At 43.2% G+C, this 72,089-nt stretch overlaps 2 protein-coding genes across 2 annotated transcripts; both read left to right on the top strand.

Moving 5' to 3' along the window:
- The first annotated feature begins 30,880 nt into the window (after positions 1-30,880).
- On the top strand, positions 30,881-40,382 carry LOC138364280 (ipis-1-like). The gene is made up of 6 exons (XM_069323830.1): positions 30,881-31,022; positions 33,885-34,220; positions 36,668-36,806; positions 37,628-37,871; positions 39,369-39,604; positions 39,910-40,382. The coding sequence occupies exons 2-6, from the start codon at positions 33,889-33,891 to the stop codon at positions 40,252-40,254; spliced, it is 1,296 nt and encodes a 431-aa protein (XP_069179931.1). The 5' UTR covers positions 30,881-31,022; positions 33,885-33,888; the 3' UTR covers positions 40,255-40,382.
- A 17,436-nt stretch (positions 40,383-57,818) lies between these two features.
- On the top strand, positions 57,819-66,673 carry LOC138364279 (leukocyte elastase inhibitor-like). The gene is made up of 6 exons (XM_069323829.1): positions 57,819-57,977; positions 60,345-60,680; positions 62,658-62,796; positions 63,618-63,861; positions 65,357-65,592; positions 65,898-66,673. The coding sequence occupies exons 2-6, from the start codon at positions 60,349-60,351 to the stop codon at positions 66,240-66,242; spliced, it is 1,296 nt and encodes a 431-aa protein (XP_069179930.1). The 5' UTR covers positions 57,819-57,977; positions 60,345-60,348; the 3' UTR covers positions 66,243-66,673.
- The last annotated feature ends 5,416 nt before the right edge of the window (positions 66,674-72,089 follow it).

Raw genomic sequence — 72,089 nt, 5'->3', positions numbered from 1 at the left:
GGAGAGGAGTCCTTCGTGTTAGATATATATGCATTCTCTGCTTGAAACTTGAAGTAAATATGTGTTTGATGATAGTAGAATTAGTTTTATAATAGCAAGATATTATACCAGTAGTTATTAAGTAAATAAACACTGGTGAACATGAAATATGAGAGAAGGTGATGAGCCCTGCCTGATGGGATCATTTACTATCACCCAATGCACCTGTTCACCTAGTAGTAAGGGTGTACCTTAGCTATACATACCCATTTCTAATATATTTAGTTTGGTTTTATTTTGAAATTAAATCTGGGTGAGACATAAAATAAAAATATGCTGCACAAATGATGTTAGGTAAGGAAAAGGGTAAAAATGTCACAAACTTTATTCATTGAATACTTAAAGCTATAATTATGACTATATAGATTATTAAAAAAGAGAGAGGGAAGTAGGGGTGCAAGACCTCTTCCTGCTATACAATTTGGGTGTGGAACAAGTAATTATCAAAAGAAGGCACCATGCCGGGAAGGCTATGTAGCAGCAAGACAGTGAGGTGAGGCAGCTACTTATTTGAGAAATGCTTATTTTATTTACCTTATAAGCTGAGGCAACTTATTTTATTTGAGGAATACTCAGCTGATTCTTCTACATTTAGCATGGAACAAATTTGTGTCCAAGACCTCTTCCTGTTACTCAATTTGGCTGTGTGTAACCAAACTAGAAGTGCTCTACAAATCAAGGGACCCAGAATGTGGAATGACCTCCCGAATCATGTCAAAGGCTGTACCTCTCTCAACCAGTTAAAGAGTTAAACCAAGTACTGCCTAATTAACTCCATGTAACCTAACTTACCTCCTAAATGTCAACCCATGTCTTGCTATTTTTTAAACAACGCTGTTCAACATGTGCAATTGCTGATTTATGCTATGTTAACCCCCCTTTTGTATTTTTTATTCCTTCTTTCAACACAATTTATACCTAATCCCGATTACTATTAAGTTTTAGTCTGTGTTTTTTTCCCCCCACACCTTGCCCAAAATGCTATGAGTATTAGTGGCTTTAGGTATTGTATGTACTAGCTCTGCCTATAAATCCAACATTATGTTTGTAAATCAACTGTATGTACTTTTCCTGAATAAAATGTATTTATTATTTATTTTTTAATCAGTAAGTATTAAAAGAAGGCACCAAGCTGGGAAGGCTATGTAGCACCATTGTGTGTAACAATAAACCAAATTTTTTTTAACAAATAATGCACCTGTATGGGAAAACAAATCCTGTCAGCTGTAAAAATATTGATGCAGTTATTTAAATGAAAAATATAATGAAAGAAATATTACTGGTTTATTTTTATCCAATCTTTATGTACTGTACAGTATATCCAAGGAAGTGAAAAGTTGAGACATAATGCACAATTTAATGAATGATTAGCATGGATTAGCAGTTCAAAAGAAATATGACTTGTATTACATATCAACATGAGATCTTAATGATCCATGGTCAACATGATTTAATAAGGATAATACAGTACTGTATTTGTAATAATACAAACTATAATTTAAAATCTTTATTACTGAATTTTTTTATTAAGAAGATTAGGTATACACAGCAATGTGCTGCTACCCTATTCTATATGGAATATTACACAGTGTAGATAAAAAACTAGCTATAAGTTTATCTAATACTCCCATCTCACAGGAGGGTTAGACATACTGTACATGGAATCAATTTAGAAAATACCAGCCTCAATACAAAAAACAAATTAACTCTGACTAAACAACTCTAAGCAATTTTCACAAGAGGTAAGCACTGAATCATGGAAACATTATAATTACTCTTACCAGTTTCTACAAAACTCCTCTCAAACAATGTATTTTTAAACATGTTTAGGTATACACAGCAATGTGCTGCTTCCCTATTCTGTATAAAGGACCACACAGTGTAGATCAAAAACCAGCTACAAGCTCACCCAACATCCTCACCTCACAGGATGGCCAGTCATACATGGAATTAGGAGAGAACAAAATACTTAATGCTGATCTATTAGCCTTCACTGGCAAAATCTGGGTGCAGCACAAGAATATCTTCCAATATTCCTGAGTGTATGAAGTAATTACAGAGCTCAAAATACCTCATACCATTTGGTATGAAGTCACTGATAACAGGACAATCACAGATATAGTGTTGTAGAGTATGTTCTCTCAAGTTGGACTGAAAACAGATGTTTTTTTTCCACCAAGAGGGCTATAAACCCATGGAACCGCCTACCCGCTGAAGCCGTAAATGCCAAATTCCAGCTAAAAAATATCATTAAGACAATTGGCGGGCCCTTTAACAAGCCGCCGGCTTTCTGTCCTCTTCGAGGTCACTAGATAGTTAGTGGCCCTTGGGTAAATTTAGTAAATATATACAATAATTGTCAGCGCATCTTCCGAGCAACAAGGACAGCTACACAGTATCTCTTAGAATTACGTAGGTAGACAACAAATGTAACATATTTGTTTACTACAATGTCGGTGCTGCCTGTAGAAGTTGAAAAAACATTGTTTTACTTCGAAACATACTAATTTTATAAGAAAATTCGACGTAAATAGGAGGCAGTAGAGCTCCGATAAGCCAGCGCTAAATCTTCAATATGAAGAATGTTGCTGCTCTCTGATTGGCCAAACGAAACACAGTAGTGACCTCTATCGGCACGCAGGTGAACCAACAATTTTCTTCCTAAGTATACCTTATTGAATCGCACCTAAGCATCTTCTTAGGGCGCACTTAGGAACCTTCGTAGCAAACCCACTTACGAAGAAATACACAGAGCTTCCTGAATCTAGGTCCAGAGGCGCAGGGAGCAAATTCGGCTCCTATCATTTCTCTTGGACGAAGTGTAATGGAGATCATATTAGTTCTGTACCATCATCAACACGCTGTCAACAGTAATCAAGGGAAGTGTTCTACCGAAACCCGTTTATCTAATCATTTTTGGCCATTAATGTTAGGTAGACATTGGGCAAACCGGTTAGAATGCGAACTCACCTCATAAAAAAGGTAATTAAGCCTTGGTCCTTATCTGAATCATTATACAGTGTTTTCTCTGATATACCTGTCATATATTAGGATTCTGGCTTTACAGCTAGCGCCCTTTGACAGGAACAAGAAGAGAAAGCAAGCTTGGTACATCAGTTACTGGGTGATGGAAGCAGCCTCAAACAATGATAATTTGGTGTCTACATCCTAGTTATATCTAGTGGACTAAGCCTGCTGTATAATAAGATAAGGAACCTCCTCAATGTATACTTATACATGTAGTTTAATACTGTAGTTTGATTGGCTGCATATATATAAATTCAATATAAACCCCCCCCTAATGTGTATGGATCGATTTGTGAGATTACTGCAGAAATACAGTCCACTGAACATCATACCAATTGCTATCGAAATATATAAATTAACGTAAATATAAATTCTATATTAATTCATATAAATTAAATACAAATCTCACAGGTCGGTGCCCACAATATACATCTCAGTTGAAAGGGATGGTATACTCATCACTGTTGAGATGGTATATGCATCACCGGTGAGAGGGATGGTATAAACATCATCGTTGAGAGGGATGGTATACTCATCACCGTTGAGAGATGGTATACTCATCACCGTTGAGAAGAATAGTATACACATCACAGTTGAGAGGGATAGTGTACTAATCACCGTTTAGAGAAATGATATGCACATCACCGTTGTGAGGGATGGTACACTCATCACCATTGAGAAGGATTGCATATGCATCATCATTGAGAGGGATGGTATACTCATCACCATTGAGATGGATGGTATACTCATCACCGTTAAAAGGAATAGAATATGCATCACCGTTAAGATGGATAGTATACTCATCACTGTTGTGAGGGAGGGAATACTTATCACCGTGGAGAGGGATGATAAACTCATCCCCGTTGAGAGGGATGGTATATGCATCACTGTTGAAAGTGATGGTATATCCATCACCGTTGAGAGGGATTGGATACTCATCACCTTTGAGAGGAATGGTATGTGCATTACTGTTGCGAGGGATGGTATACTCATCACTGTTGAGAGGGATGGTATATCCATCACCGTTGAGAGTGATGGTATACTCATAACCGTTGAGAGGGATTTTATATGCATCATAATTGAGAGGGATGGTATACTCATCACTGTTGAGAGGGATGGTATGCTCATCACTGTTGAGAGGGATGGTATATGCATCATAATTGAGAGGGATGGTATACTCATCACTGTTGAGAGGGATGGCATATCCATCACCGTTGAGAGGGATAGCATACGGTTATGTAAATGGTGGGCTTGCTATGGGGAACTGGTACTATTAAGGGGTAAGGGTAGTTTGAATACAGAGTTATCAAATGAGGGAGAACTAAAAGGCCCGGCCCCCAAAATAAACTATCCACAGTAATAATAACTTGCTACTAGACCATGTCAGACTATAGGTTGATCAATGCACTCCCACACAGGAAGAAGGGATACTCTGTTCTAATTTACTTATTTATTAACCCCTTAACAACCCCCCATATACACTCACACCAATAACAATAATAATAATAACTTTACCACACTATCTTACGTTAAAAGCCTTGGTCCACTTAAACAGGATACAAGGTTTACACTGTGAACAAGCTAGGGTAAAGTACTACTGGATAAGCACTGAAGCTGGATGCAGCTTAGAGTAGTGAGACCATGTGGTACCCTAATACAAAACACAACACTTAGGGGTACCCAAAACACTGGCAAATACTACCCCCAGGTCTCACCAATCGTTACTACCAGAGTAGGCACACTTAAACACACAGTACTTAACTTAATGGTACAGGAACTTAAAGTAAGGGAAATAAGAGAAGGGAGAAGAGGAGAAATGCAGCCACAGAGTAGGTCTCGTCCCCACGAACGCCAGCTAGACAAGAAGGCTCCCAGCGACCAGCTCAGGCCTCCCGCATTGTGGTAGTGCCGGGAGGAGCCTAATTGATCGTGCAGCTAAGCACATTAAAAATCTTCCCCTATGCAACATATTGTTACTTTACGAATGATTATAAAATATTAGTAAACATAGTTGGTGCCTATGTTATTATTTAATAATCAACCCCAAGCTCAGTCTTTAAATGCTCTTTGAGAAACAAGAATAGTCTTACGTCTGGCAGGGAAGATACAAACCATTTCAGCTCGTGATGCGTCCAACAATACTATAAGAAAGTTTAAAAGCTCAATTTTGACCTCTGGTTTCCACTGAGGAACCCAAGGTCGTAACACATACTCATCACCGTTGAGAGGGATTATATATGCATCAATGTTGAGAGGGATGGTATACTCATCACTGTTGAGAGGGATGGTATACTCATCACTTTTGAGAGGGATGGTATATCCATCACCGTTGAGAGGGATTGTATACTCATCACTGTTGAGAGGGATGGTATATGCATCATTGTTGAGAGGGATGGTATGCTCATCACTGTTGAGAGGGATGGTATATGCAGCATAATTGAGAGGGACGGTATACTCATCACGGTTGAGAGGGATGGTATATCCATCACCTTTGAGAGGGAATGTATACTCATCACCGTTGAGAGGGATGGTATATGCATCACTGTTGAGAAGGATGGAATACTCATCACCTAGGAGAGGGATTGTATTCTCATCACAGTTGAGAGGGATGGTATATGCATCACTGTTGAGAGGGATGGTATACTCATCACTGTTGAGAGGGATGGTATATGCATCACTGTTGAGAGGGATGGTATACTCATCACTGTTGAGAGGGATGATATATCCATCACCGTTGAGAGGGATGGTATACTCATCACCGTTGAGAGGGATGATATATGCATCAATGTTTAGAGGGATGGTATAATCATCACTGATGAGAGGGATGGTATACTCATCACTGCTGAGAGGGATAGTATATACCATCACCGTTGAGAGGCATAGTATACTCATCACTGTTGAGAGGGATGATATATACACCAATGTTGAGAGGGATGGTATACTCATCACTGTTGAGAGGGATGGTATACTCATTACTGTTCAGAGGGATAGTATACTCATCAGCGTGAGAGGGATGGTACACACATCCCCGTTGAGAGGGATTGTATACTCATCACCGTTGAGAGGGATGGTATACACACCACCGTTGAGAGGGATGGTATACTCATCACCATTGAGAGGGATGGTATATGCATCACTGTTGAGAGGGATAGTATACTCATCACTGTTGAGAGGGATGGTATATCCATCACCGTTGAGAGGGATGGCGTACTCATCACCGTTGAGAGGGATGGTATACTCATCACCGTTGAGAGGGTGGAATATGCATCACAGTTGAGAGGGATGGTAAACACATCACCGTTGAGTTGGATGGTACACTCATCACCGTTGAGAGGGGATAGTATATGCATCACCGTTAAGATGGATGGTATACTCATCATTGTTGAGAGGGATGGTATTGTAACACTGTAAAAGTGTTTGGGTTAGTTTATTTAAAATATATATAGAGTACACGAGTCACAGACAAGGATCTGAGAGGCGCCAGTTGTCTGCCTGAGATCTCACACCTCTAACCGTTAATGACCCCAAGTGACCTGAGGTCAGATCATGATAATTTCACCTTGCTTCCGCTAAGCGTATAATTGGAGCCGGGTAGCCTTCAAACATGCCGACGTTTAAGGAGTGGCTTGGTAGTGCCGGAGGCTATCTACTTGTGGGCGGAGTTAGCTACTAGGTTCCCCAATATAAACTCGGAGAGCTATCCACCAGAGAGCATTAAGAGACAGAACAGCAGACGAGAGCAGAGACGACGTCCCTACCAGGGAGGCTGTCGGCCGGCAGGGGCGAGACAGTCTCTGTCAACTACAGACCCCCCCCCCCCTCTCTATTCAACTTAGACTCAGTCCTCGGTGAGTGAACATTAAGGTGACTTGGTCGTGTTTACATATGTTGTGTGATGATCAGGGGCAGTCAAGTTGTAGGGTTCTCGAATTCTTGGATGATGACTCACTTTGCATATTAAACTGGAACATTTTAATTGAATTGCTAAATTATGATACTTCATGGGAAATATAATTATGAATTTATTATTTAAATTGTGTTTAACTTTGTTCCCTAGAGCTTAGAGTTGAGGTGAGAAAGCCTCGGGGATTATTGGTTCCCTGATTTTAAGGAGTACATGGTACAGAGGGAACATACTAATAATGAACTCATGATAACATCTTTTGAGAATTTTGTGATACAGGCAAGTTCCATTCCTTGTCTTGTATGTAATGATCATGAATGGATGGTGGCAGCATTTCGTCTTCTACTATCTACTCTTCTACTTCTACTATCTACTCTTCTACTTCTACCTATCTACACCTCTCCCTCCACCCCCTCTCTAAACTCTCACTTTCAGCTAATGACCCTCCTCGCTCCTCCCACCTCTCTACCTCTCACCCCAAACCCTTACTAATTACTTCACTATTCATTTCTTTCCTTTCGTTTTCTCGTATACGTTTGTGGCAATGATTCAGTATTCTAGAGTTCTCTCTAGAGTTTCGGGTAGCTGATCCAGTTACGGCGCCTTGTGGTCTTAGCACCTAGGTAGTCAAATACCTAGGTTACAAGGTGTTGAACGAGAGAGGTTGCCTTAGGAACTCTGGGAGTGCTCTAGAATAGTTAGCTAACTGGGGACGGGATAACGGACCAGAGAGAGCTGTTTCCCCCGGCCTCGTTAGTTAACTGGGGGATGGAATAATGGACAAGATAGAGCTATTTCCCCCACCTCCCGTTACAATGTTGGCAGCGGTGTTGAACAATGTTTAAGGTATTGGTGTTCTTTTAACATTGTTCAGTCCCACGTGTCTTTTTGCCGCTCAGGCGCTATCAGGGAGATCTTGACAGGTGTTTATTATTCGCGAGTTAGCGAACTTTTTTTCAGGTTAGGAGATAGTGATTCTCTGGTGTTGTGTTTAGGGATTTTGTGAGTTTTGTGTAGTTCAGGGAATGTTCACCAGAACTTGCGTGTGTAGTGATTTATGTTAGTAATAAGATTTGGCGATTTGGGAACTTAGCGGTGTTGGTAGTGCAGGTCAGCTGAGTGTGACAGGTGACCTCGCATGTCCCAGGAGGACACCCAGCCACCGCTGGTCTCCAGGTCAGTTGGGGAGTGGCAGGTGTAGTTCTTAAGTAGAATTTAGTGGTGGTTCTGCTCAGATTATTGCGATCGACTGTTTTACTCCATTTGAACGCAATAACCCGAGGTGTACTGGTCTTGTACAGCATGCTAGGGGGAGCCTTAGTATGTCAGTAGACTTCACGTTGGGGACGCTCGACGTTAGATAGTCTGGTCACAGGGGTGGCAACAGTTTGGGGTTGTTGACCGGCGGAGATGCTAGGGAGACACTCTGGGTCACGTAGGTGGCTGTAGGTTAAGGGTGGGAGTAACGTTTAATTATGTACTTAAGATTAGGAACGGTACAGTTAAGTTAGGCTAGTGTTTTGTCTATTAGTGTTGATTTTTTTTTTGTATGACAAGTTAAAAGTAGTGATGACCTTATTCTCTCTTCTCTAACTTTACTCTGTTACTGTTTTATGTTCCACCAAGTCAATATCATTCAGAGTTAATTGGATTATTAAAATTTAAGTGTAGTTGTTGCCAGGAGGAGAGCTTATAATTGGACTGTGTGAACCCTATACAAACTACAGGGTCACACAACAAGATGGAACACGGGTATTGTTGCCTTTCTGTTCACCCACAGGTGGGAGCCAGAAGAGAGGAGAGACGCACATACAAAAGAGGGAGACGGCTGCTGTGTACCACACTCACGGGCGTTAATCACCACCACCACGACCAGCCCACTACCTGGAGGTCACGGCTCCACCACCATCACCACCCCAGGGGACCCCAAGATGCAGCCCTCTCGGTCAGTCAACATTGGTCTACCCATTGGACCCCAAGACGGACGGACCCCAGCGGACCCCCAGTGGACCCCAGGTCGTTCTGCAGACGACCCCAGACGACCCAGCAAAAATGGAAGAGGAGCAACAACGACTCCAGTCTGTCCCACCAACATCGGTCTACCCAGGATGGACCCCAGGACGGACGGACCCCAATGGACCCCAGGTCGCTTGTCAAAGACCCATGGGAGGAGGAAGAGAGAAGAAAGAAGAGAGAAGAAAGAAGAGAGAAGAAGGAAGAGAGAAGAAAGAAGAAAGAAGAAGAAGAAGATAAGACAAGCTGAGTGAGACACGATGCCTCGTGTCCCTTGCTGGTATCAGCATCATTGCATGGAGCGTAATTGCAAGACAGGATCGTTTGCCTTAACTGGCCGCCCCTCCTACAAGCATGTTGCTCTGTTGAGTGATTCTTCCTGTGTCATGCGGACTTGATGTGGCTGTCAGAAGTAGCTCTCTGAAGGAGGCGTGCTGGAGCAACAGGGAGGAAGAAGAGTAGGATGGGATTTCTACTGTTGGCAACTATATGAAGGTCTCGAAACTTGTAGTCCCTATAGCTGTGAAGAACCCCAATATACGTCTCTCATGGTGACTGACGTAGGGCCAATTACAGATCAGCTGGGACAACCGAATTCCACGGTCCTGTGCGCAGTTCAAGTAGTAACGGCTTTCGGGTTGACCAAGGGTTGTTGTGCGTTAACGACGGAGAAGCGACGGAGGCAGTTGTGTTGAAGAAATGTGGTACAGGATTATCTACAAGACCAAGCAGTGACGTCGCCCAGCCAGAGACAATGGACGTCTGTCTATATATTTCATTTTTTAGAGTAGGATGATGTATATTTGTTTAGCTAGGATGTATTCTTTTCGTTAATAAAGTTGTCGCACACAGCTAGCTTGCTTTAGCAGTGTTGCAAAAACTTTATTTTCGGGGAGAAGGGGAGATGTAACACTGTAAAAGTGTTTGGGTTAGTTTATTTAAAATATATATAGAGTACACGAGTCACAGACAAGGATCTGAGAGGCGCCAGTTGTCTGCCTGAGATCTCACACCTCTAACCGTTAATGACCCCAAGTGACCTGAGGTCAGATCATGATAATTTCACCTTGCTTCCGCTAAGCGTATAATTGGAGCCGGGTAGCCTTCAAACATGCCGACGTTTAAGGAGTGGCTTGGTAGTGCCGGAGGCTATCTACTTGTGGGCGGAGTTAGCTACTAGGTTCCCCAATATAAACTCGGAGAGCTATCCACCAGAGAGCATTAAGAGACAGAACAGCAGACGAGAGCAGAGACGACGTCCCTACCAGGGAGGCTGTCGGCCGGCAGGGGCGAGACAGTCTCTGTCAACTACAGACCCCCCCCCCTCTCTATTCAACTTAGACTCAGTCCTCGGTGAGTGAACATTAAGGTGACTTGGTCGTGTTTACATATGTTGTGTGATGATCAGGGGCAGTCAAGTTGTAGGGTTCTCGAATTCTTGGATGATGACTCACTTTGCATATTAAACTGGAACATTTTAATTGAATTGCTAAATTATGATACTTCATGGGAAATATAATTATGAATTTATTATTTAAATTGTGTTTAACTTTGTTCCCTAGAGCTTAGAGTTGAGGTGAGAAAGCCTTGGGGATTATTGGTTCCCTGATTTTAAGGAGTACATGGTACAGAGGGAACATACTAATAATGAACTCATGATAACATCTTTTGAGAATTTTGTGATACAGGCAAGTTCCATTCCTTGTCTTGTATGTAATGATCATGAATGGATGGTGGCAGCATTTCGTCTTCTACTATCTACTCTTCTACTTCTACTATCTACTCTTCTACTTCTACCTATCTACACCTCTCCCTCCACCCCCTCTCTAAACTCTCACTTTCAGCTAATGACCCTCCTCGCTCCTCCCACCTCTCTACCTCTCACCCCAAACCCTCACTAATTACTTCACTATTCATTTCTTTCCTTTCGTTTTCTCGTATACGTTTGTGGCAATGATTCAGTATTCTAGAGTTCTCTCTAGAGTTTCGGGTAGCTGATCCAGTTACGGCGCCTTGTGGTCTTAGCACCTAGGTAGTCAAATACCTAGGTTACAAGGTGTTGAACGAGAGAGGTTGCCTTAGGAACTCTGGGAGTGCTCTAGAATAGTTAGCTAACTGGGGACGGGATAACGGACCAGAGAGAGCTGTTTCCCCCGGCCTCGTTAGTTAACTGGGGGATGGAATAATGGACAAGATAGAGCTATTTCCCCCACCTCCCGTTACAGTATACTCATCACTGATGAGAGGGAAGGTACATCCATCACCATTGAGAGGGAGGGTATACTCATTACCGTGGAGAGGGATGGTATATGCATCAAAGTTGAGAGCGATGGTATATCCATCACCGTTGAGAGGGATGGTATATCCATCACCGTTGAGAGGAATTATATATGCATCACTGTTGAGAGGAATGGGATACACATCACTGTTGAGAGGGATGGTATATCCATCACCGTTGAGAGGGATGGTATATGCATCACTGTTGAGAGGGATGGTATATCCATCACCGTTAAGAGGGATAGTATACTCATCACCGTTGAGACGAATGGTATATGCATCTCTGTTGTGAGGGATGGTATACTCATCACTGTTGAGAGGGATGGTATATCCATCACTGCTGAGAGGGATGGTATACTCATAACCGTTGAGAGGGATGGTATACTCATCACTGTTGAGAGGGATGGTATATGCATCACTGTTGAGAGGAGTGGTATGCTCATCACTGTTGAGAGGGATGGTATATGCATCATAATTGAGAGGGATGGTATTCTCATCACTGTTGAGAGGGATGGTATATCCATAACCGTTGAGAGGGATGTTATACTCATCACCGTTGAGAGGGATGGTATATGCAGCACTGTTGAGAGGGACGGTATACTCATCACCGTTGAGAGAGATGTTATACTCATCATCGTTGAGAGAGGTGGTACATGCATCACTGTTGAGAGAGATGGTATACTCATCACTGTTGAGAGGGATGATATATCCATCACCATTGTGAGGGATGGTATACTCATCACCGTTGAGAGGGATGATACATGCATCAATGTTTACAGGGATGGTATACTCATCACTGTTGAGAGGGATAGTACTCTCATCACTGTTGAGAGGGATGGTATATCCATCACCGTTGAGAGAGATTGTATACTCATCACCGTTGAGAGGGATGATATATATTCATCAATGTTGAGAGGGATGGTATACTCATCACTGATGAGAGGGATGGTATACTCATCACTGTTGAGAGGGATGGTATATCCATCGCCGTTGAGAGAGATGGTATACTCATTACCGTTGAGAGGGATGATATATGCATCAATATTGAGAGGGATGGTATACTCATCACTGATGAGAGGGATGGTATGCTCATCACTGTTGAGAGGGATGGTATATCCATCACCGTTGAGAGGGATTGAATACACATCACCGTTGAGAGGGATGGAATACTCATCACTGTTGAGAGGGATGGTATATCCATCACCGTTGAGAGGGATAGTATGCTCATCACTGTTGAGAGGGATGGTATACTCATCACCGATATGAGCGATGGTATATGTATCTCTGTTGAGAGGGATGGTATGCTCATCACTGTTGAGAGGAATGGTATATGCATCATAATTGAGAGGGATGGTATACTCATCACTGTTGAGAGGGATGGTATACTCATCACTGTTGAAAGGGATGGTATATGCATCACTGTTGAGAGGGATGGTATATGCATCACTGTTGAGAGGGATGGTATATCCATCACCGTTGAGAGGGATGGTATACTCATCACCGTTGAGAGGGATGATATATGCATCACTGTTGAGAGGGATGGTACATGCATCACTGTTGAGAGGAATGGGATACTCATCACTGTTGAGAGGGATGGTACATGCATCACTGTTGAGAGGAATGGGATACTCATCACTGTTGAGAGGGATGGTACATGCATCACTGTTGAGAGGAATGGGATACTCATCACTGTTGAGAGGGATGGTACATGCATCACTGTTGAGAGGAATGGGATACTCATCACTGTTGAGAGGGATGGTACATGCATCACTGTTGAGAGGAATGGGATACTCATCACTGTTGAGAGGGATGGTACATGCATCACTGTTGAGAGGAATGGGATACTCATCACTGTTGAGAGGGATGGTATATCCATCACCGTTCAGATGTATGGTGATCCTCCCCAAGATCGGATGCCCACCCAGGCTCCTCAGTATCATCAGATCTTTCCCTCAGAACATTAAGGGCCCTGTGGTCTTTAACGGCTTAACATCAGATGCCTTCGACGTCCGAAGTGGAGTTAAGCAGGGCTGCGTCCTGGCTCCAACACTTTTCGGGATTTTCTTCGCAGTTATGCTGCAGCTCGCCTTCGGATCTGCCACGGAAGGCATCTACCTCCGGACCAGGTCGGATGGAAAGCTCTTTTACCTCGCCAGGCTGGGAGCCAAGACCAAGGTTCGGCTGAGGTGTCTGTGCGACTTCTTTTTTTGCTGACGACGCAGCAGTCACCGCCCTCTCAACCGAAGACCTCCAACGGCCCATAACCCGCTTCAGCGAGGCCTGTCAGGCTTTCGGACTCACCGTCAGCCTTAAGAAAACACAGGACAAGGAGTGGACACCCCTCCTGACATCGGCATCTCCGATTACAAACTGGAAGTCGTTCATGACTTCGTGTACCTGGGCTCCACAATCTCTGACTCCCTCTTTCTTGATACGGAGCTAAACAAACATATCGGTAGGGCATCTACTACCATGTCCAGACTGACAAAGAGAGAGTGGGCCAACAATAATCTGACTAAATGTACAAAGATGCAGGTTAATAGAGCCTGTGTCCTGAGCACTCTCATATATGGCAGTGAGTCGTTGAAAACTCCACGCCCGTCAGGAAAGACAGCTGAATGCCTACCACATGCGCTGCCTCTGACACATTTTGGATATCACCTGGCAGGACAAGGTGACAAACAACAGCGTCCTGAGGAGAGCTAGAATCACCGGCATGTACACAAATGCTGAAGCAGAGACGAATGCGCTGCCCCGGGCACGTTGTGCGAATGAGCGACGGCAGGATCCCCAAGGATCTCTTGTATGGAGAGCTGACGCAGGGAAAGCGTTCAACAGGCAAACCCCAGCTACGGTACAAAGACGTATCCAAGAGGGACCTGAAAACCATGGACGTCGATCTTGCTATGTGGGAGACACTGGCTGCAGACCGTTAAGCCTAGGGGCAGTCTGTTCAAAGAGGTCTCTCCAAGTTCGAGGAGTCACTTGCCAAGAAATTGTAGGCAAAGAGGCAGAGAAGGATAGCCGGTAGCCAGGAAGACAGACCAGAATCAGACTTCATTTGTGCTCAGTGTATGGAGGATCGCTCTGGTTGTCAATCCTGGGTGCAGCGTCTGGTGTGACTGATGAGGCCAATCCGAGAGTGGCAGTCCATCAGTCACACCAGACCCTGCACCTGGATTGACAACCAGAGCGATCCTCCATAGTCTCCCAAGACTGAGTGATGACTACTACTATCAGAGGTATGGTATATGCATCACCGTTGAGAGTGATGGTATACTCATCACCATTGAGAGGGGTGGTATATGCATCACCGCTGAGAGAAATGGTATATGCATCACAGTAGAGAGGGATGGTATATGCATCACAGTTGAGAGGGGTGGTATATACATCACAGTTGAGAGGGGTGGTATATGCATCACAGTTGAGAGGGGTGGTATATGCATCACAGTTGATAGGGGTGGTATATGCATCACAGTTGAGAGGGGTGGTATATGCATCACAGTTGAGAGGGGTGGTATATGCATCACAGTTGAGAGGGATGGTATATGCATCACAGTTGAGAGGGGTGGTATATACATCACAGTTGAGAGGGGTGGTATATGCATCACAGTTGAGAGGGGTGGTATATGCATCACAGTTGAGAGGGATGGTATATGCATCTCAGTTGAGAGGGGTGGTATATGCATCACAGTTGAGAGGGATGGTATATGCATCACAGTTGAGAGGGGTGGTATATACGTCACAGTTGAGAGGGGTGGTATATACATCACAGTTGAGAGAGGTGGTATATGCATCACAGTTGAGAGGGATGGTATATGCATCACAGTTGAGAGGGATGGTATATGCATCACAGTTGATAGGGGTGGTATATGCATCACAGTTGAGAGGGGTGGTATATGCATCACAGTTGAGAGGGATGGTATATGCATCACAGTTGATAGGGGTGGTATATGCATCACAGTTGAGAGGGGTGGTATATGCATCACAGTTGAGAGGGGTGGTATATGCATCACAGTTGAGAGGGGTGGTATATACATCACAGTTGAGAGGGGTGGTATATACATCACAGTTGAGAGGGGTGGTATATGCATCACAGTTGAGAGGGGGTGGTATATGCATCACAGTTGAGAGGGGTGGTATATGCATCACAGTTGAGAGGGGTGGTATATACATCACAGTTGAGAGGGGTGGTATATACATCACAGTTGAGAGGGGTGGTATATGCATCACAGTTGAGAGGGATGGTATATGCATCACAGTTGAGAGGGGTGGTATATACATCACAGTTGAGAGGGGTGGTATATGCATCACAGTTGAGAGGGGGTGGTATATGCATCACAGTTGAGAGGGGTGGTATATGCATCACAGTTGAGAGGGGTGGTATATACATCACAGTTGAGAGGGGTGGTATATGCATCACAGTTGAGAGGGGGTGGTATATGCATCACAGTTGAGAGGGGGTGGTATATACATCACAGTTAAGAGGGGTGGTATATGCATCACAGTTGAGAGGGGGTGGTATATGCATCACAGTTGAGAGGGGTGGTATATGCATTACAGTTGAGAGGGGTGGTATATGCATCACAGTTGAGAGGGGTGGTATATGCATCACAGTTGAGAGGGGTGGTATATGCATTACAGTTGAGAGGGGTGGTATATGCATCACAGTTGAGAGGGGTGGTATATGCATTACAGTTGAGAGGGGTGGTATATGCATCACAGTTAAGAGGGGTGGTATATGCATCACAGTTGAGAGGGGTGGTATATGCATCACAGTTGAGAGGGGGTGGTATATGCATCACAGTTGAGAGGGGGTGGTATATGCATCACAGTTGAGAGGGGGTGGTATATGCATCACAGTTGAGAGGGGTGGTATATGCATCACAGTTGAGAGGGGTGGTATATGCATCACAGTTGAGAGGGGTGGTATATGCATCACAGTTGAGAGGGGTGGTATATGCATCACAGTTGAGAGGGGTCGTATATGCATCACAGTTGAGAGGGGTGGTATATGCATTACAGTTGAGAGGGGTGGTATATGCATCACAGTTGAGAGGGGTGGTATATGCATCACAGTTGAGAGGGGTGGTATATGCATCACAGTTGAGAGGGGGTGGTATATACATCACAGTTAAGAGGGGTGGTATATGCATCACAGTTGAGAGGGGTGGTATATGCATCACAGTTGAGAGGGGGTGGTATATACATCACAGTTAAGAGGGGTGGTATATGCATCACAGTTGAGAGGGGGTGGTATATACATCACAGTTAAGAGGGGTGGTATATGCATCACAGTTGAGAGGGGGTGGTATATACATCACAGTTAAGAGGGGTGGTATATGCATCACAGTTGAGAGGGGGTGGTATATACATCACAGTTAAGAGGGGTGGTATATGCATCACAGTTGAGAGGGGGTGGTATATACATCACAGTTAAGAGGGGTGGTATATGCATCACAGTTGAGAGGGGGTGGTATATGCATCACAGTTGAGAGGGGTGGTATATGCATCACAGTTGAGAGGGGTGGTATATGCATCACAGTTGAGAGGGGTGGTATATGCATCACAGTTGAGAGGGGTGGTATATGCATCACAGTTGAGAAGGGTGGTATATGCATCACAGTTGAGAGGGATGGTATATGCATCACAGTTGAGAGGGGTGGTATATGCATCACAGTTGAGAGGGGTGGTATATGCATCACAGTTGAGAGGGATGGTATATGCATCACAGTTGAGAGGGGGTGGTATATGCATCACAGTTGAGAGGGGTGGTATATGCATCACAGTTGAGAGGGGTGGTATATGCATCACAGTTGAGAGGGGTGGTATATGCATCACAGTTGAGAGGGGTGGTATATGCATCACAGTTGAGAAGGGTGGTATATGCATCACAGTTGAGAGGGATGGTATATGCATCACAGTTGAGAGGGGTGGTATATGCATCACAGTTGAGAGGGGTGGTATATGCATCACAGTTGAGAGGGATGGTATATGCATCACAGTTGAGAGGGGGTGGTATATGCATCACAGTTGAGAGGGGTGGTATATGCATCACAGTTAAGAGGGGTGGTATATGCATCACAGTTGAGAGGGGGTGGTATATGCATCACAGTTGAGAGGGGTGGTATATGCATCACAGTTGAGAGGGGTTGTATATGCATCACAGTTGAGAGGGGGTGGTATATGCATCACAGTTGAGAGGGGTGGTATATGCATCACAGTTGAGAGGGGGTGGTATATGCATCACAGTTGAGAGGGGGTGGTATATACATCACAGTTAAGAGGGGTGGTATATGCATCACAGTTGAGAGGGGTGGTATATGCATCACAGTTGAGAGGGGTGGGGGGAAAATGATCTGTGAGATTCATATTTATTGACTTTATATTAGCTAATATAGTAATATATATTTTACGTTAATTTATATTTTCGATAGCAAACTATGATGTTTAAAGTGGACTTTATGATATAAAAATTCCCACAAATAGTTTCCTTACACATTCTGGGAGGTTATGGATTATACATATAGTCTATCAATCGAAATTATTGATTGGTAGACATTCACTACAATATTACTAGGTGTTAAACTACAACTCCAATGTGTTAGTTAATACTAGGGAAGCCTTATCTGATAAGAAGGCTTCAGCATTAATGGTGTAGAGTAAGTGGGTAGCCTGCCAGTCACATGGTCTCCCTCTTTGAGTGGATCCACATTAATGACTTCACTTCTCAATTTATCTGCCAACGAGATTGCACAGTAATATTTGCTGCACATAAATAATTCTGTTACAGGTTTATTATAGTATTCTGAAATAAAGAGATGGGATTATTGCTCACCCTGTTTTGTGTCTCGCTAGCGTCCTAACTGGTTTGCCTTGGTTTGCCTAACATTACTGATCAGGAATGAATAATAAAAGGTTTCCGAATTAGGACACTTCCCTTGATAGTAGACGATGAATGTGTTGATAATTGGAGTACTTTACTTTCCATAACACTTGTATATGAAGTATAGAACACCTATTATATACATGCCTCACCTATGAAAGGTAAAAACATGCTTTTCTTAAACACCGCCATCTGTTGGATGTAAGAGCAACACACGCTGTAATCTCCGAAAGTCCTTCACCAATTGCTTTGAAATTTTGACACAACGTTCTATTCAAATACGTGTGTTTTTATATACCTACTATATACATGCAACACCTATGACAGGTAAAAACATGTTTAAAAAAAAAGCAGTGCCATATGTTGCACGTAAAACCAACACTTGCTATACTAAATATATCACGATTTCATTTCAATGTTTCCAATTGCATTGATAAATTGAATTTTCATAGATTTCGATTTATTTTAATTTTGACTGAATTGTTTTGTGAGACATTGTGTTGCAACTGAGCTGTGTTTTTCCATACCATTCATTTCGTGAGTATAGTTTATTTGATATTTTTTCATATTTTTCCTTTCGTTTTTTAAACTGTTCTGCTTATTTTTCAGTGATAGATCATTTGATGTTCCCATTTTTCTGATAGGAACATCAGATCAATTAGGAACGCATCGAAAGAGGGAGAGGGGAATGGTAGAGAGGACAGATGGGTGGGAGTGGGGGGTGATGAGGGAGAATGAGGGAACGGTTTAGTGGGGGATGGTCGGGACGAGGGGATGGGGGAGTGGAAAATGGTGGGCGAGACAGTGGAATGGGAAATGGAGGGGAGGGCGAGGGGATGGGGAGAGTGGAGTATGGTGGGAAGGACGAGAGAACGGGGGAGTGGGGAAGATGAGGGGACGGGGGAGTGGGGGATGGTGAGGAGGACAAAGGGACAAGGGTGGGGGGAATGCTGGGGGGAGTGGGGAATGGGTGGGAGGACTAGGGGATTGGAGAGGGAGGAATGGTAGGAAGGACGGAGCTGGGGGAGAACAGGGGAGGGGTTGCTGTGGCTCAGCAGAGCGCATGCAGTGCTAAGGCACAGCAATATTTACAACTTTTTATTCAATCGATCTTTAACAAATCAGGGATCATTGTTTACTCATCAGGACTTAGACTATACACATGAATGTTAATACTCTGTATCATTATATGTATCTGTTCTCAATAAATAAGTGTGTAAAGGGAAAAACACGATCATCATTATTACCAAGTTTTTTATTCAATCGATCTTTAAGAAATCAGGGAACATTGCATACACATTAGGACTTAGACTACACACATGAATGTTAATACTCATTATCATTATCAGGACTTAGACTAGGGCCACATTTGACTTGTGCCACATTTATGCCTGGCGCCAGCAACAGCCAAACATAGAAAACAAATACCTGCCTGCCGCACCAAGGATCAGCTGACAACATAAACACAACATCACGCCCCTACAGTGCGACACGTCTCCCTCCAACACACGCCTCTGTTTAGTCACAGCTCCTCTATCTACACCACAACACAACAAACACTTTGTTGTCCCGCCGCCACAGGACAAACACGAGAGCTGGAGGCATTACGACCACAGTGGAGCAAGGCTGTGTGGGATAATGAGGGTGTGGAGAGGTGCGCTTTGCTTTCATAGCCGTCAACCGCACCATCCGCTGGCAGACCTTTATCTCGCTTGAGTGGCTTGGCTTTAGTGGGTGGCTTATACTCAGTCAAAATGACAGGTGTGATAGGATGTCTGTTCTTAAATCGCTTTTTCCGTTTGGTGAACTGTCTTCCCAACTCCTTACCCGTTAAACCAAAGTACTTTTCCATCTTCAAATAATAATATAGCTCAGTTCAATGTCTTCTTAACTAACTTTATAAATCATTCAACTTTAAAAAATAGTCAAGTACGCCATCTTTACATCATTTCTAAACTAATGTTCTCCACATACAAATTCTCCGTCAGTCAGCCAGACTGTGTTGAACATGGTAAACATAACGTGATAACGTGTGTAGATTATAGTTTTAGTTTAAACGCACTTTTCATCATCCAGCATCTATGTTGAGAGACTCAATCAGTCAACTAGATTGGACTGAATAAGAGGGAGACATGTTCTCCACATACAAATTCTCACTCAGTCAGTCAGTCAGAGTGGGATGAACATGGTAATCATAACATGTGTGTATATTTTAGTTTAAAATCCATTCCATCGCCAGCCCTCTGTATGGAGAGACAGTCAGATGGAGGAGCATGGTATCTAGAGAAAAATAGTAATAGACAGACATGCAGTATTAATATCGCCCACCGCCACCCATCAAATAAATAAATATTAGTGTGTTTTTAGTTAAAATCTCAGATGAAGCGCGTGGAGATTGACTCAGCCGTTCACTGCCTTAACTGATCACTAACTGTAGGTGTTGAGCTAGGGGTTGTTAGAGTGATACCACCGCCTTCCCCGTGGAGGTTGAAATGAACAGCGCTATTAGCTATCCAAGCTTTTCATCAATATTTCCGTGCAGTTTAAACATTATACACGCTTATCATTTAAGTAAAGTCTCTAACACTCTAAATTTCAAGTTTCATTTCTCTAGTCTCTAACATTCTTAAACCCATATTGTTTGCTGACGATACTACCCTCATCTACTCAGACTCCAAACCACACACACTGAATAATGTTGTAAATAATGAACTAAAAAAAAGTCTACTTATGGATGTCAACCAACAAACTCACACTAAACATAGTAAAGACCTACTATATCTTATTTAGAAGTAAATCAACAAATGCAATTCACCTTTAGATAGACAATGTTAACATCAAGAAATTAATGTACTTGCAACTGAGTCAGGCAATAATACTACTCTGCCTACAGCTCAACCTAAGCTAATTAATAAGAAGTCTAGAGTCAATACTAGAGGTCTTTTCGATCAAAGATCACAGAAGACCTTCATCACACAACAATTAGTTGAGCAGGCGATGAGTCACAATAATGTGGCTAAAGTATGTTGACCAGACCACACACTAGAAGGTGAAGGGACGACGACGTTTCGGTCCGTCCTGGACCATTCTCAAGTCGATTGAGAATGACATATCGACATATCGACTTGAGAATGGTCCAGGACGGACCGAAACGTCGTCGTCTCTTCACCTTCTAGTATGTGGTCTGGTCAACAATTAGTTGAGCAGTTGAAGTTAAAACCTGCCAAACGTGTGAAACTAAACATCTCTGCTTTCTTAACAAATAGTGGACCTCGTGAATACCAGGTAGTCAAGTTACTGGTACGACTCGGATCTTCCACTAATTCAATACAAGCTGTAGTAGTGGACTAGCTTCCTTCAGACCTGCAGGTCACAGGGCTCGCCCACACTGTGAAATATCTCAGACGTAACGGCATGAGGCTAGCGGATTATAAAATAAATTCTGACCGCCTCACAGACGTTGGTATCCTTATAGGAGCCGACTATTATTACAGATTTATTACAGGATGCACCCGACAACTAGGAATGATTTTTTTTTTACATGCAAAGCATGCAATTTAAATAAAATAAAAACAAGAAAAGAACATAGAAAACATAACAGAACAAAACAATAAACCACCGGCCAGAAGGGCCGACAGCACAGTACAACAAATTACAAACACGGTAAAACCATTGAAAAACACAGCAGACACAAAATAGAAACAATGACAAATAATCAAGCACAGTAACATTTCAAAACAAAACATAATAAAAGAAAACAAACATCAAGAGGTATAACATGAAACATGACAAGAAAATTACAATACACATCAAACAAACAAAAATAACGAACAAGTACAACATGTAATGCAACAATAAAACACCAGTGCAAAGATACAGCACATAAACAAGACATGAATAAAAACACTCACACCAAACCTACCGCCTCGCAACAAACAAAGGGAGAGGCCAATATGTACAATAATACCAAACATGCAAGCCATGCAATCAAGAAAATAAAACAGAGTAACATACACTACAACAAACAAGCACCGGCCTGAAGGACCGAGAACAAAACACAACATAAAGGACATCATGAAATAGAACAAGAAAATCGCACAGCACACACAAGCCAAAAATAAAAGCAAAAATAAAAATAAAACAAAGATAACAATAAAAACACAAAACACAACACATTCTAGCAATGCAGAAGTAGAGCACACATGGCAAAGTAATAACACAAACACAAAAAGAGGAGTAAAAACGCCCCCACCAAAACACCGGCCTCGCAACAAATAAGGGAGAGGCACTGGCACAGAAAACAAGTCGGGCAAACAAAAGGCCAGAGGGTCACACAACACAACAGTAACATGAAATCAGCTGACATACTTGCCCGGGAACAAGACCTGGGGGAACCGCACATTGAACGCCTCCCAAAGCAGCCACCTCCCCCAAGAGGCTTGACCTCCCACCTCGGGCGCCATATCATCCGGAACCCTGGCAATAAACACCCGCAAACAGGGAACCCAAACGGTGTTACCCCGAAGGCGAGTAACCGCCACCCTACTCCATACACCGGGAACCTGCTCACCAGAAAAGTCCTCCGGCCATTCAGACAGCATGGCCTCGGCAACCACGACCTCCAGGTCCCCAAGTCGCCACCCCACAGGAGGGGGCCGGCCAGAGAGCACCACATGGCCACCAGCGGCCACGGGCACACCACCAGACGACAGCAGGAAACCAGGGCGGCGCTCATCCTTTCGTAAAGTCACTACCAGGGCCCCGCCCAGCACCAGCATCCACACCATCCCTGGCAGCGGAAGCCACCACACCCCACTGCGGAGATCCCCCTGGCGGTGTAGGAACAGAAGGCACACCTGAGACACGAGCATCAGCACCAGGAGGCACATGAACCTCTGCCACAACCACCCGTGGAGACAACGACGCATCCGGATCCACGCCGTCAACACCTGAAGATCCACAGTCACTGAAGTCCCCAACATCAGCCCAGGCAGTAGACGAACGCCTGGAACGTTTGGGCTCTGGCCGGATATCGTCAGAGCCGGAAGCGGATCCAGAAGCACGGGCACCACTAGCCGGACAAACCGACGCCTGACGCAGAACGGCAGCAGCCTCTACCACAGGTGGAACTGGACCATACACAGCAGGAAGCTCTGCAGCCATCCCAGCACCCAGCACAGTAGGGACCCGAGGTGAGGAGGCAGGGCCAGGTTCAGCAGCCGAAGACGAGGGAGCAGACGGCGACACCCCACAGGGAGTACCAGGAAGGCCCACGGGAACAGCAGGGCCAGACACAGGAGCAGGAGTAACATCCGACGGCACCGCAACATCCGGAGGAGGGCCGGCGACAACCGGGGGAACATCGGGTGACGCTGGGGGATCCTCAGCAGCGAACGGGACGCTCACCTTCTCACCCCCGGAGTTCGCCTCCAAAGGGAGCAGCGGGAAATCCTCTTCATGGAACAAATTCACGGGAGCGACCGGATCAGCAGTACACCTGGCAGCCTGATGCCCCAACAAGCCACACCGGAAACAAGTACGGGGCTGCCGGGCATAAAACACCTGCACAAGGTACCCTAACAGCCGGACAGATGACGGAATGTCCGACCTCAATCGCATCCTGAGGGTCCGAATGATGGACTTCACACCCGAATACGTTCCAGACGATAGCGAGTTCAACCGCACACTGACGACGGAGCCGTACCTCTGGAAGAAACGCCGGAGCCGTACCTCTGGAAGAAACGCCGGAGGAGAGTCTCGGGAAACTCCAATGAAGGTGCCATGGACACTTATATAGGTCACAGCACCACTACGGTCCGAAATGGTCACAGACCCGTTGCCGTCCAGCAGCTGCAACGTACGCCCCTCGTACCTCCGGAGAAAATCACGGTTCACTGCCTCACCCACAAACTTGATGATTATACGGCGAGCAGTGACCAGCTGAACACCGTAGACGTCCTGGACCGGGACCCTCAGCATGCCACTCAAGACCAAGTCCACAAGCGGGTAACCTGCACGGCCAGTAAACTGTTCTAAACCTATGGAGTTCACCCGCACAATAGCTGGAAGATGGCTGCCCATCGTAAACACGCCACGTCCACACCACCAGAAACAGCAGGGAGGGTAGAGACACCCACACCCCCCTGCCGGCGAAAACGGCAACTACCCCAAACTGCCGGAGCGGTCAAGCGACACGTCTACACCAAACGGCAGCTCAGGTGCAACTCGGAATGAATTTGTTGTCATCTGCTGTAGGCAAATTGCTGACAGGACCGGTACTTTTCCAACAAAAATCTGTGTCAATTACCAAACAATTCAATAGTGGCGTGACTAGGCTTGGAACAGTCACCCATACATTTCAGAGACATATCTGAAGATAATGAGTCTGATCCACATGTAGTAGTGTAAGAAGACACAAGTCGTGTCTGTTTTGCTTTTTTCAGCGGACACGACTTGTGTCGTGTGTTTTTCGTTACCCCGGTGAAGTAGTCAAGTCATTTTTCAGTGGACACGACTTGTGTCGTGTGTTTTTTCGTGACCCCGGTGACCCTTGCACAGACATCGCTAATGGTTAATGACGTCACCAGGTAGCCGCTCAATGACCCAGTGCCGGCGGGGAAGTGATTCAAATAGCTTCGGCTATCACTTCCTTATGTCCGGTCGTGATGGTCAAGCGGATTAAGGTGTCCTGTAGTTACCAGTTGTGTTGCTCCTGGGAGTATGGGTTCGAGTCACTTCTGGGGTGTGAGTTTTCAGTCGCATATAGTCCTGCGGACCATTCAGGCTTGTTTGCATATATATATATATATATATATTACAATGAATAAAAGCAAGCCTCTCATGTTTTGAAATAAGGCCTTCTGCAGTCACCTTCTTTTCTAACGTCATCATCCCTAATGCGGTGCGAGGCGCCAATGAGCTCAAAGCTTCTAGCCGACGTGCTAAATGCGGATCCTAGGAGGTTCACACATTAGTGCGAACTCTTAATCACTCCCAATACCTCAACTGTACTCTGTGCTTCATCAGAGTCGATATTCAGCTACATTGGCTGGTATTTTCGTTCATTGCTCATATTTTCTGTTATTCATTTCATAAACCCTATCAAACCATCCTAACCTAACTTATTATATAACAAACAAATACATTCTACAGATTGTATTACTGATTTTGCACGCTCACGGGTAACTTTTGCCGACTTTAGGCTTTGCTGTTGGGAGTCACGCCAGGCTTTTAGACATTATATTTATACACACCTGTAGGGAATTTAATTGCAAACACAATGATACCAAAACGAGCGACGTAGCACGAGAATTAAGGTGAAAAAAGCTGAAACAAGTATACACATTTAGGTGTCACTGCGTGCTCGGTACATGACCCCTAAGTTTACCGCGCGCCTGCCCGGTGACCGATAGTGTTAAATAAATAAAGGGCAAACTCCTCATGCAAGAATGCTGGCAGAAAAATATGGAATGGGATGATCTATTATCAATTGAGTTGCAAGATAAATGGCAAACACTCACAACGGATTTCAATCAATTAGGTGTTTTGAAATTTCCTCGTAATGCCTCAGGACAAAACTTACCCACAAATTTGCACGTCTTTTGCGATGCCTTTGGTAAAGCGTACGTCGCTGCAGCCTACTTAGTCAATAATGCACAATCATTTTTACTCACATCAAAAGCAAGAGTTGCTCCAATCAAGAAATCTTTACCCCAAATGGAGTTGACTGCATTGCTGGTGGGAGTACGATTGGCTAATTGCCTGACCAAGACACTCAATAATATTCACTTTGGTGAGATCGTAGTGTGATGAGACAATGAGGCAGTCTTGCAATGGGTAAGAAACAATAACAACAAAACTCCCTACGTCAGCAATTGAAATAAGTTTATTGAGGTAAAATACACACAAAGGGATGAGGTAGCTCAAGCTATTCTCACCCCGTTCAGTACATCGTGTTAATACATACATAGACACACAACGTCAGCAATCGTGATAGGGAAATACATGAATTATCTGCTAGATATAAACTTAGACATGTTCCTACCAAGGACAATCCAGCTGATAACCATTCAAGAGGTTTATCATTAAAACAGCTGATCAAGTCTCAGATGTGGTTTAATGGACCTTCATGGCTTGTTAGTGGTCAGTGGCCAAAACAAAAGCCACAAGTCATAGTGACCCATGACAGACCCAGAATCTCATCAGACCTTAGCTATTAACCCTCATAATTATTCCAAGTTGAGTAAGTTACTAAGAATAACAGCACATGTATTTGATTTTCTTGATAAGATAGGAATCAGACATAGATTTCCCAGTCCTATCCTCTTATTAGATCATACGTACACAACAAAAGACATATGGAAGTGAATATGAAAATCTTCCAGACAAATTAACTAAGTCTCTAGGCATCTGGTACGATGCCAATACCTACAATATATTGAGGTGTGGAGGATGTCTGCTTCGTGCAGAAATTAATTTGGATACAAAAAATCCAAGACTAATACCACGTCACCACATTATCACAAAACTTCTAGTTTTACACCACCATCAATATGGTACTTTACATAGTGGAGTGTTAGACACCCTCACCGACCTCAGACAGAAATATTGGCTTCCCCAAGGTCTTCAAACTGTCAAATCACTTATTAAATCTTGTGTAATCTGCAGGAGGTTCGACACTCGAGTGTGTCCTTACCCAGGATCTCCACTACTCCCTAAGGAGAGAGTAGTCCACTTTCGTCCCTTTGAGACCACTGGTGTCGATTACATAGCAGCCTTGCTTCTCACTGGCACTCCAGATAAGGTACCAGTGAGAGCATATATTTGCCTTTTCACGTGTGCAACCACACGAGGCGTTCACTTGGAAGTGACTTCTGACATGAGGGCAGAAGCCTTTATCCAAGAATTTCGTAGATTTGCTGCACGCATATCCTGCCCCAAGCTAATGATTTCCGACAATGGATCAAATTTTGTGGCTGGAGAAGCCTGCCTACGAGAGATATGGAATCACTAAGAACAAATAATTCATCATCCAATTTAAGGTAGTCATGATGATACCGTGTTGTGATGTCCAGTAACTAACCAGTTACAAGTCACAGTGACCCTGGACGTTCACCTCACTGTAGATTCGAAGTCTCCTTAATTTGAATGATTTAACCATTAATTTAATTTGAGTAGGCTACAGACTACACCATTATCACATCTAGAGAATATCTCTGAGTTTGCAAGACTTTGAGACTTAGTAACATAACCATTACACGTCATAGTGACACAAGTCCCTGAGTACATTGTAGGCTTTAGAAGTTATTAACTTTAGATGATTTAATAATTCAATGTTTCAACATTTAACATAAGTTCCCTAAGAAGACTTATTCTTATCTGTTTCTAACAGATTCGGGACATCCGTTATGCGAATACTAACGTACTAACATACAAACTTTAGAATAACTTCAGGGAAAGGAAAGGTACGTCAGTACTCAACATTGAACTGCGACCCGAGAATTCCCCCCCCCCCCGGAATTGTGTTGGAAATAAACCAACATTTAATTACCGTTGTATGCTAAGCATAGTATATACAAATCCTACTAATTTGTAGAATTAACATCAATTAATATTTTCCTATATGCGTGTCATTTACTAAATTCTTCCCACATAGAGGGACCGTATTGTGGCAGATAATACCCAGCAGAGGTATAAATATTGTCAACGTGCCAGAGAATTGAATAATATTATCGCCTGTTGTCAGTATTCTTTACAAGAATTAATACCTGACAATATAACAACTAGTGATCTAATAACAACAAGTTATCAACTAAAAGATCACTATATAACAGTTTATGTTTTCTTAAACTAATATAGAGGAAGCAGAAAATTCTCTCCATTTCTCGTTAAATAAGAACACTGTTCATATTAATTATTATTTAACGAGAATTTAAATAATGTATAACTCCCTATAATTGCAACCCTATTCTCATTAATTTTTAAGTAGAGCAATTGCAAGGAAAAGAATTTTCTGTTTCTACTGAAATATGTTTGTGCATGCGCGAGGAGAGGGGTTGTGGGAGGAGGAGGGAAACTTGGCCACGAGACACCGAGACGGCCATAAGTACAGAGAGTATTTGCAGGGATATTCCTGCGCGGGCCCTAAGCCTCTGGTTGGCCCACTAACTGTTGCTTGTTTCTGTTTAACTTGGGCGGAGTATGAGTAGTTATGACTCGTATGGTCGCTTCAGTAAGATGTTGCCATATGTTTTTAACAACTTCTTTTGCTCTGTTGAATCTAAGTTGAAATCTTAATAGGTTTGTAACTGTGAACTGTGTTAAATAATGGAGAGGTGACGCTTGCGCAAGCTACGCGATCGGCCATTGCTATTAATCGGGCCCGAAGTGCATAATTACTTCATCAGCTATCTAAGGATGGCATCGGCGGACAGCAATTACGTTAAGTGGTTTAGTTTTATTATTCTGAGCTCTCAACATGTAAACTTTAACCTTAGTTCGTCGTTACATCATGCTCCCTCCTCTAAACACAAGTATGTTCCCAGTGAACCAAATTTACCCGTTCTATTAACCCATAGTGACATAATCTATTGTGTGTAAATTTTTTTTACACCATATTGAGTTTCCAGTGTGTTGAAGCAGCCTGAGATGAGACAAATTCTCACGTACGCTAGCGGGTCACGTGTTCCCGCAGATTCTAGATGACGCCGTCGCCCAACCACGCTACCGTTCACTGTTACAGCTAAGCCGCTGATCTTTCGTTAATTTATTAATTAACTTCTCATAAATTGATGAGATTTAATAATATTTCGAATATATATTTCATTTAGGTGAGCTAGGATTTTAATCATATTTCGTATAGCCTCATGAACCTTTACATAAGAACAATTTTCTTGTCTAACATCTATTACTATATGATCTTATCATTAGCCACATTATTGAATACTTATACAAATTATATTTCTTAGTATATCTTATCAACCCTTTTCGAGGAAGAACCAGTCTCGATTAAGTGTACTAGGAGTAATTCTGCTTCTAGTGTTAACTCCAATTGTGAAGTTTGGTAATGCTCAACTTTTGAATAATAATTATTCTTACAGTTCATTAATGTCCAACAAGTAATTCAGGATTATTACATTATCTACAGAGACTGGTGTCTCAGTCCATTTTATTGCATTAGTTATCTGTTTCCCTTTTCAGTATAAATAGGGTAGTCCTTCCAGTAATTCGATTCAATCAATTAAATATCACTATATTAAAAGTTAGCTTTTCGTTACGACACACATCACCGTTGAGAAGGATGGTATATGCATCATTATTGAGAGGGATGGTATACTTATCACTGTTGGGAGGGATGGTATACTCATCACTGTAGGGAGGGATGGTATACTCATCACTGTTGAGAGGGATGGTATACTCATCATCTTTGAGATGGATGATATACTCATCATCGTTGAGGTGGATGGTATACTCATCACCGTTGAGAGGTATGCTATACTCATCACCGTTGAGAGGTATGGTATACTCATCACCGTTGAGAGGTATGGTATACTCGTCACCGTTGAGGGATGGTATACTCATCACCGTTGAGAGGGATGGTGGACCATAACTGACCGAGCTCATCAATTCCTCACCTGAACCATTACTCATGCTCGCCTCTCGTAATATTAATAAGGTGTTGCATTACCCTCGGGATATTTCTGATAATAAACTCTTAGGAAATTAGGAGTGAATTTGTAAACATCATATTACTGAAGCAAGTATGCCACTGTCACGCTACAGAGAGAGAGAGAGGGAGAGAGAGAGAGAGAGAGAGAGAGAGAGAGAGAGAGAGAGAGAGAGAGAGAGAGAGAGAGAGAGAGAGAGAGAGAGAGAGAGAGAGAGAGAGAGAGAGAGAGAGAGAGAGAAAGAGAGAGAGAGAGAGAGAGAGAGAGAGAGAGAGAGAGAGAGAGAGAGAGAGAGAGAGAGAGAGAGAGAGAGAGAGAGAGAGAGAGAGAGAGAGAGAGAGAGAGAGAGAGAGAGAGAGAGAGAGAGACAGACAGAGGGAATATGTTAAATTATTGTACCTGTTAAATAACCACTTTTCCTTTGAATATCTTATAAATTAATAAATCTTATGATTACTGTTATTATTATAGGCAGAAGGGCTTGTGTTGACGCAGCAACAAACCCAACGTTGCACACGAGGGGTGGCGGGGAGTCCACTGGGAGCGGCAAATCCGCTCTACATGGAAAGAGTTGCACAGTTGCATAACCGCGAGAGTGGGAAGTTGATCCGTCATGTTGAGTGACGTCACGCGCTCGCTCGCGCGCACTCTCCGGTTTTCCCACCGGCAGAAGTTTTTCCTAGAACGGGTTACATATTTCTCTCTGGTCATCGTTCACTCTCCGGAGTGTATCGTTCACTCTGCGTCCTCAGCATCTTCCCATAGACGCACTTGAGCGCGTTCACGGACACTGTTGGCTAAGACTCGTTTGACACGTGTGGCAGATAGACAGCATGTTGTCCCGATCAGAGCCCTGGCCCTCACCACTACAACCACACCACAACTATTACCAGACTACAACAGCGCTGTATGTGTGTGTGTCCCCTGCCAGAAGACACACACAACTGGAAGATGAAATGTATCATTCTGCGTCACTGGTCCAGAGCCGGGGCGCCACAGGATGCTAGAGTGAGGGAAAAAGGAACAGTGAGTGAAGGCGGACAGTCGGCAGGCGAGCGGGGCGGGTATATATGCTGGCCCTGAGTACCACCACACACAGTCACCAGCGTCCTCACCCACCACCGGTGCTTCTCCCGTCACTGTTGACCATCATACAGCTCCAGTGACACTGTCCTCGTCTCTTCCAGCAGCCATTAACCGGTTCCTCCAGGTTGGTTGGTCTTTGCTGTGTGGCTTTGATAAGGAAACAGTTCAAGGGGGCTGCATGGGTAACAGCTTCCCTGACTTTGCGCCCTGGAGAGACCGCCCCAGACCGACAACCAGAGCGCAACTCCATATTCTCTTGAGAGTGATGGATGACCGCTACTACTAGTTCAAGTGTGGTGTTGATTCACGGAGTGGTGGTGTCATCACCAAGTGAGCTCATCACCTGCTCATCACCAGCAGCATCATTTGTTGATTACTCCCGCCTTGACACCAGACACCTGTGGCCGGTCATGGCCTCATGTCACTTGTGTCATAAGTTCACAGCACTAAAGGATGTGTTGTGACACTCTCACCAGATGGTGTCCGGTGTCAACCTCACACTAGAATGTGTCATATTACCTCGCCTCACGCGACTTGTGTCATAAACTATCGACATTGGAGGACTGTGTCATAATCTCACGAAACTTGAGGTTGTGTGGTGTCAAACTCCCGACACAAGTCGTGACACTAGTGCTCTGTCATACGTTCGTCACATTAGAGTGTTGTGTCATAACCTCACGACACTGGAGGATGTTTAGTGGCAGTCTCACGATACTTGGGTGTTGTGTCATAACGTTAAGTGTTGTTGTGTCAAGTTTGATCACGACACTGAACAGCTGTGTCATAAGCTTATGCCCGCCTATCTATTGGCTGGATAAGGTGTTGTTGGTGTGTGTTGGTGTCATAAGCAACAACAACAACAACAGAAGTGCGTGGTGTCAGACGCTCATGACACTAGAGATTAATTGGCCGGTGAGCGTTAACAACTGTGATTTGTGGCTGACACAGAGGAAGCTTCAGGTAGTTTACTTCACTTATTAGGCAACCCATACCCACCCCGTGGGCGGTAGTTGGCACAATACCCACCCCGTGGGCGGTAGTAGGCACCATACCCACCCCATGGGCGGTAGTGGGCACCATACCCACCCTGTGGGCGGTAGTGGGCACCATACCCACCCTGTGGGCGGTAGTAGGCACCATACCCACCCCATGGGCGGTAGTGGGCACCATACCCACCCTGTGGGCGGTAGTTGGCACCATACCCACCCCGTGGGCGGTAGGTGGCACCATACCCACCCCCGAGGGCGGTAGTGGGCACCATACCCATCATGTGGGTGGTAGTGGACCCCATACCCACCCCGTGGGCGGTATTGGACACCCTACCCATCCTGTGGGCGGTAGTGCGCACCATACCCATCCTGTGGGCGGTAGTGCGCACCATACTCATCCTGTGGGTGGTAGTGGGCACCATACCCACCCCGTGGGCGGTAGTGGACCCCATACTCATCCTGTGGGCGTAGAGGGCACCATACCCACCCTTTGGGGGGTAGTGGACCCCATACCCATCCTGTGGGCGGTAGTGGGCACCATACCCATCCTGTGGGCGGTAGCGGACCCCATACCCATCCTGTGGGCGGTAGTGGGCAACATACCCATCCTGTGGGCGGCAGTGGACCCCATACCCATCATGTGAGCGGTAGTGGACCCCATACCCATCATGTGGGCGGTAGTGGACACCATACCCATCCTGTGGGCGGTAGTGGGCACCATACCCATCCTGTGGGCGGTAGTGGGCACCATACCCATCATGTGGGAATAGTGGACACCATACCCATCCTGTGGGCGGTAGTGGGCACCATACCCATCCTGTGGGCGGTAGTGGGCACCATACCCATCCTGTGGGCGGTAGTGGGCACCATACCCATCCTGTGGGCGGTAGTGGGCACCATACCCATCCTGTGGGCGGTAGTGGGCACCATACCCATCCTGTGGGTGGTAGTGAACCCCATACCCATCCTGTGGGCGGTAGTGGACCCCATACCCATCCTGTGGGCGGTAGTGAACCATATACCCCATTCACTCTCCCTCTCGTTCCCTCTACCTCTCTCCGTCACTCCAGTTCTCTCTGCCTCTGTCACTCTAAATCTCTCTGGTTCTCTCCCTCTCTCCCGTTCTCTCTCACGTCTCTACCTCCTGTTCCCCCTCCCTCTACCTCGCTCCGTCCATCCTATTCCTCTCCTAATGGGCAAAAGATGCTCGAGTAATATTCAGTCAACGTTATTGATGTTGAATCAATGGAATGGACGTTGATTCTTTAGGATAACAGCTGTTAACTCTGTTTAACACTCTATGGACAGTCATACCCTCATTTTATATTTCACAGGACTTGCTGGTGGATGCATAGGAGCCGATCCTTCTTAATTAAGGAGAGGTCGACCCCAACCGTCCTATGGCTTTGACTGTAAAGTCACAAATCAGGATGTAATGTTCTGTGAGAGGCTAGCCCTAAACGTCTGGCTTCCCTTCTCTGACAGACAGACATCCTAATTAATAGATACAGATAATCGGCTCAGAAACGGAATCCCAAAGTTGGTTTAGTGAAACAAGTTCAGCCTTGATGAGCCAGTTACATGGCCACGTCAACAGTCACAGGTTAATTAGTTTATTATGATCCCTATTAATCATATCTGGCGGGTGAGTGACAGAAAGGTTTCAGTTTCACATGAAGGGTTCAAGAGATTTAAGCAGTCACCGTGGTGCAGTGGTTTAGACCCTCTCCTGGCGTTTTCGAGACCTTTGTTTCTAGGTTCGTGTCCTGGCCGGAGAGGATTTACTGGGCGCCAATCCTTAACTGTAGTCTCTGTTTAACCCAACAGTAAAATGGGTACCTGGTTGTTAAACGATTTGGCGGGTCGTATTCCAGGGAACATTGGATGAAGGACTTGCCCGAAACGCTACGCGTACTAGTGGCTGTACAAGAATGTATAAGAACTCTTGTATATATAAATAATTAAAAATATAAAATAAAAATCTTGTCTTCCGGCAGAAATATGAGGTGGGAAGCTGTGGCGGGAGTTACCATGGCGACGGTTGTCGTGGCAACGGTGGCCAGCGTCGTCCCACAATGCCTCTCCGACAGTGGCAACTCCAGAGGCGTCAACACTGACCTCTCCGGCATCAACGACTTCAGCTTTGATCTCTACAGACAACTTTCCCGCAACACCCCGGCCGAGAACCTCTTTTTCTCGCCCTATAGCATTTGGACAGCGCTCACCCTGACCTACTTCGGGACGGCGGGAAGCACCAAGACCCAACTGGAAGCCGCGCTCAGGGTTACGGACAAGGCGTCAACACTGCGGTTGTGGCGCGCACTTGACGTAATGTGAGTAACGACTATCACCTCACTACATTATTATCATACACGATTTCTTCAAGCACATTACAATATTCACTTACACCAATAGTATTCCCAGACACAAAGATGCTTATAAACACTGATGATGAGTTCCCCAGCAACGCACATGCTACATGGCTGACCAGACCACACACTAGAAGGTGAAGGGACGACGACGTTTCGGTCTGTCCTGGACCATTCTCAAGTCGATTGTGATGAGGAAGTAGATGCAGGCAATAAATAAACTAGAGAGAAGTGAGGAGCAAAGTGTAGTAGAGGAGATAGTAGTAGGAATAAGAAATGCAGAGGGCCTATTGGCCCATACGAGGCTACTCCTATTATAACCACCGAATGAGGAGATAGTAATAGGAATAAGAAGAGGATAGTAAGGGAACGTAAAGGAAACAAAGAATAGAAAAGAGAGAAGAGAGAAAGAAAAGGAAAGAGAAAGAAAGAATTCGTCTTGTCCTCTCCAATACTTTGGCGAAACTGGCCGTACACTGAATTACAGACTTAAAGAACACAAGAGAAGTGTTAAGTCTGCAGACACTAACAATGCTCTCTTCAGTCATGTGAGGGATTCCAATCATCCTATTGATTGGTCTTCCTCTAAAATAATTTTTAGAGGAAGACCAATCAATTTTTTTTATTATTTTAGACCAATTTTTTTTTTTAATTATTACTATCCTATTATTATTCCTACTACTATCTCCTCTACTACACTTTGCTCCTCACCTCTCTCTAGCCTATTTATTGCCTGCATCTTCTTCCTCATCACAATCGACTTGAGAATGGTCCAGGACAGACCGAAACGTCGTCGTCCCTTCACCTTCTAGTGTGTGGTCTGGTCAACTTACTTTAGCCACGTTATTGTGACTCATCGCCTGCATGCTACGTGACTCCTGCAGCGCAGTAGGCTACAGCCTCAGCTCACACGCGAGGGACTCGAATTCAATACTCCCGTGCAGGACACAAGCACCTGGCCACGTTTCCTTTCACCTGATGCATCTGTTCACCAAACAATTAATTGGTACCAAGCCAATTAAGAAAATTGCTGTGAGTTAGAATCCTGGGAGGTTGTACCCCCCATTTGGTGACTGATGAAAGAGTATGATTCGTTCATCATATTCTTATTTGTCTACGATCACCATCACTAGCACCAACACCATCACTAGCACCAACACCATCACTAGCACCAACACCATCACTAGCACCAACACCATCACTAGCACCAACACCATTACTAGCACCAACACCATTACTAGCACCAACACCATCACTAGCATCATCATCATCACTAGCACCAACACCATCACTAGCACCAACACCATCACTAGCACCAACACCATCACTAGCACCAACACCATCACTAGCACCAACACCATCACTAGCACCAACACCATCACTAGCACCAACACCATCACTAGCACCAACACCATTACTAGCACCAACACCATCACTAGCACCAACACCATCACTAGCACCAACACCATCACTAGCACCAACACCATTACTAGCACCAACACCATCACTAGCACCAACACCATCACTAGCACCAACACCATTACTAGCACCAACACCATCACTAGCACCAACACCATCACTAGCACCAACACCATTACTAGCACCAACACCATCACTAGCACCAACACCATCACTAGCACCAACACCATCACTAGCACCAACACCATCACTAGCACCAACACCATCACTAGCACCAACACCATCACTAGCACCAACACCATCACTAGAACCAACACCATCACTAGCATCATCATCATCACTAGCATCATCATCATCACTAGCATCATCATCATCACTAGTATCATCACCATTACTAGCATCATCACGATCACTAACACCAACACCATCACTGGCATCAACATCACTAGCATCATCACCATCACTAGCACCATCATTACTACTCCCACCATCACTAGCATCATCACCATCACTAGCACCATCATTACTACTCCCACCATCACTAGCACCAACACGATCACTAGTATCATCACTATTACTAGCATCACCATCACTAGCATCAACACCATCACTGGCATCAACACCATCACTAGGCTCATCACCATCACTAGCACCAAAACCATCACTAGCACCATCATTACTACTCCCACCATCACTAGCATCATCACCATCACTAGCATCATCACCATCACTAGCACCAACACTATCCCTTGTATCATCACCATCACTAGCATCATCACATCACTAACACCAACACCATCACTAGCACCAACACTAGCATCATCACCATCACTAGCACCATCATTACTACTCCCACCATCACCACTACTGCCACCATTACCACTACTATTCCCACCATCACCACTACCACCACCATCACCACTACCACCACCTCTAATGCTACCACCAATACTGCTACCATCACCACTACAGCCAGGCTCTCCCCCACACAGGTACGCCCAGCGAGCCAGCAGCCAGTCCCAGTACACCTTCAACATCGCCAATCGTGCCTACTTTGACGACCTCCTTGACCTGCGACCTTGCATCTCCACCATCCTCCACAAGGAGCTCCAGAAGATCGACTTCTCAGACGTAAGAGATAAGGGTTTTTACTCATTATTTTCAAATACCTTTTATCATGTTTTTCTCGTATTTCTTGGCGGTAACTGACCTGTTAAATTTTGGTTAATTAGATTATTATGTGTCCGAACCGCCTTGCGATGTTGTGGGTCACTGAATGGCTTCAGGAACTGGACCCTAATCTTATGTAGGTTAAGACAGTTATATATGTTGCGAATAAGTTTCAATTTTAATTTGCCTCGAAGTTACAATTGCAACGGCAATTGATTAAGTTATAATTAAAGAGATCAAGTTGCAATTGCATTGATTAAGTTACAATTGTAGAGATCAAGTTACATTTTCCGTGATTAAGTTAGAATAGCCGTGAAAAATTATCAGTTATAGTGATTTAGTTTCAGTTGTGTTAAGGAAGGTACTATTGCAATTATCAAGTTACAATTGTAGTGATTAAGTTTCAATTATTGCTAAGAAATTACAATTGTAGTTATTAAGTTAAAGTGACCAAGTTACAAGCGATCAGGTTAATTGCTTAACTTGGTTAAGCTATTACTAAAATGATCATGGTAGTAGTCGTGATCAAGTACGAAGAGGTGAGTAGTCAGTGAAGTGTACACAAGGCAATCCCAGTTACACTATTGTCACTTCGTTGTGTATTTGACTGGAGCGTCTGGTAGAGGACCACCTCCACCTTCCCCAGAGTCGGGCGGGTTATCTACAAGACTTGGGTTGGCCATCCCCATGTGAGGGGATGTTTAGGCTCATCTGTTGTGAAAAGTTTTCATTGTTGCCCATTTATCAAGATAATTATTAACGAGCAATTTGTTCATCACCAGCTTTACGGTTCTTCGGCCACCATCAACGAGTTCGTGTCCACCACCACCAAAGGCCTCATTCGGAATCTGGTGAGCCCTGATGACATGGTGGACGCCATCATGATGCTTATCAACGCCGCCTACTTCAAGGGCACCTGGAGGTACCAGTTCAAACCCTCGCACACACAACCCAGGCAGTTCTTTGTCTCCCCCGGCCACTCTGTCGACGTGCCCATGATGAGGATCAAGACAAAGCTCAGGCTAGGTAAGGTTACATCACCAGGTGAAGCTCGGCCAGTGTCCTTGTATTATCGTCATTATTATTAAGACATTTGATGGAGTCCCAGAAACACTGCAGGGTCGGAGGACCAGCGTGTAAATACGACGGAGGCATTGTAATGAAGTGAAGGGAGTAACTAGATTAAATACGGGTTATGGGATCTGATTCTAGTTGACTACACTTCAGTTACCATAAGCCTTGCACTGGCCTGTTTCTTAGTATAGGGAGAGTCAGAGACCTTCACTTCCAGATCTTAAGTGAGGCCGGCCTACTACGGTAACCACACTCCTGATAGTTACATTAGAATGGGAGTGATAGAGTCTTGATAACCAGAGAAAAGAGGGAGAGAGGCGGACTATATTCATTCTAAGGGGAGGAAAGATGAGATGTTTTACCCACTTAAGGTGTAGGAAAGGAGAATACAGCTACTGCTTATTAATTTATAGACATATCGGGTGTCTGATATCTTAATTCTTTACCCATTAATGATAACATTTACTCAGTTCTTCAGTAAATGCTTTGACTTTCTTACATCAAGTCTGTGTAATAATTTCGAGGTGGATAAAAGTGTGCATTTGACATATTTATGTCCCCCTTGATCAACCAACATTTCAACACAATATTTTAATGCATTACTGGTCTGGCGCTCCTAACTAATTTCCAGAATATATATAAATTTACTGGACTTCATCTAACTTTCCAAAGATACTAACATTAGTTCAGTCGCCGATAGAAAACTGTGTTGCTACACAATTGATCTACCGCTGACATATTCCGGACATTTTGGTACACAATACTACGCTTACACTCACCAAAGATCTTCTACCATGGACGCTACATGAGTCTTCCCTCCCAAATAGGGTCAGAGACCACTGTGCTTGGCTGTCCTGCAGCACCTCTGAGAGAGGCTTCCTCCCTGGAGTCTGGATCCGTATCTGAATATGGATCGGAAGTTATTCCTCTCTCAAGTGCTCCAGTATTTCAGATACTGGAAATGGAGAACTGGAGCACCTGAGAGAGACAGAGAATTCCATAGATATTCGAGCCACATTCAAATATTAATCCCAAATATAGAGAGCTAGTGCCCCTTTCAATTAGCCAGAGGTTTCTTTCCTGTCGGTCATGTCAAAGCAGTTACCAACTGCATCCTCTCTATGTGACCCAACACAATCATGGGATTAGTAGGTCGTACTGTAATTAAAACCTTCATTAATATCATTATACGAGCACTGATCAATTTTGACAAAACATTCTGCATTATTCCTGTCCACCAGATTTTATTTCGTGTCTTTTTTCTTGCATAGGCCCTCCAGTGCCTGCTTCTTTTCGCCCTTGACAACGTTCATAACAGGACATTATCACAAACTATTATGTAATAAGTGTATACAAATTTGACGCTGGTTCACACAAATACCAACTCACTAAAATCAAACTACAACCTCTATAAGATTGTACATGATAGCTCTTCCTCCTCACTATCAGCCCACTCAGAGGAGCTGGCAGCCCAAGTTCTGGAAGTGCCCTACGCCGGTGACGCCATCTCCATGTTGTTGTTACTGCCGGACGTCGAGGGAGAGGAAGGGTTCCGGCGCGTGGTGTCAGCGCTCACTTCCGGCACCCTGTTGAGAGCCACCCAGGAACGGGCCCATACTGACACGGTCGAACTTTTCCTGCCCAAGTTTAAGTTGGAACAGATGCTCGAGGATGATTTGAAGGAGGTAAGACATAAGCTAGTTCCAGCTTTACTGTGTAATTAACATGATCCAAACTTTAATAAATTTATTCCTAATGAAAAATATATAAAATTGCTCATTAAAATATCTGTTTCTTGGGTCAGGCTTCAGATGACCTGAGATACGATAGTAGCTTTCTAGACTGTGTTTAATCTGTTTAAGAGAGTGACAGTAGGGTGGAGATGATGGTGATGAGGACTATGATTTGGTTATAATTAAAAGATCAAGTGATTGATAAAAACAAAAACCAATACCATAATTAACACCCTTTGTGTCCCTTCCCTGACCAGGGCCTCAAGAACCTGGGCATCCGTGACCTGTTCAACGGTAGTTCAGCCGACCTGTCGCAGTTCTCAGTCAACAAGGAGCTCGTCGTCAGCAAGACTATCCACAAAGCTTTCGTCGAGGTGAATGAAGAAGGGACAGAGGCCGCAGCTTCGACGGCGGTGGTGGCCGTAGTCAGATCCGGCTTCAACAGGGCGCATAGTTTCGTCTGTAACAGACCGTTCTTGTTCCTCATTCACGACAACCAAACTAAAAACGTTCTGTTCATGGGAGCCTACAAGAAGCCGCTGACAGGCTCCTACAGGAAGACGCAGACAGCCTACAGGAGAGGCAGTGGAAAAAATAAATAGTCATGAGGAACGACATGGGTTGAGAATATTGAAAGCGGTAGAAATGCATTTAGAGAATGTAACACATAATGAGAATCAACAAGAGAAACAAGAGAAAGATAGATGAATGAAATGGAGACGTACAGAGAGTTCCTATAGACATTCTTTACACAATACATGAAAGCCTCAAACAGAAATTAAACACAAAATGAAGATAATATGCACAAAAAATCACCTTAAGGTGATATAACAATGAGAAAATCAGTAAGACCCGTGTGTGCAAGTCCAAATCCTCCTCACAGCTCATACTGATGTTCTCACACATAAATGTACTAGAGTTGTATAGAATAAGGTGCCTCAGTACTGTATATATAAAGACATTATTTTATTTTAAATAAGCAAAATTTTATTTGTTTACTGTTATGAAGTTATAAATATATTTATAAAGTTAATTTGTCAATGATTTAACCAACAATAGTTGATAAGCAATATAAATTGGTAAATAAATAAATAATTATTGTTAAATATTTGTAATTACTGATATAAAATGCTGATTTAAAGAACTGAAAATGTGTGAGGTGCGCATACTGTTTTTAGGAAGTATAATGACTAAACAATCAGTATTATGAAAAGAAATACTTTAATACGAGATTACTACATCACAAGCATTGCAAAGGTGTTAGATTATAATTCAACACTTCTAGTACGAGCATATAACACAAAATTTTAACTTTTAATAAGTTTATGGACATTTTACTAGGGTGAACTTTTGACACTACTAGTGTGAACTTATGACACTACTAATAGCGTGAGCTTATGGCACCACACTCCTAGTGTAGGCTTATGACACTACGTCTAGTGTGAGCTTATGACACTGCACTTTTAGTGTGAGCTTATGACACTACAATCCTTGCATGTGCCTATGATATTACTCTACTTGTGGGAACCGACCTGTGAGATTTATATTTATTTAATTTATATGAATTTTATATTTACGTTAATTTATATACTTCGATAGCAATTTGTATAATGATAAGTGGACTGTATTTCTGCAATAATCTCATAATCTCACAAATCGATCCTCTACACATTAGGGGGGGTTATTATATTAATATATATGCAGCCAATCAAACTACAGTAATAGCTACATACATTGATGAGGTTCCTTATCTTATAGTACAGCAGGTTAGTCCACCAGGTATAACTAGGGTGTAGACACCAAATTATCCTCTTTGAGGTAGCTTCCATATCACCCAGTAACTGGTGCACAAACTCTTCCTCGTCTTGACCTGTCAAAAGGGCGCTAACTGTGAACCCAGAATCCTATATATGACAAGTTATATCAGAGAAAACACTATACAGTACATGGAACATTAAAGACCTGGCTTAATTACCTTTAGTTTGAGGCGATTTCGCGTTCTAACCGGCTAACCCTATATCCTGACATTAATGGCCATAAATGAATGATAAACGGGTTTCGGATAGACACTTAACTTGTATTTGTAGACAGCGTGTTGACAATGGTACACCTTTGGGTTCCATAACACTACGTCCAAGTAAATTTAACAGGAGCCGAATTTGCTCCCGTGTGAGCCTCTGGTCTCAATAAACAATGGCTGCCCTCCTTCCTCCACTCTGACGCCTGGCTTACATTGTCCAGATTTCAGAACGTGATAGAAGGGTCACATTTACTCTACTTTAATATTGATAATTAAGTTAATTTATATAAGATGTTTTTATGATGGTAAAGTCCAAAGACTTATGTATTTAAGAATAATTCCCAGCAGAATAGCTGGTGAATTATAATAGTATGTGGTGATGATATCCCGTTTTCTATAGACGGTAATTCCACTACAAGTTACGTTTTCTATGGGTAACTTGTTGGTAATACAGTTATTATCTGTATGATTATTAAATGGTGTCGGATTTTCCGACATAATTCCCCAGGGGGCTGCTCACGGGTCGAAGTCCTCTTTAGAACAGACGAACACCGATACTCCTCCTTCGAATTATTAGATTAATTTGATGTTAGTAGTTAGTAATCACACGTTTGTGTGTCTGTTCGTACAGGACGGATGTCCCGTACTAGAGTTGCAGGGGTTAGAAGTCTAATGCGATTTCACTTCCCTGTCAACTCTTGAAAGGCTAATATTCAAGCCTTATTACATATTATTTAACCCAGAAGACTGGATGTGATCAAGTACTACAGTCAAGTATGATTCAGGGACTGCAGTGAGATCAGTGACATTAGATATAACTTGAAGTTTCTTCAGGTAACTGGTCACTGATATATAAACACTGAGGCCCATGGAATACATCTTGATTAAATAATAAATGTATCAAATCAGTCATCAGATTTATTGGGGTTTAATTTAGTTAATTGATTCAGAAGATTGAATAGCTCATCATTAAAGCAAAGTATGGTTCTGAGACTGCAGTGGGTTCAGTGACATTGGTCGCAGTGACTTGTAGCTGGTTTAGGCTACTGTTCACTGATTTGCCACTGAGGCCTCATGAACTCATCTTCAGCTTCAAATGATGATACTAACATCAACCTCTGTTACTATAGTCAGCTGTAATCTCCTTAGTATAATGCTACTGGAGAAATATAATCAGCTGACAAATTTAGATCTTTACTGGTATTGTTTATCTGCAGGCATAGGGCTCCTCAGGCTTGATACTGGGCCTGAGAGTAATTTACCTCCTGCAGAGTTTAACATGGTTATACCCTGATATTTAGTAGGGCTACCGATGAATCGATGACAATAGTCTGTCCCAACAAGGAGACCGAAGTCAGTGAGGTGATCAGACTTAATATTATCTGCCAATTTTATTCCTCTATTTCTCAGGAATTTGGCTGTTGCTCTCAGACCTTGAACTTGTAGGTCTACTGGTATTTTGTCCACCACAATGGCTTGTACTCGACAGACGTACCTGCCTAAACGTACTGATGGTTGTACCACCTGGTAGACTTGAGGTCCTGCATCTGTTACAAACCCTGAGATGTTGAATGACATCTGGGCTACAGGCCTTAATTGTAGTTCATCTGCCAGCTTTTTAGTGATATATGTTCTCTGGGATCCTTGGTCAAACAACCCACGGGTATGGACCTTGGCCCTCTTATTCAGGATGGTAATTTGGGCAGTAGGCAAAGTCGTATTACCTTTAGACTTTGCCGATTGGACACTGTTTGTTTGTTGCACCTTGCAGTACTGTACTGAGGTGGGAATGCTATCTTCCACCTTGGGGTTTGGAGACGTTGTTTTGGTGTCTCTGCACAATGCTGCATGGTGTTGACCTTTGTTACACCTATTACAGGTGTGTAATTGGGTATCACAGTCGTTGATGTTATGTTTCCTGAGGCACCTCGTGCAATGTTGCAAATCTTTGAGTCGCTCAACACGGGCGTCACTATCAGGAAAATTAGAGCAGTGGTACATTGAATGTTTCTCATTGCAGAACAAACATGTTCCATAGCTTCCAGTACCCTTTGGTGTCACGTTCTTGGATGACACAGTAACTATAGGCTTGGAGGGTCCCACTGCATATACGCCCACACTGCCACTGTTCCACTTTGGTGTTGAATTATATTGTCTAGATTGATTTGGAGTACCTTTGGTACTCTGTGGTTTGCTATTATTGGTTTCTGAGGGTTTACTTGGTGGTTTTAATTTGTCATGTGTTCGTAATTGATGAACTACTGACTTTAAACCTTCAGATATTTCATTCATGGATAAGATACTTTTATTGTAATGAGCACTCATTTGCCTCAATATGTCCCTAGGTATTTTCTCCTGGACAATTATTTTCAAGACCCACTCAGCCCCGTTTGTATCTGCTGTCAGGCTGAGGGCATTGATCAATGATTCTACCTCCAGCTTGAAGACTTGGAGTGAATCAGCTGAAGCCTCCGGTGGGGGTAAATGCAACAGCTCATGAACTAAATGTGATGTTCTTACTTCTGGATCAGCATAATTATCCTTGAGGAGTTTTACTGCCAGATCATAGCCGTCATTAGTTAATCTCAGATGGGATACTACTGTTTTAGCCTCACCTGATAATTGGCCTTGCAAATAAGAGAATTTACTACTCTTTGGTAAAGATTGTTTTGAGTCTACAAGGTCAACGAATTTGTTCCAAAATTCGTCCCAATCTTCCTCATCTTTTCCTGAGAAAGTGGGTAAATTAATTGGAGGGAGTCGAGCTTCTGCTTGACTCGTATTAGATGCAACTGTTGTTATTGTTGCTGTTGCCTTGTTCTGGGCAATTAATTTGACATAAGGCTGTAACGTGGCCTGAGTGTGATCTTCATAATTCGCAAGATCAACCATAATGTCGTCTATTTCTGTTTCTGATAAATTGGTGTTGGCAAGTTCAGCCACATATGTTGCTATTTGACATTTGATTTGCTCAAATTTACCTGCAGCTGCTTGATAATAGCTTTCCAGGTCAGCATAATCAACTGTTGATTGTTGTGACAAATCTTCACATTTCTTGATCTGTCTTGTTAAGTGGCCTTTAAGACCTGCAAGGGTTCTTTTCATTCTCCCTGCATTATCCATACTGGCTCGTTGGTGAAGCCTTGTGGGACTTGTACTTGGGCTGCTCATAATACTGAACAAGCACTGATGGTAGCCTAGGGTTAAATTCTGCACTCACTAGGCAATAATCCTACCTCTACTAGAGGTTAGCACTTAAAATTAATACACATTATATATATACAATCATACACACTAATGATTTGAGTGATAAACCAGTGTCACTGGAAGTACCTTTAGGTTAGCTCTTCTATATCACCCTAGGATGGTAGAGACACTAATTAATCACTCAAAGGTGTAATGATCATAAGTAATTTATTATATATACAACTCAACTCGAGTTGATAAAAATTACACCCAAAATAGGGTCTGGACCATTCATTAATGGTGTTAGGTTGTTCAATATAGTACAACTGACTATTGTAATAATGGGACTAGGATGAACAATAATAGTTCAACTAGTCATATCCTACCCTGTTGTGGGTTGGCAATTAGTAAATATTATATTGAGAACACTAGTGCAATTTATATTAAATGATTCTCTATTTTGGAGAAATAATATACACAATTATTGATAATAGCCTCTTAATTAGCCTCTATGAAACTTCTAATATTATCTAGAAGTATTAAATATTATTAGTGACCTCGCGAAATAAACTCCACAAAATTCGTAGATAATCTCTCGCGAAATGTAACACCACGAAATCCGTGAACAATCTCGCGAAGACACAGTCACTAATTTGGCTGGTTTCTATATTAGCGCTGTCATTTCACAGAATAACACGCCACCAAATCTGTGGGTGTGCATGAAACCGCTGACTAAGGCTGAACTCGGCTGAGGGAGGCTCCTGAGCTCCCTCGAGGCTACGCTTCCGTCTTGACTGCTGGCCTTTGTTTAAATCACACTGCACTAGTATATTCAATGAATCCACTGGTTAACTGGTTCATCCGGTACTAAGATGACCAAATGTGGGTTCATAGGATCAAATAATCCGTCATCCGGTTCGAAGATGACCAAATAATGTGGGAACCGACCTGTGAGATTTATATTTATTTAATTTATATGAATTTATATTTACGTTAATTTATATACTTCGATAGCAATTTGTATAATGATAAGTGGACTGTATTTCTGCAATAATCTCACAAATCGATCATCTACACTTTAGGGGGGGTTTATATTACACATATGCAGCCTATCAAATTACAGTAATAGGTACATACATTGATGAGGTTCCTTATCTTATAGTACAGCAGGTTAGTCCACCAGGTATAACTAGGGTGTAGACACCAAATTATCCTCTTTGAGGTAGCTTCCATATCACCCAGTAACTGGTGCACAAACTCTTCCTCGTCTTGACCTGTCAAAAGGGCGCTAACTGTGAAGCCAGAATCCTATATATGACAAGTTATATCAGAGAAAACACTATACAGTACATGGAACATTAAAGACCTGGCTTAATTACCTTTAGTTTGAGGCGATTTCGCGTTCTAACCGGCTAACCCTATATCCTGACATTAATGGCCATAAATGAATGATAAACGGGTTTCGGATAGACACTTAACTTGTATTTGTAGACAGCGTGTTGACAATGGTACACCTTTGGGTTCCATAACACTACGTCCAAGTAAATTTAACAGGAGCCGAATTTGCTCCCGTGTGAGCCTCTGGTCTCAATAAACAATGGCTGCCCTCCTTCCTCCACTCTGACGCCTGGCTTACATTGTCCAGATTTCAGAACGTGATAGAAGGGTCACATTTACTCTACTTTAATATTGATAATTAAGTTAATTTATATAAGATGTTTTTATGATGGTAAAGTCCAAAGACTTATGTATTTAAGAATAATTCCCAGCAGAATAGCTGGTGAATTATAATAGTATGTGGTGATGATATCCCGTTTTCTATAGACGGTAATTCCACTACAAGTTACGTTTTCTATGGGTAACTTGTTGGTAATACAGTTATTATCTGTATGATTATTAAATGGTGTCGGATTTTCCGACACTACTAGTGTCAACTTATGACACTACACTCCTAGTATAAGCTAATGACACTACACTCTCACTGAGTGTATCCCACCGATGCCACCATTTGCAATACTTGAAGAATGTAGGTAAGGAATTGGAAGGGAAATTCAAATGGAGAATGTGAGTAGGAAGAAATAGGTGTGAGAAAATTGTCGGGATTGATTAAAGAGGTGAACTACTTGGGACTTGTACTGTATTAGATTAAAAATTAATGTATGCAAAATTTATACAACTAAAGTCCCTAGATTGGGTCGTAAAGCCAAGCTTTTTATGTCTTAATGGCAAACTGTGGGCTGTTAGGGGCAGGTGGAGGTTACTAAGGGTGAATGGAGAAGTTGCAGATGAGGTGTCACAATAACGTGGCTAAAATATGTTGACCAAACCACACACTAGAAAATGAAGGGACGACGACGTTTCGGTCCATCCAGGACCATTCTCAAGTTGATTGAAGATCCACAATCCACCTGCAGACAATTCGACACATCAGCTTTTATTGTTAATACAAGGATAAGATTTAATAACTCAGTTCTATAACTGAAAACTGGTTCTGTTTAAATCAAGGATCAAAACATGTACACAGTCCAGCCTAGAACTCTAACTATAATAGCCAATATTCACATACTAATAAACACAAAAAATTATTAGATTTAGATAAAAAATCAATTTTAGAGGTTTATCTAAACCTCTAAATTTATTTAGAGGTTTAGATAAATGAGTGTCTAGATAACTTGAAAAGCTTCAGTGACTGAAAGATAAATAAAAATTTACTGAAATATGGGGCGTCGCCCCGCTCTGTGATGATAAACATACTTATTGGATACATTAAGGTTATACAAGCATGCAATTGACCAATCAACGCACTACAATAACACTCAATACTTATGGTTATCCAATCTGCGTGCCGGTGCCTGTCTGACATATTTGTCAGACAGGTTGTATAATTTCTCTTGGAGATAATAGGCACTCTATTTTTTATAATAAAATAGCAGCTTTGCTGTTCAATATGTTCTTAGTTGCATTGCAGTAGGATAAGATTAGGTGTGATGGAGGCTGCGTCACATGGTGTGCTCCACTCTACACTCTTATTTAGATAAAGTACTAGGAATTTTTCCTTATAGATATTGTCCAGGTACTCCCCCAGTTCTAGAGAGTAATAACTGTGATAATGATAAGTTAGTGTGGTGTCCTTTACTGAAAATGTTCGCAAAGCATCGTGTCACGTGTTCACTGCTTGTAAACATTCGCATTCTGCCCTTGGGCGTTGGTGGGCGCTAGAAGTCCGAGTTCGCTCCGTGAGCGAGGTAGCCTTCAATACACATTGATTGATTATTTGTATTGTATAGACATATGATTGAGATAAGATTTGATTATAATATAACTAGATATAAGATTTATAGATTAATGGTAGTTCTGGATAGTACTATTGATTCTTATTAAGGATTTGATTTAATCCTTACCGGAAATTGATTGATGTTCCAACAACTTTTTAATTAAGATATTCTTCTCGAAGCTTCTAGATCCTTGCAAAAGCACGCACTAAGTCACGTAGGCACCATGGGCCCTATGGCGTACAAAATCATAGTGGCATTGTAATGAAGGATCCAGATGTAGGATATAATTATTTTGTAGTGATTCTGATATGATTTTTATATGATATAGAAATAATGCCTTTTTTAGATAATGATATTATTATAGTGGGTAAAACTTCCCACAATAGGAATATATGTTAAATATGAACTGAAGAAACTAGTTGCTTACATGAAAGATCAATACTTAAACTGATCAGTGATCAGTACTGACTCACAATATTCATTGAATTTCTGAAACAAATAGGTGTTGTGACGTGAAACAGTATCGCAGCTACACTAGGCAGGTGTAATGTGGCTCTCACGTATTATCAAATAAAAAAAGTTCTGTTTTGCCCCATGCAGTGTGAAAGTTGCACCGGGTAGAAAGAATAATCAAATAAAAACTAACAAAATTAACTATAATATTAAATATTAACGAACATGAAAAAATTATATCTAAAAGCGTGTTTGATTTTAGATAATGAAGGCCACATGGCCCTCATACAAGAAAACAATTGACGAGGTGTGTGAGGTCAGGAATATCCATACTCTTACTGGTGATGTCACATCCTCTGTCACCGAGGCCTGGAAGTTGAGGCCGGCAGCGTAACTGCTAGTTGGCCACAGGGAACGAGCATGACGTTGGACATCAGCAGGTGCACCTGACTTTGGCCTAGGGCTGGGTGGAGAGTGACTGGTAGGGTATCCCAGACATACGTCTGGGTCTGGTGTCGTATAGGTGATATGTAGAGTGAGGTACATGAAGGTGAGTAGGAAGAGGCAGTTTCCTCTGCTATGCGGGGAATTACGTGACGGTGTGAACTTCCATGAATCATTGAACATTAATTTTCCATCATCATTATATTCTGGGCATCCAGAAATGTTGTATACTAACCTATTTATACAAATATAAAATGTCATAATTATTTTGACTGCCTGAATCACTGCGCTTCAATACAAGACATTAAATTAATATTATAAAATTATGACTCATACTGAAAACTAAATACATACAACCACTTAAATTAATCCAAAGATTAATTCACAGTTCACTAATCCACACACTTGAAAAGAGGGGACGAAAACGTTTCGGTCCGTCCTGGACCATTCTCAAGTCGATTTGAGAATGGTCCAGGACGGACCAAAACATGGTCGTCCCTTCATTTTCTAGTGTGTGGATTGGTCAACATACTTCAGCCACGTTATTGTGACTCATCGCCTGCATTAATTCACAGTGAATAATAGTTATTCTTATTGTTTAAAGACATTCAAGAATATCTTCCGTGGGAAAGAAATTCATAAATAATTAACCTACACACCTCACAGTGAGTGATGAAGACGAGGAAACATGTGTGTGAGGAGAGATGAGTTTGAGCGGTGTGAGGGAGGTATGAGGTAGTGAGGAAGGGAATGGAGGAGTGTAGAGGTTAACTCACCCGCAGTACATAGAAGACATTTTCCACGGGACGGGACGCTTGATACATGTGACTTTAAATATTATTTAGAATTTAATTATAAGAATAATTTAATTGTAAGAATTTCATGAAATAATGATGTGATTTTGGTAAACGCAGAATATGCATGGCTAGTCTCTGTAACCTCTCCACCACCGGTCACAGGATGGGTATGGTGTCTCTGTAACTCTCCACCACTATTCACTGAATGGGTATGGTGTGCCTTGTAACCTGTTCACCATCGGTCACAGGACTGTGTGACTCTGTAATCTCTCCACCACCGGTCACAGGATTGTGTGGCTCTGTAACCTCTCCACCACCGGTCAACACTAGGAGAGAGGCAGGAATGTGTCAAGATGGGCGACGTCAAAGGTATGTGATTCACTGAGGGTTCTATCTAGGGACAAGTGAACCAGAATGCACAGAAAGCAAGACTTACTATCATCTTGAAAATCTGGACATTGAACAAGGAGGTGCACGGCAGCAGTAGGGATGACACGCCAGAGGCAAATTTTTGTTTTTGGGGCAATTTGCCACTGGCGTGTCGGGTTTCCTTATAAATTTCCCATTTGTCTCTGGCGTGTCGGGTTTCTTGATACACTTACCGCTTTGTCACACTCGTTTAAGGCCAAAATAGTTTCAGAGATATTAGAAGTTTGTTAAGAGTTCTTATTGGGATAAATCAAAATTTTTCACAGTTCGGTTTTATGAAAATATATCAGAGTTCATATAATTATAGAAGTGTATTTGCAAGTTTATGACCAAAATTTTAAGAGACCATTTGAAGACCGATTTTCTTCAGAGTCCATTTTAGACCAAATTTCAAAGACCATATAAGACCAAAATTTAACAGGGATTATTTAAGACCCAAATATTGTCAGAGACTATTTTAGACCAAATAATTTCATAAGACCGAAATGAGACAGATTATTTTAGACCCAAATATTGTCAGAGTCCACTTCGAGATCAAAACCTGTCAAGAGTTCAATAAAAGACCAAAGTTAGTCAGCACTTCGAGATCAAAACCTGTCAAGAGTTCAATAAAAGACCAAAATTAGTCAGAGTCCAGTTCATGACCGAAAATTAGGCAAGGTCTGTTTTGAAGACCGAAATTTGACAGCGACCATTTTCAGACAAAAAAAAGATACTAGTTTAAGCCCAAAATTTAACAGAGTCCATTTTAAGACCAAAATTCGTCAGAGTCCACTTTGAAACCAAAATATTTCAGAGTTTTACATACACCTGAGTTCTTAAAGAGTTCTTATGGAGGAAATTCAAATATTGTCAGAGTCCGTTTGAAGACCGAAAAATTAACTGGGTTCACCTTGAGCCTGAAAATATTTAGAGACCATTTTCAGACCAATTTTCATCAGAGTCCAGTATAAGACCCAAATTTGTCAGAGACCGCATTTTTGCTACTAATATCCCAATTTAACCCAATTTTAAACAGTCAAATTTCAGATGAAGTAAATCAAATCCAGTGACACGTTATCAACAGCAAGTATATCAGATTTCTATCTATGCCGCTCTCAAGTATAACTAGACTCCTCTCTGTTGTCACTTCGAGCTGATACATGAACTAACTGAACAATATGGGTGCACACTTAGGACTCAAATTGCATTTAAAACGCTTGCAGCAATCTGCAATTAAATAACAATGTTAACAAAACAAGGCGAGTTCATGAGACAAATCTCTGGACAAAACTCCAAGTTACTTTAACACTCGTCTCCAAAGACGATAATCAAAACAATAGTATAAAAATTTACAGTAATTGATCTCAATGATTAATTACGTTAATTGTACTGTCAACTGGACAGTAAACAACAAAGTACTTTACGTTAATCACTAACTAGTATGTCAGACTATCAAACAAATCCAAACTGTAATTAGCTAGGAGTTGCGTGGTGACCGCCAGCCAGGTCGGACGTTCCTGAGGTCTCTCCGCTTCTGGCTAGTGTTTACGTTGAGTGATCGCTTGTTTGCCCTGCTGGTGGTGGTTTGCCACTGACAGGGTGACGTTTGCTTAGCCATGGGGACGTCTCGCCCTCCAATGACGAGGACGCTGTCAGCTGGTCTGGCGTTTACGGTGCCGGTGGACCATCCATTGGTTGGTGTCGCCCTGGTGGACGTGCTGCATGTGGAGCTGTCGGACCTGGTGGGCATCCAGCTGCTTCAGGGCCACCGTGCTGTAGTCAAGTTCCGCCTCCAGGCTGCCTTTCAGGCGTTTCTCGAGCGGTGTGAGGGGCGTGTTTACCCTCTCCCTGATACTGCTGGCTCCGTTAAGGTAGTGAATCTCAGTGTCACCTTGACGTCTGTGACGGTGCATGGTGCCCCCTTCGAATTTCAGGACGACTTTTTAACCTCCTGTTTCGAACGGTTTGGGGCTGTGTTAAGTGTTCGATGGAATAAGGTCGTTGCCGGGCACTGTGTTGGTATGCTTGACGGCTCCCGCACCCTGACGATGTCGCTGAAGTGTAGTGTACCGTCGTCGATGTCCGTGTTGGGTTACACACTCCGCTGCTTGTACCGGAGTCAACCGCGCACCTGTTATCGGTGTGGTCACGAAGGTCATCTGGCTGCGGCGTGCGACGTGGGAGCAACTGGTCAGGTGCATGTTCTTCGTGCGGAGGATTTTCCGCCCCTGTTGCGTTCGGACGGAGTGGGTGCTGTGCCTGAGGCCCCTGACTGCCTGTCTGCTGCTCCGCCTGTTGAGGCGAGTTCTCTGGCCCGTGCGACACGTCAGGTGACTGCTGTGGCCCCTGGGGTTGTTGAGCCGGTGTGTGAGGGTGACGGGGCGTCGCCTGCGCTGCGTGTAGTGCAGGGTGTCCCGGTGGAGGTTCATGTCCCACCCCCGCCTGTGGATGTGGTAACGGTTCCTGGGGACGCGGGTTCTGCTGTTTTGGAGGGGGTGCTTCGGCAAGGTGAGGTGCCTGCCGTGCCTGTGTGTGTTAACGACTGTAGTTCTGCTCTTTCCATTCCTTTGCAGAAGCGTGCACGTCGGTGTTCTGAGGCTGTTTCCCTGGATGATGTAGACAGTGTGGGTGATGTGGCCTCTGGGGACTCTTCGGACGGTGCGGGGTTGGCCTGTGTGGATGTAACGATGGTGGCCGTGCCTGCGGAGGGGCCTGCTGGGCGTGGTGTGGTGCGGCCTGTCTCGAAGCGTTCGTGGCGGGCTCGGAGTGTGTCTCCCCTTCGTGGTGTGCCTTGGGAGGAGGTGGGGGAGTATGGTGCTCAGCTGGCGTCCCCCGCCGTGGATGATGGTGCTGTGCGGGGCTCAGAAGTTGCTACCTGTGTCCCCCTTCCTGTGTCACCTGCTGTTGGATCCCCGCAGTGGGTGGTTATCCCTGATGATCGGGACCTCGTCGTGATGTTGCGGAAAGATGTGCGCCGGGGGGCCTCGGCTCCTGTGCCCTGTGGTGGGGTCGCTGCCGCGCCTGCATCCCCTGCTGTTTCCCCTCCTTCATTGCCCCGGTCTGGTGGTTACCTAGTCCCGTCTGCTGGGGTCGTGCCCTGTGAGGGTCCGGAGTTGGGCCCTTATTGGGATGCCCGGGTGCTTCCGATCCCATGGTGCTCGTCCACTAGCTGGGTATCGTCTGAGAAGGTGTTTGTTTATAGGGTGCCGGATAGAATGTCTCAGCCGAGGGTACTGCCTGATGGCCGGCTGCCCGCCGACCTGTGGGTGATTTGGGAAGCATACTGCTTGCGCTTTCCGATACGCAAGTTTCCGGAGAAGTATTAGTTCCCATCTTGCGCACATGGCTATGCCGTGCCTGGATCAGCTGCCGCCGTGACCACGCCTCCCCGCCCCCCGCTGCGAGGAGTCTCCCTCTAACGTTCGCCTCTGTTTTCGTCGCCACTCCTCTCTCTACGGCCCATCACATCTAACGCTTTTGACTTTCTTCTCCTCCTCACCATCAACGCGTCTCCTTACATCTGTCCTGGTGCAGTCATCGGGAGGGTTACCCCTTCATGCAAACTGCACCTATTCTCAAGAAGAAGTAATTAGCTAGCCATAATTACTCAGTCACTTGAATCATCATGCATTCAGTAAAGTAATTACATTAATTACTGTTAAACCGACAGATAATCGAGAAAGAATTACATTAACACAATGCCGTCACTCTCGACAGCTTGCCAATCCAAACTATGTTAAATCAGCTTGATGATATTAACTACACTTAATTAACTTAAGTAATTAATTACTGTCAAATGGACAAATAATTAATTCAGAACAAATTATATTAACTAAACACTGCCAGGCGATGAGTCACAATAACGTGGCTGAAGTAGTTTGACCAGACCACACACTAGCAGGTGAAGGGACGACAACGTTTCGGTCCGTCCTGGACCATTCTCAAGTCGATTGTGATGAGGGAGGTGATACAGGCAATAAAAAGTCAAGAGAGAGGTGAGCTGATAGTATATTCATCACTGTTGAGAGGGAAGGTATACACATCATCGTTGAGAGGGATTTTATACACATCACCGTTGAGCAGGATGGTGCACTCATCACCGTTGAGAAATGGTATACGCATCATCAAGCAGAATTAAGGAGCTGAATGCTAAGCTTGCAATTAGGATAGCCAGAGATCCCCATTACAATGATATTGTTAAGAAAAAATTGAGCTCTGTGCTACTTTCAGGGGGAAACAGGAGAAGCAAAAAATGGCATCATAGATCAGTCTGCTACCTCGAAGAGCTTCACCTGCCTGAGCAAGCTCGTGAGCTCCTGCCTGTAGAGAGGTTACCTCCCTGGGAGGATGACTCATGTATGATTATCATCAATGAAATGGCAATGAAAAAATCCCACATGTTACCACAAGAAATGAGGCACAAGTATCTCGAGGAAATTTATAAAGAAGCCGGAGATGAACTAGATCAAATCTACACTGACGGGTCATCTAATCCTGTCAATGGTAGGGCTGATGCAGCATACACGGTAATCAAGGATAATACTTTCCAAGGCAGAAATGAAGAAAAAGCGCGTATTGAGAACTATGCCTCTTGAACGCAAGCAGAGTTAACTGCCATTGTTATGGCGTTAAGGTTTCTTAACGGAACACTAATGGTGCAGTGATTTGCACTGATTCAAAAGCAGCACTGCAAAGCCTAAGTAAAAATCGGGCAGAAAATCTTGCAATAGTTGCTGAAATTAAGAGAGCTGTGAGAGTACTTACCAATGAAGGAAGAGTCATGAAGTTTCTGTGGATCCCCTCCCATGATGGAATATGTGGGAATGAACGAGCAGATGTGCTGGCTGCTGAAGGCGCTGAAGGAGACCATATTGAATACTTCATACCCAAGACTCTACTACAAATTAGAGGTATTGTCAGGCAACATCACCGTGACAAGGTAAATGAGGAAAGGAGGATAGAAGCACAAGCCAATGATTCTGTACGATGGTACAACATGGTTGCAGCTGGCAATCCCAGTCATTATGGCCGAAGAGGAGGAGGACGAGGGAGAGAATCAGTAATAGCGAGAATCCGTCTTGGATACAAATATCCATGGAGATATGGAATGGAAACAACAGTTGATCAGCGAAATTGTAGAATCTGTGGTGAGAGTGATGGACACCGCCTTGACCACTATCTACGTGAATGTGAACACCTGAGAGACATCAGAAGTATGTGTAGAATAATAAACCCCACATTGTTTGAGTTAGGAAAACACTATTTGTCAAATATTGATACTGTTCCTAAAAGATTCCCCCACTTTGCACCCGCATGATAACGTAAGCTTTTAAGGGTTGATAGATGTTAACCTTCTTGTTTGAGGAGCTGTTCACTTGAGACAGTTAAGCAAGTTCCAGCTGTGTCTGGGTACAAGTGACAGGATGAATAGCCCAGCGGGTTTTCTTCCTATTGGGGAGTGTTGTACATGCTGCTATGGCGGTATGTCCACTCAAAAGATGAGTGGCGCTGCCCAATAAACTCGCCCCTCGGGGCAAAAATTTAAAATTTAATTTAAATTGAGAGGGTTGGTATACATCACCGTTGAGAGGGATGGTATACTCATCGGGAAGTCCACTGGGAGCGGCAAATCCGCTCTAAATGGAAAGAGATGCACAGTTCAATAACCATGAGAGTGGGAAGTTGATCAGACATGTTGAGTGACGTCACGCGTTCGCTCGCACCCTCACTCTTCATTATTAAAACAGTTAACACTGAAAAGCATCACTGAAAGTACTCAGAGAATGGGTAACGATGTGTATCAGTGCTATACCGACGGCTCTGTAGAAGAAGGTGGACGATGTTCCGGATGTGCATGTAACATATTTGAACAATGTTCTTCTCTCGTACATACAGCAATGAAGAGCGTCAATGACTGGGCAAGTACAACTCAAACCGAACTTGCAGGCCACTGCCAATTTTCTTGCAATGAACCTTGCCACTGAATTTTTAAAAGACAAAGGCAGTGGACTTGTATACTGTGACTCGCAGAGTGCACTACTGGCATTGAACGCACATAGTAGTGACACCCAGAAAACAGTCAGTGATATTCGAATGAATGTTTTAGCTGCTAAAGAAAACAGATTTGAAATTAAATTCCTATGGATATCATCACATGTTGGCATCTCAAGGCATGACACTGTTGATATGCTTGCAAAGACCACCTGTAGAAAACCAGTGGTAGAAATTGATATGGGTGTTTCATTAGCAGTGACAAAGAGAATACTTAAACAAATATCTAATAAAGATCTCACAGATCTAACAAATTCACAAAGACCGGAAAGGTGTAGCATTAAATATTATGATAGATATCGTGAGGAGACATTCACATATGGGACTAATAGAGCAAGAACCCGGCAATGTGATGTTATAGTGGCCAGAATACGCCTGGGATATAGACGTATCTGGCAGCTTTCTCAAAACCCAAATGTCCAGTACACAATGTGTCAACTTCGTGAAAGAGAAAACATGCACTCTCTTGAACATTATATTGTAGAATGTCCCATATTGACTGACTTTCGCCCTCCTGGGCTAAGGTATGCTGAACTGTGTAATTACTATATGAGTACTGGAACACTTGATGATGTATCGGACTTGTAAACAAGATTAACCATGTAATGTATCAATTTTACAATGTATGTATGTGTTGTAACTATATAACCTGAGCTTGTAAAAGCACCTTAATCACCTTCAGTGATTAAGTGCTTAATTGCACACTAGTTTCTCTATCAGCTATCTTACCCTGTCAGAGTAAAATGTATGTGAATGCATGTGTGTGTGTACATATGTATATGTACGTATATGTGTGTGTGTATATATATGTATAAAGTATATATGGAAGCAGATCAGAATTACATTTCACCTATGTAAATGCACATTAATGACACTGTAAAAGACACATTGAACACTTTATGTAAGGCATACGTAAATCTGTGCATCTATGTATCTGCGTATGTAGGTTAGCTTAGCATTTTAAAAGCACCGAATCACCTTCTGTGGTTGATTGTTCAATAAACCCCTAAACTATATGTTTAACATATCTCTAACCCTGTCCATGGAGGAGAGAAGAAAATGTATATATGCTGGTTAGCATTGTGAATGTGTGGCCACGTCTGTGGTAGAAAATAATAATAAAAAAACTCTCCGGTTTTCCCACCGGCGGAAATTTTTCCTAAAACGGGTTACATATTTCCCTCTGGTCATCGTTCACTCTCCGGAGTGTATCGTTCACTCTGCGTCCTCAGCATCTTCCCATAGATGCACTTCAGCGCGTTCACGGACACTGTTGGCTGAGACTCGTTTGACGCGTGTGGCAGATAGACAGCATGTTGTCCCGATCAGAGCCCTGGCCCTCACCACTACAACCACACCACAACTATTACCAGACTACAACAGCGCTGCATGTGTGTGTCCCCTGCCAGAAGACACACAGAACTGGAAGATGAAATGTATCATCCTGCGTCACTGGTCCAGAGCCGGGGCGCCACAGGATGCTAGAGGGAGGGAAAAAGGAACAGTGAGTGAAGGCGGACAGTCGGCAGGCGAGCGGGGCGGGTATATATGCTGGCCCTGAGTACCACCACACACAGTCACCAGCGTCCTCACCCACCACCGCTGCTTCTCCCGTCACTGTTGACCATCATACAGCTCCAGTGACACTGTCCTCGTCTCTTCCAGCAGCCATTAACCGGTTCCTCCAGGTTGGTTGGTCTTTGCTGTGTGGCTTTGATAAGGAAACAGTTCAAGGGGGCTGCATGGGTAACAGCTTCCCTGACTTTGCGCCCTGGAGAGACCGCCCCAGACCGACAACCAGAGCGCAACTCCATATTCTCCTGAGACTGATGGATGACCGCTACTACTAGTTCAAGTGTGATGTTGATTCACTGAGTGGTGGTGTCATCACCAAGTGAGCTCATCACCAGCAGCATCATTTGTTGATTACTCCCGCCTTGACACCAGACACCTGTGGCCGGTCATGGCCTCATGTCACTTGTGTCATAAGTTCACAGCACTAAAGGATGTGTTGTGACACTCTAACCAGATGGTGTCTGGTGTCAACCTCACACTAGAGTGTGTCATATTACCTCGCTTCACGCGACTTGTGTCATAAACTATCGACATTGGAGGACTGTGTCATAATCTCACGAAACTTGAGGTTGTGTGGTGTCAAACTCCCGACACAAGTCGTGACACTAGTGCTCTGTCATACGTTCGTCACATTAGAGTGTTGTGTCATAACCTCACGACACTGGAGGATGTTTAGTGGCAGTCTCACGATGCTTGGGTGTTGTGTCATAACGTTAAGTGTTGTTGTGTCAAGTTTGATCACGACACTGAACAGCTGTGTCATAAGCTTATGCCCGCCTACCTATTGGCTGGAGAAGGTGTGTTTTTGTCATAAGCAACAACAACAGAAGTGCGTGGTGTCAGAAGCTCATGACACTAAAGATTAATTGGCCGGTGGGCGTTAACAACTGTGGTTTGTGACTGACACAGAGGAAGCTTCAGGTAGTTTACTTCACTTATTAGGTAACCCATACCCACCTCCGTAGGCGGTAAAGGGCACTATACCCACCCCGTGGGCGGTAGTTGGCACAATACCCACCCCGTGGGCGGTAGTGGGCACCATACCCACCCTGTGGGCGGTAGTAGGCACCATACCCACCCCGTCGGCGGTAGTTGGCACCATACCCACCCCGTCGGCGGTAGTGAGAACCATACCCACCTCCGAGGGCGGTAGTGGGCACCATACCCATCATGTGGGTGGTAGTGGACCCCATACCCATCCTGTGAGCGGTAGTGGGCACCATACCCACCCCGTGGGCGGTAGTGGACCCCATACTCATCCTGTGGGCGGTAGTGGGCACCATACCCATCCTGTGGGCGGTAGTGGACCCCATACCCATCATGTGGGCGGTAGTGGGCACCATACCCATTCTGTGAGTGGTAGTGGACCCCATACCCATCCTGTGGGCGGTATTGGGCACCCTACCCATCCTGTGGGCGGTAGTGGGCACCATACCCATCCTGTGGGCGGTAGTGGGCACCATACCCATCCTGTGGGTGGTAGTGGGCACCATACCCATCCTGTGGGGGGTAGTGGGCACCATACCCCATTCACTCTCCCTCTCGTTCCCTCTACCTCTCTCCGTCACTCTAGTTCTCTCTGCCTCTGTCACTCTAAATCTCTCTGGTTCTCTCCCTCTCTCACGTCTCTACCTCCTGTTCCCCCTCCCTCTACCTCTCTCCGTCCATCCCATTCCTTTCCTAATGGGCAAAAGATGCTCGAGTAATATTCAGTCAACGTTATTGATGTTGAATCAATGGAATGGACGTTGATTCTTTAGGATAACAGCTGTTAACTCAGTTTAACACTCTATGGACAGTCAAACCCTCATTTTATATTTCACAGGACTTGCTGGTGGGCGCATAGGAGCCGATCCTTCTTAATTAAGGAGAGGTCGACCCTATGGCTTTGACTGTAAAGTCACAAATCAGGATGTAATGTTCAGTGAGAGGCTAGCCCTAAGCGTCTGGCTTCCCTTCTCTGACAGACAGACATCCTAATTAATAGATACAGATAATCGGCTCAGAAATGGAATCCCAAAGTTGGTTTAGTGAAACAAGTTCAGCCTTGATGAGCCAGTTACATGGCCACGTCAACAGTCACAGGTTAATTAGTTTATTATGATCCCCATTAATCATATCTGGCGGGTGAGTGACAGAATCGTTTCAGTTTCACATGAAGGGTTCAAGAGATTTAAGCAGTCACCGTGGTGTAGTGGTTTAGACCCTCTCCTGGCGTTTCGCGAGACCTTTGTTTCTAGGTTCGTGTCCTGGCCGGGGAGGATTTACTGGGCGCCAATCCTTAACTGTAGTCTCTGTTTAACCCAACAGTAAAATGGGTACCTGGTTGTTAAACGATTTGGCGGGTCGTATTCCAGGGAACATTGGATGAAGGACTTGCCCGAAACGCTACGCGTACTAGTGGCTGTACAAGAATGTATAAGAACTCTTGTATATATAAATAATTAAAAATATAAAATAAAAATCTTGTCTTCCGGCAGAAATATGAGGTGGGAAGCTGTGGCGGGAGTTACCATGGCGACGGTTGTCGTGGCAACGGTGGCCAGCGTCGTCCCACAATGCCTCTCCGACAGTGGCAACTCCAGAGGCGTCAACACTGACCTCTCCGGCATCAACGACTTCAGCTTTGATCTCTACAGACAACTTTCCCGCAACACCCCGGCCGAGAACCTCTTTTTCTCGCCCTATAGCATTTGGACAGCGCTCACCCTGACCTACTTCGGGACGGCGGGAAGCACCAAGACCCAACTGGAAGCCGCGCTCAGGGTTACGGACAAGGCGTCAACACTGCGGTTGTGGCGCGCACTTGACGTAATGTGAGTAACGACTATCACCTCACTACATTATTATCATACACGATTTCTTCAAGCACATTACAATATTCACTTACACCAATAGTATTCCCAGACACAAAGATGCTTATAAACACTGATGATGAGTTCCCCAGCAACGCACATGCTACATGGCTGACCAGACCACACACTAGAAGGTGAAGGGACGACGACGTTTCGGTCTGTCCTGGACCATTCTCAAGTCGATTGTGATGAGGAAGTAGATGCAGGCAATAAATAAACTAGAGAGAAGTGAGGAGCAAAGTGTAGTAGAGGAGATAGTAGTAGGAATAGAAAATGCAGAGTCTATTGGCCCATACTCCTATTATAACCACCGAATGAGGAGATAGTAATAGGAATATGAAGAGAATAGTAAGTGAACGTAAAGGAAACAAAGAATAGAAAAGAGAGAAGAGAGAAAGAAAAGGAAAGAGAAAGAAAGAATTCGTCTTGTCCTCTCCAATACTTTGGCGAAACTGGCCGTACACTGAATTACAGACTTAAAGAACACAAGAGAAGTGTTAAGTCTGCAGACACTAACAATGCTCTCTTCAGTCATGTGAGGGATTCCAATCATCCTATTGATTGGTCTTCCTCTAAAATAATTTTTAGAGGAAGACCAATCAATTTTTTTTATTATTTTAGACCAATTTTTTTTTAATTATTACTATCCTATTATTATTCCTACTACTATCTCCTCTACTACACTTTGCTCCTCACCTCTCTCTAGCCTATTTATTGCCTGCATCTTCTTCCTCATCACAATCGACTTGAGAATGGTCCAGGACGGACCGAAACGTCGTCGTCCCTTCACCTTCTAGTGTGTGGTCTGGTCAACTTACTTTAGCCACGTTATTGTGACTCATCGCCTGCATGCTACGTGACTCCTGCAGCGCAGTAGGCTACAGCCTCAGCTCACACGCGAGGGACTCGAATTCAATTCTCTGGCAGGACACAAGCACTTGGTCACGTTTCCTTTCACCTGATGCAGCTGTTCACCAAACAATTAATTGGTACCAAGCAAATTAAGAAAATTGCTGTGAGTTAGAATCCGGGGAAGTTGTACCCCCCATTTGGTGACTGATGAAAGAGTATGATTCGTTCATCATATTCTTATTTGTCTACGATCACCATCACTAGCACCAACACCATAACTAGCACCAACACCATCACTAGCACCAACACCATCACTAGCACCAACACCATCACTAGCACCAACACCATCACTAGAACCAACACCATCACTAGTATCATCACCATTACTAGCATCATCACCATCACTAGCATCATCATCATCACTAGCATCATCACCATCACTAGCATCATCACCATCACTAGCATCATCACCATCACTAGCACCAACACCATCACTAGTATCATCACCATTACTAGCATCATCACGATCACTAACACCAACACCATCACTGGCATCAACACCATCACTAGCATCATCACCATCACTAGCAGCATCATTACTACTCCCACCATCACTAGCATCATCATCATCACTAGCACCATCATTACTACTCCCACCATCACTAGCACCAACACGATCACTAGTATCATCACTATTACTAGCATCATCACCATCACTAGCATCAACACCATCACTGGCATCAACACCATCACTAGCATCATCACCATCACTAGCACCAAAACCATCACTAGCACCATCATTACTACTCCCACCATCACTAGCATCATCACCATCACTAGCATCATCACCATCACTAGCACCATCATTACTACTCCCACCATCACCACTACTGCCACCATTACCACTACTATTCCCACCATCACCACTACCACCACCCTACTGCCACTATCACCACTACCACCACCATCTCCACTACCACCACCACCACTACTGCTAACATCACTACTACTACTCCCACCATCACCACTTCCATCACCACCACTACCACTACCATCACCACTACAGCCAGGCTCTCCCCCACACAGGTACGCCCAGCGAGCCAGCAGCCAGTCCCAATACACCTTCAACATCGCCAATCGTGCCTACTTTGACGACCTCCTTGACCTGCGACCTTGCATCTCCACCATCCTCCACAAGGAGCTCCAGAAGATCGACTTCTCAGACGTAAGAGATAAGGGTTTTTACTCATTATTTTCAAATACCTTTTATCATGTTTTTCTCGTATTTCTTGGCGGTAACTGACCTGTTTAATTTTGGTTAATTAGATTATTATGTGTCCGAACCGCCTTGCGATGTTGTGGGTCACTGAATGGCTTCAGGAACTGGACCCTTATGTAATGTAGGTTAAGACAGTTATATATGTTGCGGATAAGTTTCAATTTTAATTTGTCTCGAAGTTACAATTGCAACGGCAATTGATTAAGTTATAATTAAAGAGATCAAGTTGCAATTGCATTGATTAAGTTACAATTGTACAGAGTAAGTTACATTTTCAGTGATTAAGTTAGAATAGCCGTGAAAAATTATCAGTTATAGTGATTTAGTTTCAGTTGTGTTAAGGAAGGTCCTATTGCAGTTATCAAGTTACAATTGTAGTGATCAAGTTTCAATTATAGCTATGAAGTTACAATTGTAGTTATTAAGTTAAGTGACCAAGTTACAGGCGATCAGGTTAATTGCTTAACTTGGTTAAGCTATTACTAAAATGATCATGGTAGTAGTCGTGATCAAGTACGAAAAGGTGAAAAGTCAGCGAAGTGTACACAACGCAATCCCAGTTACACTATTATCACTTCGTTGTGTATTTGACTGGAGCGTCTGGTGGAGGACCACCTCTACCTTCCCCAGAGTCCAGGCGGGTTATCTACAAGACTTGGGTTGGCCATCCCCAAGTGAGGGGATGTTTTGGCTCATCTGTTGTGAAAAGTTTTCATTGTTGCCCATTTATCAAGATAATTATTAACGAGCAATTTGTTCATCACCAGCTTTACGGTTCTTCGGCCACCATCAACGAGTTCGTGTCCACCACCACCAAAGGCCTCATTCCGAATCTGGTGAGCCCTGATGACATGGTGGACGCCATCATGATGCTTATCAACGCCGCCTACTTCAAGGGCACCTGGAGGTACCAGTTCAAACCCTCGCACACACAACCCAGGCAGTTCTTTGTCTCCCCCGGCCACTCTGTCGACGTGCCCATGATGAGGATCAAGACAAAGCTCAGGCTAGGTAAGGTTACATCACCTGGTGAAGCTCGGCCAGTGTCCTTGTATTATCGTCATTATTATTAACACATTTGATGGAGTCCCAGAAACACTGCAGGGTCGGAGGACCAGCGTGTAAATACGACGGAGGCATTGTAATGAAGTGAAGGGAGTAACTAGATTAAATACGGGTTATGGGATCTGATTCTAGTTGACTACACTTCAGTTACCATTAGCATTGCACTGGCCTGTTTCTTAGTATAGGGGAAGTGAGAGACCTTCACTTCCAGATCTTAAGTGAGGCCGGCCTACTACGGTAACCACACTCCTGATAGTTACATTAGAATGGGAGTGATAGAGTCTTGGTAACCAGAGAAAAGAGGGAGAGAGGCGGACTATATTCATTCTAAGGGGAGGAAAGAGGAGTTGTTTTACCCACTTAAGGTGTAGGAAAGGAGAATACAGCTACTGCTTATTAATTCATAGACATATCGGGTGTCTGATATCTTAATTCTTTACCCATTAATGATAACATTTACTCAGTTCTTCAGTAAATGCTTTGACTTTCTTACATCAAGTCTGTGTAATAATTTCGAGGTGGATAAAAGTGTGCATTTGACATATTTATGTCCCCCTTGATCAACCAACATTTCAACACAATATTTTAATGCATTACTGGTCTGGCGCTCCTAACTAATTTCCAGAATATATATAAATTTACTGGACTCCATCTAACTTTCCAAAGATACTAACATTAGTTCAGTCGCCGATAGAAAACTGTGTTGCTACACAACTGAACTACCGTTGACATATTCCTGACATTTTGGTACACAATACTACGCTTACACTCACCAAAGATCTTCTACCATGGACGCTACATGAGTCTTCCCTCCCAAATAGGGTCAGAGACCACTGTGCTTGGCTGTCCTGCAGCACCTCTGAGAGAGGCTTCCTCCCTGGAGTCTGGATCCGTATCTGAATATGGATCGGAAGTTATTCCTCTCTCAAGTGCTCCAGTATTTCAGATACTGGAAATGGAGAACTGGAGCACCTGAGAGAGACAGAATTCCATAGATATTCGATCCACATTCAAATATTAATCCCAAATATAGAGAGGTAGTGCCCCTTTCAATTAGCCAGAGGTTTCTTTCCTGTCGGTCATATCAAAGCAGTTACCAACTGCATCCTCTCTATGTGACCCAACACAATCATGGGATTAGTAGGTCGTACTGTAATTAAAACCTTCATTAATGGCATTACACGAGCACTGATCAATTTTGACAAAACATTCTGCATTATTCCTATCCAACGGATCTTATTTCGTGTCTTTTTTCTTGCATAGGGCCTCCAGTGCCTGCTTCTTTTCGCCCTTGACAATGTCCATAACAGGACATAATCACAAACTATTTTGTAATAAGTGTATACAAATTTGACGCTGGTACACACAAATACCAACTCACTAAAATCAAACTACAACCTCTATAAGATTGTACATGATAGCTCTTCCTCCTCACTATCAGCCCACTCAGAGGAGCTGGCAGCCCAAGTTCTGGAAGTGCCCTACGCCGGTGACGCCATCTCCATGTTGTTGTTACTGCCGGACGTCGAGGGAGAGGAAGGGTTCCGGCGCGTGGTGTCAGCGCTCACTTCCGGCACCCTGTTGAGAGCCACCCAGGAACGGGCCCATACTGACACGGTCGAACTTTTCCTGCCCAAGTTTAAGTTGGAACAGATGCTCGAGGATGATTTGAAGGAGGTAAGACATAAGCTAGTTCCAGCTTTACTGTGTAATTAACATGATCCAAACTTTAATAAATTTATTCCTAATGAAAAATATATAAAATTGCTCATTAAAATATATGTTTCTTGGGTCAGGCTTCAGATGAGCTGAGATACGATAGTAGCTTTCTAGACTGTGTTTAATCTGTTTAAGAGAGTGACAGTAGGGTGGAGATGATGGTGATGAGGACTATGATTTGGTTATAATTAAAAGATCAAGTGATTGATAAAAACAAAAACCAATACCATAATTAACACCCTTTGTGTCCCTTCCTTGACCAGGGCCTCAAGAACCTGGGCATCCGTGACCTGTTCAACGGTAGTTCAGCCAACCTGTCGCAGTTCTCAGTCAACAAGGAGCTCGTCGTCAGCAAGACTATCCACAAAGCTTTCGTCGAGGTGAATGAAGAAGGGACAGAGGCCGCAGCTTCGACGGCGGTGGTGGCCGTAGTCAGATCCGGCTTCAACAGGGCGCATAGTTTCGTCTGTAACAGACCGTTCTTGTTCCTCATTCACGACAACCAAACTAAAAACGTTCTGTTCATGGGAGCCTACAAGAAGCCGCTGACAGGCTCCTACAGGAAGACGCAGACAGCCTACAGGAGAGGCAGTGGAAAAAATAAATAGTCATGAGGAACGACATGAGTTGTGAATATTGAAAGCGGTAGAAATGCATTTAGAGAATGTAACACATAATGAGAATCAACAAGAGAAACAAGAGAAAGATAGATGAATGAAATGGAGACGTACAGAGAGTTCCTATAGACATTCTTTACACAATACATGAAAGCCTCAAACAGAAATTAAACACAAAATGAAGATAATATGCACAAAAAATCACCTTAAGGTGATATAACAATGAGAAAATCAGTAAGACCCGTGTGTGCAAGTCCAAATCCTCCTCACAGCTCATACTGATGTTCTCACACATAAATGTACTAGAGTTGTATAGAATAAGGTGCCTCAGTACTGTATATATAAAGACATTATTTTATTTTCAATAAGCAAAATTGTATTTGTTTACTGTTATGAAGTTATAAATATATTTATAAAGTTAATTTGTCAATGATTTAACCAACAATAGTTGATAAGCAATATAAATTGGTAAATAAATAAATAATTATTGTTAAATATTTGTAATTACTGATATAAAATGCTGATTTAAAGAACTCTGAAAATGTGTGAGGTGCGCATACTGTTTTTAGGAAGTATAATGACTAAACAATCAGTATTATGAAAAGAAATACTTTAATACGAGATTACTACATCACAAGCATTGCAAAGGTGTGAGATTATAATTCAACACTTCTAGTACGAGCATATAACACAAAATTTTAACTTTTAATAAGTTTATGGACATTTTACTAGGGTGAACTTTTGACACTACTAGTGTGAACTTATGACACTACTAATAGCGTGAGCTTATGGCACCACACTCCTAGTGTAGGCTTATGACACTACGTCTAGTGTGAGCTTATGACACTGCACTTTTAGTGTGAGCTTATGACACTACAATCCTTGCATGTGCCTATGATATTACTCTACTAGTGTCAACTTATGACACTACACTCCTAGTATAAGCTAATGACACTACACTCTCACTGAGTGTATCCCACCGATGCCACCATTTGCAATACTTGAAGAATGTAGGTAAGGAATTGGAAGGGAAATTCAAATGGAGAATGTGAGTAGGAAGAAATAGGTGTGAGAAAATTGTCGGGATTGATTAAAGAGGTGAACTACTTGGGACTTGTACTGTACTAGATTAAAAATTAATGTATGCAAAATTTATACAACTAAAGTCCCTAGATTGGGTCGTAAAGCCAAGCTTTTTATGTCTTAATGGCAAACTGTGGGCTGTAAGGGGCAGGTGGAGGTTACTAAGGGTGAATGGAGAAGTTGCAGATGAGGTGTCACAATAACGTGGCTAAAATATGTTGACCAAACCACACACTAGAAAATGAAGGGACGACGACGTTTCGGTCCGTCCAGGACCATTCTCAAGTTGATTGAAGATCCACAATCCACCTGCAGACAATTCGACACATCAGCTTTTATTGTTAATACAAGGATAAGATTTAATAACTCAGTTCTATAACTGAAAACTGGTTCTGTTTAAATGAAGGATCAAAACATGTACACAGTCCAGCCTAGAACTCTAACTATAATAGCCAATATTCACATACTAATAAACACAAAAAAATTATTAGATTTAGATAAAAAATCTATTTTAGAGTTTTATCTAAACCTCTAAATTTAGTTAAAGATTTAGATAAATGAGTGTCTAGATAACTTGAAAAGCTTCAGTGACTGAAAGATAAATAAAAATTTACTGAAATATGGGGCGTCGCCCCGCTCTGTGATGATAAACATACTTATTGGATACATTAAGGTTATACAAGCATGCAATTGACCAATCAACGCACTACAATAACACTCAATACTTATGGTTATCCAATCTGCGTGCCGGTGCCTGTCTGACAAATAGCCAGATTGTATAATTTCTCTTGGAGATAATAGGCACTCTATTTTTTATAATAAAATAGCAGCTTTGCTGTTCAATATGTTCTTAGTTGCATTGCAGTAGGATAAGATTAGGTGTGATGGAGGCTGCGTCACATGGTGTGCTCCACTCTACACTCTTATTTAGATAAAGTACTAGGAATTTTTCCTTATAGATATTGTCCAGGTACTCCCCCAGTTCTAGAGAGTAATAACTGTGATAATGATAAGTTAGTGTGGTGTCCTTTACTGAAAATGTTCGCAAAGCATCGTGTCACGTGTTCACTGCTTGTAAACATTCGCATTCTGCCCTTGGGCGTTGGTGGGCGCTAGAAGTCCGAGTTCGCTCCGTGAGCGAGGTAGCCTTCAATACACATTGATTGATTATTTGTATTGTATAGACATATGATTGAGATAAGATTTGATTATAATATAACTAGATATAAGATTTATAGATTAATGGTAGTTCTGGATAGTACTATTGATTCTTATTAAGGATTTGATTTAATCCTTACCGGAAATTGATTGATGTTCCAACAACTTTTTAATTAAGATATTCTTCTCGAAGCTTCTAGATCCTTGCAAAAGCACGCACTAAGTCACGTAGGCACCATGGGCCCTATGGCGTACAAAATCATAGTGGCATTGTAATGAAGGATCCAGATGTAGGATATAATTATTTTGTAGTGATTCTGATATGATTTTTATATGATATAGAAATAATACCTTTTTTAGATAATGATATTATTATAGTGGGTAAAACTTCCCACAATAGGAATATATGTTAAATATGAACTGAAGAAACTAGTTGCTTACATGAAAGATCAATACTTAAACTGATCAGTGATCAGTACTGACTCACAATATTCATTGAATTTCTGAAACAAATAGGTGTTGTGACGTGAAACAGTATCGCAGCTACACTAGGCAGGTGTAATGCGGCTCTCACGTATTATCAAATAAAAAAGTTCTGTTTTGCCCCATGCAGTGTAAAAGTTGCACCGGGTAGAAAGAATAATCAAATAAAAACTAACAAAATTAACTATAATATTAAATATTAACGAACATGAAAAAATTGTATCTAAAAGCGTGTTTGATTTTAGATAATGAAGGCCACATGGCCCTCATACAAGAAAACAATTGACGAGGTGTGTGAGGTCAGGAATATCCATACTCTTACTGGTGATGTCACATCCTCTGTCACCGAGGCCTGGAAGTTGAGGCCGGCAGCGTAACTGCTAGTTGGCCACAGGGAAGGAGCATGACGGTGGACGCCGGCAGGTGCACCTGACTTTGGCCTAGGGCTGGGTGGAGAGTGACTGGTAGGGTATCCCAGACATGCGTCTGGGTCTGGTGTCGTATAGGTGATATGTAGAGTGAGGTACATGAAGGTGAGTAGGAAGAGGCAGTTTCCTCTGCTATGCGGGGAATTACGTGACGGTGTGAACTTCCATGAATCATTGAACATTAATTTTCCATCATCATTATATTCTGGGCATCCAGAAATGTTGTATACTAACCTATTTATACAAATATAAAATGTCATAATTATTTTGACTGCCTGAATCACTGCGCTTCAATACAAGACATTAAATTAATATTATAAAATTATGACTCATACTGAAAACTAAATACATACAACCACTTAAATTAACCCAAAGATTAATTCACAGTTCACTAATCCACACACTAGAAAATGAGGGGACGAAAACGTTTCGGTCCGTCCTGGACCATTCTCAAGTCGATTTGAGAATGGTCCAGGACGGACCGAAACGTCGTCGTCCCTTCATTTTCTAGTGTGTGGATTGGTCAACATACTTCAGCCACGTTATTGTGACTCATCGCCTGCATTAATTTACAGTGAATAATAGTTATTATTATTGTTTAAAGACATTCAAGAATATCTTCCGTGGGAAAGAAATTCATAAATAATTAACCTACACACCTCACAGTGAGTGATGAAGACGAGGAAGCATGTGTGTGAGGAGAGATGAGTTTGAGCGGTGTGAGGGAGGTATGAGGTAGTGAGGAAGGGAATGGAGGAGTGTAGAGGTTAACTCACCCGCAGTACATAGAAGACATTTTCCACGGGACGGGACGCTTGATACATGTGACTTTAAATATTATTTAGAATTTATTTATAAGAATTTAATTATAAGAATAATTTAATTGTAAGAATTTCATGAAATAATGATGTAATTTTGGTAAACGCAGAATATGCATAGCTAGTTTCTGTAACCTCTCCACCACCGGTCACAGGATGGGTATGGTGTCTCTGTAACTCTCCGCCACCATTCACTGAATGGGTATGGTGTGCCTTGTAACCTGTTCACCATCGGTCACAGGACTGTGTGGCTCTGTAACCTCTCCACCACCGGTCACAGGACTGTGTGACTGTAACCTCACCACCACCGGTCACAGGACTGTGTGACTGTAACCTCTCCACCACCGGTCACAGGACTGTGTGGCTCTGTAACCTCTCCACCACCGGTCACAGGACTGTGTGGCTCTGTAACCTCTCCACCACCGGTCAACACTAGGAGAGAGGCAGGAATGTGTCAAGACGGGCGGCGTCAGAGGTATGTGATTCACTGAGGGTTCCATCTAGGGACAAGTGAACCAGAATGCACAGAAAGCAAGACTTACTATCATCTTGAAAATCTAGACATTGAACAAGGAGGTGCACGGCAGCAGTAGGGATGACACGCCAGAGGCAAATTTTCATTTTTGGGGCAATTTGCCACTGGCGTGTCGGGTTTCCTTATAAATTTCCCATTTGTCTCTGGCGTGTCGGGTTTCTTGATACACTTACCGCTTTGTCACACTCGTTTAAGGCCAAAATAATTTCAGAGATATTAGAAGTTTGTTAAGAGTTCTTATTGGGATAAATCAAAATTTTTCACAGTTCGGTTTTATGAAAATATATCAGAGTTCATATAATTATAGAAGTGTATTTGCGAGTTTATGACCAAAATTTGAAGAGACCATTTGAAGACCGATTTTCTTCAGAGTCCATTTTAGACCAAATTTCAAAGACCATATAAGACCAAAATTTAACAGGGATTATTTAACACCCAAATATTGTCAGAGACCATTTTAGACCAAATAATTTCATAAGAGAGATTATTTTAGACCCAAATATTGTCAGAGTCCACTTCGAGATCAAAACCTGTCAGAGTCCAATAAAAGACCAAAATTAGTCAGAGTCCAGTTCATGACCGAAAATTAGGCAAGGTCTGTTTTGAAGACCGAAATTTGACAGCGACCATTTTCAGACAAAAAAAAAGATACTAGTTTAAGCCCAAAATTTAACAGAGTCCATTTTAAGACCAAAATTCGTCAGAGTCCACTTTGAGACCAAAATATTTCAGAGTTTTACTAACACCTGAGTTCTTAAAGAGTTCTTATGGAGGAAATTCAAATATTGTCAGAGTCCGTTTGAAGACCGAAAAATTAACTGGGTTCACCTTGAGCCTAAAAATATTCAGAGACCATTTTCAGACCAATTTTCATCAGAGTCCAGTATAAGACCCAAATTTGTCAGAGACCGCATTTTTGCTACTAATATCCCAATTTAACCCAATTTTAAACAGTCAAATTTCAGATGAAGTAAATCAAATCCAGTGACACGTTATCAACAGCAAGTATATCAGATTTCTATCTATGCCGCTCTCAAGTATAACTAGACTCCTCTCTGTTGTCACTTCGAGCTGATACATGAACTAACTGAACAATATGGGTGCACACTTAGGACTCAAATTGCATTTAAAACGCTTGCAGCAATCTGCAATTAAATAACAATGTTAACAAAACAAGGCGAGTTCATGAGACAAATCTCCGGACAAAACTCCAAGTTACTTTAACACTCGTCTCCAAAGACGATAATCCAAACAATAGTATAAAAATTTACAGTAATTGATCTCAATGATTAATTACGTTAATTGTACTGTCAACTGGACAGTAAACAACAAA

Source organism: Procambarus clarkii, chromosome 13, assembly GCF_040958095.1.
Source record: "Procambarus clarkii isolate CNS0578487 chromosome 13, FALCON_Pclarkii_2.0, whole genome shotgun sequence".
Classification (NCBI taxonomy): Eukaryota; Metazoa; Arthropoda; class Malacostraca; order Decapoda; family Cambaridae; genus Procambarus; species Procambarus clarkii.
This window is presented reverse-complemented; position numbering and strand designations above follow the sequence as displayed.

Coding starts and splice junctions, on each gene's coding strand:
- LOC138364280 (XM_069323830.1), top strand. CDS start 33,889: ATGAGGTGGGAAGCTGTGGCGGGAGTTACCATGGCGACGGTTGTCGTG. Junction 37,872..39,368: donor CAAGACAAAGCTCAGGCTAG/GTAAGGTTACAT, acceptor CCTCACTATCAG/CCCACTCAGAGGAGCTGGCA. Junction 39,605..39,909: donor TCGAGGATGATTTGAAGGAG/GTAAGACATAAG, acceptor TTCCCTGACCAG/GGCCTCAAGAACCTGGGCAT.
- LOC138364279 (XM_069323829.1), top strand. CDS start 60,349: ATGAGGTGGGAAGCTGTGGCGGGAGTTACCATGGCGACGGTTGTCGTG. Junction 62,797..63,617: donor AGAAGATCGACTTCTCAGAC/GTAAGAGATAAG, acceptor GTTCATCACCAG/CTTTACGGTTCTTCGGCCAC. Junction 65,593..65,897: donor TCGAGGATGATTTGAAGGAG/GTAAGACATAAG, acceptor TTCCTTGACCAG/GGCCTCAAGAACCTGGGCAT.